The sequence below is a fragment of the Ambystoma mexicanum genome, chromosome 4p (assembly GCF_040938575.1).
Source record: "Ambystoma mexicanum isolate Mex_15411 chromosome 4p, UKY_AmexF1_1, whole genome shotgun sequence".
NCBI lineage: Eukaryota > Metazoa > Chordata > Amphibia > Caudata > Ambystomatidae > Ambystoma > Ambystoma mexicanum.
The window spans coordinates 187,401,894-187,473,982 of record NC_090927.1 but is presented as its reverse complement, the minus strand read 5'-3'; positions in this window follow the sequence as shown (position 1 = coordinate 187,473,982).

Sequence of the window (72,089 nt, the reverse complement as noted above, 5' to 3'; positions counted from 1 at the left end):
CCTGGCAAACGGCTTCATTCATCCGTCCAAGTCCCCGGCGGCCACGCCCTTATTCTTCGTCCCTAAAAAGGAAGGAGATCTAAGGACTTGTATTGACTACCATGCATTAAACCAAGTGACTGTAAAAAAACGGTACCTCTTGCCTCTAATCCCAGAACTGCTGGACCAAGTAAAGGACTCTCGAATTCACACTAAGTTGGATCTCAGAGGGGCGTACCATCTCGTACGAGTCAAAAAGGGGGACGAATGGAAACCGCCTTCCGCACCACGTATGGGCTATTTGAATATCAGGTGATGCCATTTGGGCTTTGTAACGCCCCGGCGGCGTTTCAATATTTTATGAACGACATTGTTCGAGAGCTAATTGATGTCTGTGTCGTAGTAAACATTGATGACATTCTGGTGTACTCCTCTTCTGAGCAGGACCATGTGAAACACGTCCGTGCTGTCCTTGAAAAACTCCGGCAACATAAGCTATATGCTAAATTCGAAAAATGCTTCTTCCATGTTTAGGAAGTTGAGTTTCTTGGGTTTGTTCTAATGTTTGTTTGTTTGTTTGTTTGTTTGTTTGTTTGTTTATTTATTTAGTATGGCGCGCAAAACCCAGAGGTAACAGGGCGCAACAGAGGTCAGGAAGATAGGATTACATAAAAACTTGGTTACAGAATAAGACAGGCATGAGAAAAAGAGCATTGCATTTACAATTACATTGTGTGGGATGTGCATATACACATATAATTAAGCGAGAGCTTACAAATTTACATATTTAGTGCTGTGCATAGGGGCAGTTCGGTTGCACTTACATATTTACATATTTAAGGCTGTGCATGGTAGTCAGGTTATAACACTGGCGTGAGCAGATTAGATGGCAGGGTTAGTCGTGAGGATCATTGGCCCGCAACCAAGTGAGGGTGTTTCGCCTGAAGCTATAGTAGGATTGTCCTAATGTTGAGAGGGAGGGCGTTCCAGTGTTGGGCTGCCAAGACAGGGAAGCTGCTGCCGCCGGTTTTCTTTTGTCTGAAATTGGGTACCTGCAGGCAGTAGGAGTTGATCGATCTGGTGGGGCGGGTGGACGTTTTTTTTTTTATTCTGGATGCGAGATAGGGGGGGGCTGCGTTGTTTAAGCATTTGTGGGTGAGTGATGCCGTTTTGAGAGAGATGCGGTCATGGATTTTGAGCCATTTGTGTTCTCTCCTTTTGTTGGAGATGTGTTCCTTAGAGGGTAGGTTGAGGGCTGTTCTGAGAGCGTTGTTTTGTAATGTCTGTAGTTTGTTGGTTATGCATTTGTTGGCTCCTAGGTACAATAGTCCAGTCTGGATAGTATTAGGGCGTTGGCTATGATGATGCAGCTAGCTTGGGTGAGGAAGGCTCTACTTGCCCTGATTAGCTTGCATGTGTAGGCGGTGGAGGATGCTAGTGAGTTGACTTGTTTTTTTAGTGACATGGTTGCATCAAGGTGAAAGCCTAGCGTTTTCACTGTTTTGGCCACTGTGATGGTGTTGCCATCAATGTTGAAGGCCTTATAGTTGGAATTGAGTTTTTTGAGATTGGTATTGGATCCGAGGAGCAGGATTTCGGTTTTCTCATCATTTAGACATAGACCGTGTGTGGCCATCCATGCCTGAATGATGAGATATATTTTGTTTACCAAGGCCGTATCTGACGCGAAGTTGCCCGAAAGGGGTATGAGGATCTGGGTGTCATCTGCATAATTGGTATATGAGACACCCAGTCTGCCCAACTTGTCAAATAGGGGCTTGGTAAAGATGTTGTAGAGGGTGGGAGAGACGCAGGAGCCTTGGGGCACCCCACAGGTTATTTTAATGGGGTCTGCTGAGGCTAGGGTGGAGAAGACCCTCATAGTTCGGTTGTCCAAGAATGATTGGATCCAGGCTATGGCCTCTTTCGAGAAGTGGGCTGCTGAGGCACAGGACTGCGTGATCCACCAGGTCGAATGCTGCCGACAGATCGAGGAGTAGTAACATGGCAGTGTTCCCTTTGTCGTTAATCTCATTGATCTGGGTTTTAAGATCGATTAAGGCTGTCTCGGTAGTAGTTTGTGAGTTTCAAGATATTGCTCAATCTGCAGGTATGCTACTCTATCTATTATCTTTAACAGGAATGGCACCGTGGTGATGGGCCTGTAATTGGTGGGAATAGCGGGGTCTAGGGTTTGCTTCTTGAGGAGAGGCAGGACCCAAGATTCTTTGAGGTTACTTGGTATGGTGTTGGAGGAGAAGGATACGTTGATTAGCTTGGTTATAAAGGGGGCTAGGTCCCTAGCAGCATCCTTGATTATCTGGGAGGGCAGTTGTTGCCTTTGCAGTTAGATGGTTTAAGTGAGGCTATAACTTTTTCTGTTTCTGGGATAGATATTTTGATAAATCTGAAGAGATTCTGGCCTGGACGGTTGGCTGTTTTGGCGTGGTTGCTGGGAGATGCTTCATTGGTGGTGAGAGAGTCTTTTTTCAGAGCGATTTTGGTTTGGAGAGTTTTGATTTTATTAGTTAGGGCGTTTTGGATGCTGGTGCACCATACTTTATCCTTAATTATATTGTCTGGTGGGGGTATGGGGGATTCTAGTTCCCTTAGTATAGCAAATAGTTCCCTGGTGTTGGAGCTCGATTTTTCGATTCTTTCATTGAATAGATTCTTTTTGGTGAGTAGAATTTCTTTTTTATAGTTGTTTGCACAAAGTTTGAGTTGTGATTTGTTCTCTTCTGTAGGGGAGTTGCGCCATTGGCTTTCAAGTTTCCTTTTGTGCAGTCTAAGTTCTTTCAGATGTGGGGTGAACCAAGTGTTCAGGTGGGCTTGCTGTTTGCTTTTTTGCAGTTTTAGAGGGGCAATGATGTCTAGTCCTTTTTTTATGGCTATGTTATAGTTTTCTACTAGGCATTCTGGTTTTAGATTATCGGGGAGAGCATTGAGGGTTGGCAGTAGTAGTGGTAGGAGGTTGTCAGGGGTTATGTTTTTTTTGCTCTAGTGGGCAGTGGTGGTGCCATGATTTTTCCTTTGTTTCGCATTGGGATGGAAGAAGCATACTAAAGTCCTGACCCATTGACCATAATCCCGAGGAAGAATCATGGGAATTACTACATCTCTGACCCTGGATGACATCCACAAGGAAATTTCGCACCAAGGCTCTGCAGGATTGGTCGACTAAAATCAAACACTATTCAGTCACAAATCATTTGCCATACTTTCAAGGACGCCTTTATTTACCCAGTAAGGAACTTCAGGAAAAAGTCATCTCAAATTACCACGAATCATTGGTAGAATGTCATCCTGGAATTGTAAAAACCGAAGCCAAAGTCAAGAGGCATTTCTGGTGCCCAACATGGCGTAAAGACATCAAGCAATTTGGGCTATAATGCGGCATTTCTGCACAAAACAAAGCCCAGAAAAAGAAACTATCGGGTCTACTACAACCTCTGGACGTTCCACCTACACCCTGGCATATGCTGTCTCTTGATTTTATCACTGATCTCCCTCCTTGTAATGGATTTAACACCATTTTAGTGGTGGTAGACTTGTTTTCCAAAATGGCCCACTTCATTCCTCTAAAAGGTTTACCCTCAGCTTCGATTCTGGTGAAGAAGTTCCTAGAACAGATTGTCCGGATACACGGATTCCCCTCCGTTCTAGTTTCAGATCGGGGCACTCAGTTTATCTCACATTTTTGGAGAAAATGTTGCAAGTTAGCCCAAATCGATGTAAGACTTTCCACCAGTCACCATCCTCAAACAGATGGTCAAACCGAGAGAACCAACCAAACACTGGAACATTACCTGAGATGCATGTTACACCAAACGGAAGGCAGCTGGAAGGACATTTAATGGATTACCGAGCATGCCTATAACAATTCCTTGCACTCCAGCACTGGTTCTATACGATATACGGGATGTATCCACGAACCTCTGAGAACGATCCACCTCAACATTTGGAAATGCCAGCCGTAAGAAGTTTGCACGCTACCATTACACAAGCCTTCAAGAGAACGACAGAACATCTAAGGCAAGCTAAGGAAAAATTCAAGAGATCCGCAGATCAACGTAGGAGTGAAGCTCCAAAGTACCAGGTTGGGGATGAAGTCTGGCTAGCCTCGAAACACATACCAATAAAAGGAACCCATACATTTAATCCCAGATATTTGGGACCATACACCATTAAGGCCATCATTAATCCGGTGGCGGTAAAATTGAAGTTACCTCCGAATATGCGAGTCCATCCCGTGTTTCACATCTCTCTTTTGAAAACAGTGCAACCTGGAACTCGGGTAACGAAACCACCAAAACCAATCATGGTCGACGGGGAATCTGAATTTGAGGTTAAAGACATTCTGGACTCCAAACTTGTAAAATCAAAACTATTCTATCTAATTGACTGGAAAGAGCCAAGTGACCACATTCATGCTCCACGCTTAGTAAAACGGTTCCATCGAAACCATCCAACCAAGCCTGGACCAGTGGGACAAACCACCTTAGGGGGGGATTTGAAGGGGGGACTGCTGTCACGGTGCATGCCCCCAGACAGCAGGAGCAGACCAGCCTTCCCCAGTTACTAGCACCTATGGGGACCTTTAAGGCCCCAAAAGGTTGCCTCAAGACTTCCTGGACTCGTTGGGGCCAGGCTCATAATATTCTTTCAAGTAAGTCAGGTTGCATGGGAAGTGGAATCACATTCAGTCCAGCCTGAGGCATGGCTGGAGGGACTACTTTACCTGGGAATACTTGTGCAGTGTGTGGCTGGAGGCACTACTTCACTTGGGGCTACTTGTGTGAGGCTATATAAACCACACCCTAAGGACAGAACATGCTTCGTGTTATTGTGCACTCCTGCAGCGTAACACTCACCGTGTCTGCTAGCTCGAGGCAACCCGGTCTTCAGTCACGCCCCTCTTGGGAATCACAAACCATCACCTGTGGAGAAAGAAAGGAAGGAGAGAGAGAGAACAAGAACAAGGACATCAGTTAAGTTCTTACCAGAAGCTCCATCTGAAAGGCTTCCTCTTCAGTCCCTCCGGAGTCACCACACCTGCCGAACAGTAAAGAAACACCATGTTAGCCGCGCAGGGAAAAAGAGCCATATTAAAGACATTTCAACATCGCGCTAGCACTAATACTCACCCGGAGGCTGCACTCTCCTGTGATCCATCGAGGCGTCTTCACGCAATCGCCGCTCCGGAGTCACCGCACCCGCAGAACAGAAAAGGAACAGCAGGTTAGTCACGCAGGGGGACAAGAACCATATTTTAAGACATTTTCACTTTGCGTTAGCGCTAAACTCACCTCTAGGAATTCTGCTCATCATCGTGGAGCGGAGGCACTCCTTCACCTGGCACACCAAAACCGCATCTGCAAAGAAACAAGCACAGTAGTGAGGACTTTGGCAACAAGAACTCTAAGCAAAACTATACCAAGATTCTATTGACATAGAGACTTACCTACAGAGTCACAGTTGTTCAAAACTCTACGGCAGCCCGTATGATCAGTGATGGAACTAGATCCTATGAACAGCAACCTGCCCCTGCATACAGTCGCAGGACGGAGAGTCTGCCATTAATAAATCTAAGGTGAGACATAGTAGAGAGGTGCTCGAGGAGGTCATGGGAGGTGGGAGTTGGTCCTCCCCCTACAGCTAGCTAATATTTCGTTTCAACATTCCAGGCAAACCTTCACTCGTGACGGAAGGGTAAAAACAGAGAGGACACGCGCAGCCATTCACCGCTATGCTTTGTGTGACGCTGGTGGAGACAGTCACCGCTCAGCTTCGTTCGGTGCCCCTGTGGAGACCAGGTGAGCGTAACAGCCGGTGTCAGGAGGAGTGCCGGGTCTGCCGTTGCATCTCTCAGCTCCCAGGCTCAGAATGGCGCTTCCCGGGCAGTCTCCACCTTCCGCCAGGTCATGTCTTCTCACGAGAGTTTGGGCGCAACCTTCTCACTAGTTCATCATCTCTACATACCTCTTTTTGTTGAGGGACAAGAAGTTATTCCATCACATAGTCTGCAAAATGTCCAGGTCTTCTCCTTCCTCTTTGCGGGAGAGTCCCTTCTAACTCTCCCTTGCGTGGCAAGGTTTCCATCTCTTCTATTCTCTCCCATAGCACTTCACCCCTCCTTGGGTTGTTCACTTCTTGACTTGGATTCCTTCTGACTGCTCCATCTCCTGTTCTGGCCCCTATTCGGCTAGCGACTTGTCCCCGCTAGAACTTCTCTGAAAATGGTCATGTTCCTGAACCGTTGGACTGTGCACTTCTGCTGTTCTCTTTTCGTATAGAGCTACACCTTCCAGGTTCCATCTCCTCTTGTCTTGGGTGTGCACATGATTGGTCCCTCGCTAATACGCTCTCACTGGTCGACTAAACTTGGATCCTGTCACAGGGTCTCTATGTGACAGTTTAATTTTGGTAAGCTCACTCTCTTGGACGGTACTTCGCTGTGGAGCTCTCCTCCTGTCATTCCACATTTTCATGTGATCTTTGCTTTTTCTCAATCGCCAGACTAATTCCTCCATGTCCACGGTGTCATCTTCCCTTATTTTTGACAGCCATGGTGGGAATAAGGTGGACACTGCTCTTTTCCCCTTGAGGAGGCGGAACAGTGAAATGTTTGTGGTCCCATTGGGGGTGAGATGAAGTGCTGCCACGTCTTCCTTAATTGTGCTAAGAGGGTCTAATCCCGCTGCTGTGGGTAGTTGCATAGCCCCTTTGATTAACTTGTTTGTGTGTTCCACCATGCCATTTGTGTGAGGATGATACAGGGCTGGTGGATATAATTTTCCTTCAGAAATGTTTCCATCTTCCTAGAGACAAGTTGGACCCCATTGTCCATGACCAGTTCCTTTGGTAGCCCTTCTCGTTGGAAGATTTTTTTGAGGAAGCGGGTAACAGTGGGTTTAGTAATGTCTGGGACAAACTTTACCTCCACCCATTTCGATAAGTAGCCTACCAACACGATTCCATGCTTGTGTTCTGGTTTCATTGAGTCTAATGAGTCTATAAAGTCCAGCCCCAGTTTTTGCCACACCCCTTCCGGCACGTCCGTTGGGTCTAATGGAGCTTGCCTGACCTGAAGTCTTTTATCGCTGTTGAGGCATTCATGACACCTTTCTGTCATTGCTCTTATGTCCTGGTCCATGCCAGGCCACCAGTAGGATTCTCTCACTCGTCTCCTCATCATGTTGCTCCCCAAGTGTCCTGGGTGAGCCCTGTACATGTCGGTTCTCCTCAGTGTCACGGGTGGGATGGCTGGATCGCCTCTCATTAGCATACGCTTGTGTTAAAAAATCTCATCAGCCACCTTCCAGTACAGACGCAGTTCTTCGGGGATAGCCTTCTCATCCTGCCATCCCTTCCTGACCCATTCTGTGACACGTTTCATCGTGGTATCTTTAGCAGCCTCCTCCTCCCAATGATTCTCACTCATCTCCAGGAACTCCTTGCTCCTGAGAACACTTAGCGATGCAACTATGCATTCACCTTTGAGGAAGCTGCTCGCTGTATCTCTTTGTTCGGACAACATGGACATGCAGCCCGCCTGGTTTTTTTTTCAACCTGCGATATGCACGATCTCATAAGTATATTTTTGAAATTTTGCTGCGACGCGGGCCAGTCGGGGCGTGAATGTTTGGGTACCTTGTGGTATACTCTGCATGTGCACCAGGGGCCTGTGGTCCCTTACTAACTGAAATCTTGTGCCCCACACATAAGTCCGAAAGTAGTCTACCAGCCAGGCACACGTCAGCATTTCTTTCTCTATGGTAGAGTAATTCCTTTCCACTTGTGAAAGTGCTTTTGATGTGAATGCGACGATGTGCTCCTTGTCAACTTTCTTCTGGATTAACGTTGCCCCAATCCATATGGACTGGCGCCGGTGGTGATCACCGTTTTCCACTGTGGGTTAAATTTGCCAGGGCGCATGCGTGATACCCTTCTTAACCTCTTTGAAGGCTTTCTACTGCTCCTTACTCCACTGTTATTCTTCTCCTTTCTTGAGTAGTTTCCTCATGGTGGCTGAGGTTTCAGAGAAGTTAGGTACACATTTTGCATAGTACTCAGACAGGCCTAAAAACGACCTCAGCTCTTCCTTACTCTTGCGAGGGGGAAGAGGGCCTTCACTATGGCCTGCAATACATCCTTTTTTGTGCTGATCCGTGACTTGGATATCATGTAGCACAGCTACTCCACTTCCACAGCCTGTAATACGCACTTGTTGTAGCGCAGCCAAACATCTGCTTCCTGTAATTTGGCTAGCACTTTGCAAAGCGCCTTGTCATGCATTTCCTGATCCTCGGAATATATCAGGATGTCATCCTGAAAGTAGGACACATTTCCTATGTTTTTAAGTGATCATGTGTTAGGAAGCTGACACGGCCAAGGATAGGCTGAATGGCATTCGTATAAACTGATATGTACCAAATTGAGTTATGAAAGCTGTAAGGGGTCTTGATTTGCGATGCAGACTGATCTAATGATGGGTGTCTCTCATGTCGAGCTTCGAAGACACTTTGGCTCTTTCATTAACAGAATGAGTTCATTCATGTTTGGTAAAGGGTAGCTGTCCGATACCACTTCACGATTTAAACTGTGAAGGTCAGTGCAAACTCGTATATCCCCTGTGGTTTCTTTTTTCTTTGGACTACCGGGCTGATCCATTCAGATGACTCTACCATTTCAATAGTCCCTTCCTTCAACATCTTGTTGAGTTTCGCCTGCAGTGCACTTCTTGCCATTGCTGGTACTGGTGTCACCTTGTGCTTTACGGGAACAGCACCTTGTTTCAGTATGATTTTGTGTATGTAGTTGCTGATCTTCCAGGTGTGTCGAATAACAGTTCTGAAAATTCCTCTCTGTTGATCGACGCTCCTCCCCTAGCTATGGGCAAAACATGTCCTTCCACACTGGGATCAGTCTGATTTGCAACTATGTTTGGTCATCCCATCCCAATACAGCTGGGCCACTCTCTGCAAACTATACCTTGGTCTTTGTAACTCTTCCTTTGAACTCCATGGTAGCTCAGATATATCCCAGTAAATTCACTGTGGCCCACCAAAGAAAGTGGGGTTCTGCTTGGTCGTGCAAACTTCCACTTTCTCTTTGCCAACCATGTGCTTGTTTGTGGCAATATGGTGAGATCTGAGCCGGAATCTGCCATCACTCTAGTCTCACATCCGTCCACCTTGATGGGGCAGAGGGGCCTTTCTCTATGAGCTGTGACGCTGTTGACCATAAATACTGTGGGAAAACCCTCTTCTTCAGAGGAGGCCTCATCCCTGACCTCATCACTCTGCACCGCCATCACTGCTTTCTTACCTCTTCACGTGCAAATCGAGGCAAAACGTCCAAACCTCCTGCATTTGGAGCACTCCCTGTTCCTTGTGGGGAAACCTTGCTATTTGCCAAGTGAGTGGTGCTGGCGCACCTATGGCACTTGAGTGGCTCACGTCTTCTGGTGGTATTTTCTTTGGCTTAGCGTTGCCCCTTATCTCGCCTACCTTTGTAGTGTACAACCTGCACCTTGGGTACTGAGACACTACCTGCCCACTCCTTGCGCCTGCAGGATGTATGTTTCCTCCACTGCTCTCCCAATCTGGATGGCTTTGTCTAGTTGAAGCTCGTTTTCAAGGATTCATTTATCTTGGACCTTGCGATTGTTGGTGTGCACAAATCCTGTCTTCCGACGTGCTGCCAAATGCACACATCACAGCCAATTCTCTTAGTTTGACTACATAGTCATCAACCGGTTCCAGGGGCTCCTGTTTTCTGCTATAGAACCTGATCCTATGTAGGACTATGTTCTCTTTGGACAAAAACTCCTTTGCTTTCCTCCTCACTCCTTCTTTATACGGATCGTCATCATCCCCTTCCGCAGCCTCAGGATTCAGGTCTGCAAAAGTCCTCTGGCCATCAACGCCCAGTGCATTGAGCAGCATGGCCTTCTTCCGTTACGCAGGGTAATCAGTCCCACAAACCACGTCCAAATACGTCTGAAACAGAGGCTCCCACTGAAGCCATGGTATGATTGGCCTACCCGGGGCCTGTAAAAATGGCAGGGGTGGCATCGCTCCCTGCATCTTGATGGTCATGGGTGATCCGTGAATCCTCGTCGGCAAATATGTTGTGGCCCACTCAGAGATCATGCATACACTGGTTACTTGAAACAAGGGCTTTATTGCCAACCAGCACATTAACAGGTTAATGCTTCTTACTGTCCTCTGTATTGGTAAGTATTGTCTAATATGGATGGTGCAGGATGTAGAGCGCGACGGCTCCACTGCAGGTGCTGGGGCGGTGTCGGGAGAAGCGCTGGGTCTGCCATTGCATCTCTCGGCTCCTGTGCTCAGAATGGCGCTTCCCGGGCAGTCTGCGCCTTCCGCCGGGTCGCGTCTTCTTGCGAGAGGTCTGGCGTGACTTTCCGCGAGTTCATCATCCCTACAAGGTCCATGGGAAGCGCCAACAAGGTTTTCCCGGGCAAAAGTATCTAAGGAGCAAACGTTGAGGCTGCAACGCTCCAATGAAAATGCTTGTCTGCGAAAGAACGAAAGAGATAGAGAGCGACCTGCAGTGCCTGCAATAATTAGGGAGGTAACTGAAAATTAAGGTTACAAGAGCGCAGAGGAATGATCATACATGCACTATGCCCAGTGTAACGAGAAGAGCGAAAAACATCATCAACTCTTCAAAAACAGGCATTCAAAACAACAATCATCTTTTTCGAGGGCTGCAATATCGGACTGGCAGGTACTATGCCTTTGGTACGAGCGACCTGAGTTCAAACCTTGCAAGGGGTAAATGCTTATTTTTGAGTTGCAGCATACTTTTTTTTTTTTTTTTTTTATTAACGTTTTGTTTATAGTTTTACAAAAAGCAAACTTTTACAAAACTTTCAAAATTTCATAAGTTATTCATTAAAATTACAGATAACAGACAAATAGATCATCAGCCGTTTCTTTTGCAACTTAAAATTTGGCATTTGTTAATTCAGAAGATTACATTGTAGCATTATGATTTGTAACTTCACGCGACCTTCTCATGCCCATATTAAGATTGGCCTGCACAAGACATACCAAAGATTTTGATAAAACACGCATTAAAATGCACAGATTTAGCTTGTGGGGTTATAATAGACATTTACATTTTCTAACGCATTTTCAATTTTACTCAACACACGAGTTAGCGAAATGATAAGTACCAAGGACCCTCCATACATACAACTGTCCCATAATGATGTTTTGGAGATGTCAGAATCTTTCAGAGCAAATTTCCCCAATAGATTTTTCCTGTCCTGTTAAAAAAAAATGCATTCAATAACAAGATGTTTCATGGTTTCAATAGTGTCACATTCACAAAAGCGACAATGTTGAGTTGAAAAGGCACCTTTATATATGCTCCACATGTAGATTCTTTCAAGTGTATGATATTGGTTTAGTTTAAACCTTAAATATGCTCTCCGTATCTTACTTGAAGGACATAACACCAAATACGACGATCTCATATCTCTCCTGCGTGGCCTTTTGGCATATTCCGCATACAGACGATATGAATTGTTACAATCTAAAGTGGTTGACCAGTCCCGATCAAAAAGATTTCTTTTGACTTTTGGAAGTTTCATTACTAGGTCAGAAATTGTGCAGTCACAATCAACGAGAATTAAATTCATTTGATTAACAAAGGCACACATGGATTTTAATTCTGACCGCACAACCAACCCATGTACATCCATATATAGGGAGTACTTTTGAGGTGCCATAATATCAGCATAGCGTGATAGTTTTCGCCAAACCCATCTAGCTGCTAGAGATACTAGACCAAGTTCGTGCCTAATTATGGAATTGGGAACTGAGGTGGATAGCCCCAATACACTTTTCCACACACTACCCTGAATTTGATTCAATATGACCCCGACATCATGAAGACATATATCTAACCCATATAAGAGAATCGGTTCCACTTTCAATAGATAAAAATCAATCAATGGTTGCAATGAAAATTCACAGATTGTTCTCAGCATGACCTTCATCATCGACACAAGTGGACGAACCTTCATTTTTAGGTATTTCTGCCAAAATGTGAGAGAGTACTGGACATTTAGGGGATACCCCAGATAACGAATCGAGTTTTCGCATTCGATAACAATGCCATTAAGTTGCCACTTGTACGATTTAATTTTCCTGAAATTCCGGAAAATCACAATTTGTGACTTTGAAGAATTGGGAGATAGATTGTGAGAGGCTGCATATTTAGCAAAACTATTCAATTTTAACTGTAGACCACTAGGAGTGCGATCAAATAGTAAGATATCGTCTGCAAAACATAACCATGAAATTTTCAATTCCCCTAGTTTCACAGGAAACATACCAGCTTCATTCCACAACATATTCATATCACAAAGGTATAAATTGAATAAGGTGGCAGCCATATTGCAGCCTTGTTTGACACCTGTCATAGTCATAATAGGAGCAGTTAAGGCGCCATCTCTGGTTACCCTAATTTGATACGTCGTGTGGTTGTGTAGCATTGCAATCAGTTGAATCAATCTTTTTGGAAAACCAAGTTTTAAGAGTTTTGACCATAAAACCTCTCTTATGACTGAGTCAAAAGCACTGCTCATATCAAGTGCAGCCATATAGACTGTGCCAGAATCTGATATTTTGGTTTGAGCAAATATGTGGGAAATAATTAGAGCGTTTAACGAAGTCCCCATGTACTTACGAAACCCTGTTTGAAACTTTGAGAATATATTCTTATTCCTAATAAAACTTTGGAGCCGTTGGAGTAGAATTATAGAAAAAACCTTTTCAGAGGCATCCATTAATGCAATTGGTCTGAAATTCGAGGGTAAATTTGGATTCCCTTTCTTGTATAGAGGAATTATGATGGCATTAAGCCAAGATTTTGGGATTGCAGCATACTTAAGGCATGGGCGAAAAACCACCATAACACTTCTGCATTTGGGGGAAAGAGGCAACGCCGTGATAAGAAAGGAAACCAATTTGAATAAAAATAGAACAGTATCGTCAAGGACAGGATCAGTCTGCTGCCAGCCGTGCAAGAAGTTGGGGCCCAGAACGGAAGGGTTTGGTCTCCTGCAAGCGGTTCCTCTGACTCCAGAAGCTCGGGTGAAAATCAAGCACGAGATGAGTGGAGGCGAACAAAGCATACACAGGGCTCAACGCAGGACCTGAAAGAGCAACACAGACGATCGGGGAAGTATTAGTGCAACCTACCTACAGTGGAAAATTGAAATCACCAGGTAGCTTGTCTTTTCAAGCCCAGATCCGGAGGACAAAAGAGTGAAATAGGATCACTCCTTGTAGCTCACATATTGCAAGAAGAATATTTGCCCAGGGTCACACGATTTGGAAGTGATGACGGGGAACCTCAATGAGGCACACAGAAAATGTGGCCACGTCCTCCCTTCACTATGCGATAGGGAGGCGGTAGGGTGGATAGGGGGGCGGGCGAAAGCCTGCGAAATTGGGCTACCAGCCCATGAAAAGAAAGGGGGGATGCCTGTGAAAAATGGGAAGCAAGCCCGCTAAAGAAGAACAAAGGGAAGGAGGGGAGCCACAGGAACATATAAGGCACTGCGCCTGGCAAGCAGCACCATCTTTATGCTGCAACAGCGCCAGAAGAATGGAGTGTCCAAACTTTTTCTTTTTCGGACAGTATAGGAGGATTTCGGGAGAAACTTTGGTAAACTGTGGTGAGCTGAGCAGAGCAGCTAGGAAGCAGTTTGCTATGCCTAATTTGGTCGGAACAGTGCGAGTGGCGTCATTAGCTGTGACGAGTATAACTGCTTTACCCATATGCACGCAACGTATCTTAGTGCTTTTCGTAACGGTGGTTGTGGGCTGCCGGAACCCTTTCCCCTCCCCAGAGAAAGGTTGGACCACACGTTTGTCAAGTGTTGGCAATAAAAGGCCGTAGGATTTTATTGTTACAGATATGGTTATGGAAACAATTACAATAATCCCATATCCTAATATCATACTTTTGGGCACCGGGTACTGAGGTAGCCCCCTCTGGCCTGTGTTGCCTTCTTGTCCCGCGACTTGTTGTGGTCACCGTACAGTGTCCTGTATTTCTCTTCCTTGTTCTTCTCCCTTCTTTTCTAGGGTGGGAGGGCTTTGTGGAAAAGAAGAAAGAGAGTGGAGGACGCTGAGTGAACAGCGAAACTTCTGACTGTTTGGGTCCCCGTTCAGGGTCCACAGACAGTTTGTATTTTTCTGTGAGCTGTGCAGCTCTTATATAAGACCCTGGGGTAGCCCTGGGTCTTTGATGTGTAGCTGTGGGGGCCGGCAGTAGCCGACTGTCTGGCCCCCCGAGGGGGGGGGCAGGTCTTTGTACTCCTTCCTGCCTGCTGCTGGTTTTCTCCGGGTGCTTAGCACCCTGTTGCTTTGTGGAAGGGTGAGGTGTTGTTCCCACCTCACCCTTCCTGTGCTTTGTAGTGAGGAGAGACTGCGTGTCTCTGTGTTGTGGGGGAGAGGGGAGCAGGCTTGGGGGAAGGCAGCTGCCCCTCTCCCATGCTTGCCGGATGGTACCAGTAGTTACCCTGTCTCGCTTTGGACGTCCCTACAGCATTGCCCATAACTGCTGGACCTGCACGCAACTTATCTTAGTGCTTTTCGTAACGACGGTTGTGGGCTGCCGGAACCCTTTCCCCTCCCCAGAGAAAGGTTAGACCACACGTTTGTCAAGTGTTGGCAATAAAAGGCCGTAGGATTTTATTGTTACAGATATGGTTATGGAAACAATAACAATAATTGCATATCCTAATAATATCATACGTTTGGGCACCGGGTCCTGAGGTTGCCCCCTCTGGCCCGTGCCGCCACAACCTGGATGGGTTACCGGCTGTCCAGGTTTCCCCCAAAAGTTGTTGCTTGTTTTATCCTAGCTGCCTTGTCTGTTCCCCTTAGTTTGGCTATTCCTTTGATCGTGCCTGGTGCAGTACTTAATATGGCCCGGTTTGGGGGAGCCTTCTGGCCCATACGCTGTCTCTGTTTTATACTTCGATTCCCAACTTATGCTAGTGTTTTGCGCATGTTTCCTAGGAAGCCCTGCTTGGTTCCCCTGATTTCCAGTGTTTGCTCATACGTCCAAACAGTTTAAGTAATCTGCTAGCTTGGCTGCTTACTGGCCCTGGCCTTTGTGGCGTTGGCCTGGTTAATTATCTTAAAAATTATTTATTGAGTTTTTAATGTTTTTTGGAAGGGTGGCCTCGGCCCTTGCGGCGTTTGGCCTGTTTATCTGTGCTGTGTGGTGTTTTTGTCCACCCGGGTGGATGCGTGAACAGCGAGAGGGAGCCATGGGCGTGTTTGTTAAAATCTGGACTTTGGATATGTTTCCAATGCCCAGAGCACCTTTGTCTTATATGGGTGGGTAATTCCCCCCTTTTGCCTCGAGGTTCAGTAACCAAATGTGGCCTTTCCCAGGTGTTCTAAAAGATAGTCCACCCCTGTTGCAATCTTGTTTGCTAGCAAAATGATTGTTTTGTACCTCCTTAGGTTCAGGGCTACGTTGTAGCTCCCTGGCCCTTGCCCTTGGGCATCTGTTGGCCTGTGGTATTGCGATTTGTGGAGCTTTTTTCCCCCACTGCTTATCAATTCAGCTGAACCAGCTTCCTGGTTCTATGTTACTTGTAGCACTGTGGCCCCTGCCCCGGCGTTGGCCTGTTGTGCTGTGCGGTGTTTCTTCCGCACTGCTTATTAGTTTATGTGCAACCGTTTTCAAGTTCGGTGCTATTTATAGTACCCTGGCCCTGGCCATCTGGTGTTGGCCTGTTGTGCTATGGGGTCCTTTGGTTTTGTTGACCCGTTTTCAGGTTCCGTGCTAGCACTCTGGCCTTGACACTCGGGCGTCGGCCTGTTGTGTTTGTGTGGTGTTTTACCACTGCCTATTATTTTTTGTAGAACCCGTTGGGGTTCAGTGCTACTTGCAGCTTTCAGGCCCCAGCCTTCGGTTGTTGGTTTGTTTGCCTTCTTCTATTTCTTGCTATTATTATCTTCTGCACAGTATTTCTGCCTGGTGAGTTGTGTCGCCTTATTCTCTGGCATCCTGATGTACTGACCACCTGACTGATGATGCTACCAATGTGTTAATGGCCTTCCTTGTGTCTTAAAATATACCCCTTTTTCTCTTGTATGTTCCTCTGCCTCTTTTGTTTTTCTTCTCTATTCAGTTCTGGAAGCACATGCCTAACCTGTTATGCTTTTGGTATTTATGTGGCGCTATGGATCCTCAGGCATCTGGGTGAAGCTGATTTTCCATGGTGTGTGGTGGTCATTTGTCGACCTTGGAGAAAATAAACGGCTTGTTCGGCCCTGGTGGGGTTCGAGAACTGCGTCAGCAGGCTCTGGCCTGCTGTCAAGGTGAGCGCTCTACTTGCTGCGGTATATGGCTGGCTGTACCCTTTTGGAGGGTGTTTGGATATGTTTTTGGAAAATATCCTCCATCTTTCACCTCGGTTGGCCTGGCGGCAAGCCATGGGCTTTTTTTCCCGGCCCATGGTTTGTGCTTTGGGTTTTGTTGTAATACTTCGGCTCTCACTGTGGTTATGTGTATGTATTATTGCCCAAAAATTGTGGTGCTGGGTTTTTAATTCCCATGTGCGAGGTGAAGGCTGAGGTGGGGGGAGGGAGAGCACTGGGGATTGTGCTAAGAGGCCTGGCTCTGTCTTTCTGTGAGGGTTTGACATGTGGGGCGGGTGAGGCCTTGGGTTTATGGAAGGCGGTTGGGCTGTGTTTGTTATGGTCTGGACTGGGCTCTGGAACCACCCTCTAGTGCGGGTTGTAAGCTGCAAAGCGTTCTGCTTGCTGTGTTACCAGTTGGGTGCCCCTCGGTGGGTGTGCGGAACCTATGTCTTCTGGTGTCCTGGGGGGGTTCTCTCTTACCTTGCCGTGGTGAATTTGGTGTCATCGCCCCTTCTTCACCTGTCTCCTTAACGCTAGCCCCAGATGTCCTGCATGCTTCTGTGCTCTTTTGCCGTATTGTCGTCGCCCCCTTCCGTGCCTGTGGTCTGGTTCTGCTGCACTACCCAGTAGTGTTGTTGCAACTGGGTCCCCTGAGTACAGGTTTTCCTTAGTTGAACATTGTTTTGAACCCCGTTCAGTGTTCTGTGTTTATTCTGCGTACACAGAAATATGTGGCAAGCTCAGTTTTGGATAGCTACTTGTAGTTGAAGATCCCTTTCAACGGGTTCTCCTTTTCATGGCCTTTGTTTCTGTCTGATGCAGCTGCGCATTGGCTTGTGTGTTGGCTCTGCCAGGCTTAAAACTGCATCAGTAGGCTCTGTCCGGGTGTGCAAAACTTGAGTGCTTACGCCGGCTTTTGTATGGGTGGTTTCCCATCAATTTGGAAATTCTGGGAACTGACATGTTTGTGGTACTTTTGGCTTGTTGAGTGCTGTCCATGATCTACACTTGTCTGTGGGTGGCATGTTCAAAACCTTGATGTGCCCCGTGTCGGGGTACTGGGTTGTAGATATCAGCCTGTCTCATGGCTGGTAACTCCGTTCGTAGTGTATGTGCAAGAAACTTGATCCGTGTGTGATTATTCTTGTTTGAATGTCATTTTTGCTTTCCTTCATCTGTGAGGTGGCTTGCCGCCTGCATGTTGTTACTGATTGACCCCTGGTTTAATTGTTGTGTTATTGGGCACCCCCCCAGCACTTTTAGGTGAAGGTTGGGTTGCTGCTACTGGTCATGCTTCCAGCTTTCTTAGTGGGGCGCACTGTACCCGGTGTTGCCCCTTCTTGTAATGAAATTTGTGTGCTAATCTGTACATGGCGATTGTTGCTGTTGTTTTAAACCCGCATAGAAACAGGGAAGACTCTTTTTCATGGCCGGTTGCCCCTCATCAGCCTGATCTGGGATGGTAAGGGCCACAGCTGATACTGACAGTATTTGCATTTATGTCCCGTGCCGGGCTTTGAAACTGTAACCACAGGTTCTGTCCTGATGTCTTTGAACGCTCTACTTGCTGCGCTATCTGTTCGGAGATCGGAAATCTGTTTGTCCCCTGGCTGGTAACTAATATGCTGCACCCCGTCTCCGGGTGTTTAAGTATTAAACTTCTTGTGGCTGGCTGCTTTACGTGGTGCGATGAGGCAGGGCATTTTTGTTCCAAACAAAAATTGCTGCTGTGGTATGAAATGACAAACCCCATTGTGCGGTCACGTGGGCTTGCTGACGGCCTGCACGGTTTTGTATTTGGACCAATTGTTTTTTCCCCCATGTTTCATTATGTGGTATTGCTTGTCTTGGTGTCTTGTGGGTAGCAAGCCTCTCGCTGGTGGGTTCCTAACGGGTTTCCTTGGGAGCCATTTGGCTTGTCTGTTTGTCGCATAGAAAACAAAAAACGTTTCATTTTTGTATTTTGGCAGACCTGAGATTGGTGGCTGTCTTAATGCAGTGAAACTGTATGCTGAGCTTTGCTTGTTACCCGTTTTGGGTAACTGCCTGGCGCTGTGACTTGTATAAATGAACAGTTTGCCTTGATAGGCTGTTGAAAATTATTTGCGGTCAATGAGAGTTTGTATTTTGACACTTGCGATATTGCGGCATAGGAGTTTGTGCAAGTTCTGGATTCATACCTTATTTAAAAACCTTTGTCTGCCCCTGCCATGTGTATGACTAATATCCCCCCTGGTGCGAGACTCGTGGGGATGCCAATATTAGTCTTGTGTTTATTTGAAATTGTATCGTATCTATGCACTGTAGGTTGTATAAATTAACAGTTTGCCTTGGAAGGCTGTTAGATAATTATTTGCGGTCTAAGAGTTTCGGGGTAATTCATAGAATTTCGCGCACAAGTGGCGCACAGTGTGCGCGTGCGAATGTCTGCGCCAGCCGCGTGCGCTAAAATCGATTTCCGCGCACAGCGTATTCATGGATTTTAGCCTCCAAAACCAGCCGTGGCGCAGAGTGGCGCAGCGACCCTGCAGCAGCGCCAGTTACGCCCCCAAGAACGCCCTCGCGCAAGGAAAAGCCATCAAAATCCCTCCGCTAACCCTGGACCAGTTTACAGGGCTGCCAAACAGCAAACGCCAAGCGGGGAACGTGTATTACTGGGGTTCGCGTGAAGTTTCAAACGCAAAAGGGCCTGTGCGAGTGGGGTATGTGTATAACTGGGGTTCGCGGGAAGTTTCACATGCGATTGGAGCAGGCACGTGTATTACGGGGGTTCGTGGGAAGTCTCACACGCGATTGGAGCAGGGTACGTGTATTTCGGGGGTTTGCGGGAAGTTTCACACGCGAAAGGGCCTGTACGAGTGGGGCATGTGTATAACTGGGGTTTGCTGGAAGTTTCACACGCAATAGGCCCTGTGCGAGCAGGGTACGTGTATTATGGGGTACGTGGGAAGTTTCACACGCGAAAGGGCCTGTGCGAGTGGGGTACGTGTATAACTGGGGTTCGCGGGAAGTCTCACACGCGATTTCAGCAGGGTACGTGTATTACGGGGGTGCGCGGGAAGTTTCACACGCGAAAGGGCATGTGCGAGTAGGGTACGTGTATTCCTGGGGTTCGCGTGAAGTTTTACACACGAAAGGGCAAGGCCCGTGCGCGATACGTCACAGACGCGCTTACGCGCTAAGGGCCTTTCCTCGAATTACACGCTGACGTGCAATTTTTTAATGTGCCAAATCACTCCGTATCAAGCTGGCCACGCATACACATACGGAAGACCACGCTCCTGCCCTGAAGGCCATTTTCCTGCCCCCCAGAGCCCCGAGCACGCTCCCACCTGCCATCTGCTGCTGCCTGACTGTCTGCTGCCCACGTGCCCTGCTATTTGGTGCCTGCACATCAGCCATCTGCAGGGGTCCAGTTATTGTGTCCACCCCTGCTGGAACAGAAGACTCCCGACTGGGATACCATCGCTCCACAGCCCAGCCCCAGGACCCAGTTGCCCACCCACTCCTGCCTCTGGGGTTGCCATGTAAGGCACATCTCCATCTGGCACCACTGGCAACCCCCAGCCAGAGAGGCAGAGGGCCACCAGCCTCACTGCCACCAAAGTTGGTGTCCTGGTGGAGCATGTCCTGGGGCATTATGATGCCCTCTTCGGAACATCACGCGCCAACAAGGAAGGACGGGAGAGGATCTGGGACGACGTAGTGGTTGCCATCAATGCGGAGGGGGTGGCAACCCGCGACATCAAGCATGTCAAGAAGCGCTGGGAGGACTTCAGGTCATGACCCTCCACAAAGCCCGGCACCTCGCGGAGGGGGGCCGGGCATGCATGAGTAACATCCAGATGAGGGTCCTGCAACGCGTAGGCCCAGCGCTCCACGCCCAGATCCTTCGGAGGCAGACCCGTCTGGAGTTGAGCGATAAGTGGCCAAGCATAGCTGTGTGAGACAGGGCATGTTGCAGTGTTGTGCTGGTAGTCGGATGCTTGCCTGTATGTGTGACATAGGCCATGTATGGATGCGAGACCAGTTATGTGTGAACCACATGGTTGGTGCATGTGTTTTAATGCAACATTGGGAGCTCTATGCGGAATGCACACATGAAAGCATGGCTGTCTCTGTCCCTGGACATGAAGGGGGGGTGAGGAATGGGTGCTGATGTCATGTACATGTATGGTGCACATGTGTGTGTGTGTGCCTGAGAAGTGTGTGTGTGACTTTGAAACACCATGGATACATGTGACTTTGAAGGCAACATCTTGGTTTACAGGGGCCCTTCTACATGGATGTTGCTGTTGATTGCAGGCGCCAGGACTGTTTCTGCATGTGTGTTGTGTGCATTCACCCATGTGTCGTGGAATGACAGGATGGAAGTGACATTTGACAGTGCCACTCATGTGTTATTGCTTCCTGTCGAGGGTATTTTGTACTGTACCCTGATGCTTGTGTTCTATGTCTCCATCTATGCAGCGTCAAGTGAAGAAGAGGGCGGAGACGGCGCTGTGGAGCCAAGCGGCGGGGATGCCTCCACTGGGCGGTGACGCAAGACCCAGCCACCTTCCCGGGAATTACCATCATCCGGGAGCGAGGGGGCTGGTGCTGCGTCTGCCACAACGGCTGTGGCGGAAGGGCCGGGTGAGCCCCCACAGGGGCTTCCAATGGCGGAAGACGGTGTGGAGACATCCATGTTGGTGGTCTACACAGAGGAGGAGGAGCCCGCTACTGAGCCGCACATGGGGCCAGGTGGGGTTAGTACCACTGGTGCAAGTGGTGCAGTCCAGGGCCAGGGTCACGAGGCAGCACAGGTCACCGCGGAGGGGCCTGTGCATGTCGCTGTCCCTGACCCTGTGACTGCACCACCATGCACCAGCAGGGAGGCCTCGTCCCAGGCCCGTCCGCAGGTAGGGGAGAGTGCCATGTCATCTGCCTCTCCACTACCTGCGGACAAGGGGTCCCACGAACGTATGGGCTCTGTCCTGGTTGGTATCACGTTGCGCACGCGTGTCATTCGTGATGATGTGGGTTCTTCCTGGGCGGAGAACGCACGCCATCACGGAGAGCAGCGTCGTGACTTGGCACTGCTGGGAGGGTCCATGGTTGGTGGGTTCCTACATGTTTCGTGCACTCTGGCGGACCTCTCCTCCTCTGTGGCGACTATGCGCCAGTCGTTCTCCACACCGTCTTCCGGCCCAGATTTCACCAGGGCCCCCTGTGGACCTGGCCCGACCAACACAGCCAGCTTGGTGGAGCTCACATCCCTGCCACAGTCGGGAGTCAGTGGCCCAGCAGCGGTGGACACCACACCTGGAGACAAGCTGATGGAGGATGTGCAGGCACCATCAGACACGGCACATGGACAGCAGCAGCAGGAGCAGGCTCTAGGTGGGAGCAATGATGGCTCGGGGCCATCAACATCGGAGGAGCAGGCATCGGCCAGAGGGCAGGAGGACCCAGGACTGGAAGTGTCTTCCGTGTGGCAGCGGTTAGGCCATGCTATAGATGCCGAGCGGCAGCGGGCAGAAGAGGCACGGCTCACGATGGTCAGGGCGGAGAACTCCATGCGGAGGGCCCTGAGGCGGGCCGAGTGCCTCGAGGCAATTCGCAGGGAGTTGGAGGAGAACATGTCGTCGTCCCTGCGAACCCTCGGGGCCATGGAAGAGTTTTTAGAGTTAGGTTTCCTTTTCGTTTTCCTTTTATTTGTGGTCAATGGACAATGCCACACAAATTTGTATATAGTTATATTTTTAGGTAGTTTGTTAGGTAGGTTTCATGTGTTTGGTTGGGATCATGGACCCTTTACAACCTTGGACAATGGATTGTATATAGTTTCATCATGTATTCATTATTTTTTTTTTTTTTTGCATTATGGACATGGAGCAATGGATTTATTTTTTTAGGACAATGGATTGTAAATAGTTTCACACGCGAAAGGGCCACACGCTAAAGGGCCCTGTGCGAGCGGGGTACATGTATTACTGGGGTTTGCGGGAAGTCTCACACGTGATTTCAGTAGGGTACGTGTATTTCAGGGGGGTGCACAGGACGTTTCACACGTGAAAGGGCCTGTGCGAGTGGGGTATGTGTATTCCTGGGGTTCGCAGGAAGTCTCACACGCGATTTCAGCAGGGTACATGTATTTCGGTGGTGCTTTGGAGTCCTACACGTGAATTGGCAGTGTGGGTCCTCCCAGGTGTTCCCTCTACACCCTCCACGGCCCCTGCAGGCAGCCCACACCACAGGGGACTACCCTGCACCCCTGGTCATGTCCTGGTCATGTCCCGCAGGCAGCCCATCCACTGTGGGCATGCCCCCCAGCCAAGCCACATGTCAGCTTGCACTACTGACCACCAACGCATGTCCACCTCCACCCCCCAGCAGTGCAGGGCACCTGCCAGCAGGCCCCCACTCATGTCCCCTTGCACCCCCACTCCCCAGCAGTGCAGGGCACCTGCCAGCAGGCCCCCACTCATGTCTCCCTGCACCCCCACCCCCCAGCAGTATAGGGCACCTGCCAGCAGGCCCCCACTCATGTCCTTGCACCCCCACCCCCAGCACTGTGGGGCACCTGCCAGCAGGCCCCCACTCATGTCCCCCTGCACCCCCACCCCCCAGCACTGAGGAGCACCTGCAAGCAGGCCCCCACTCATGTCCCCCTGCACCCCCACCCCCAGCACTGTGGGGCACCTGCCAGCAGGCCCCCACTCATGTCCCCCTGCACCCCTACCCCCCAGCAGTGCAGGGCACCTGCCAGCAGGCCCCCACTCATGTCCCACTCATGTCCCCTTGCACTCCCACCCCCCAGCAGTGCAGGGCACCTGCCAGCAGGCCCCCACTCATGTCCCCCTGCACTCCCACCCCCCAGCATTGTGGGGCACCTGCCAGCAGGCCCCCACTCATGTCCCACTCATGTCCCCCTGCATCACCCCCCCCAAGCACTGAGGGGCACCTGCCAGCAGGCCCCAACTCATGTCCCACTCATGTCACCCTGTACCCCCACCCCCCAGCAGTGAAATGCCGATCTCATGACACAAACCAAAAGTCAACTATGTACATCAACACATGTCCGTCACACACATACACTGGTTGGCATTGCTTGTGTAAACCCACATTTTCACATGCATCAACCCAATGAGCGAATCCCACACATGGAACTAAAAAATGAAAATGTATTATGTACATGAAATCAAAAATGAAATGAAAGCATACCAAAATATGAAACATGAAATGAAAATCATGTGAAAAAGATGATTGAATGAAAATGATAACCAATCCAAAAAAATTTGAAAGAAAAACAGTCCAAAGTCACCCTCCAACAACGCAAATCCAAAGGAAATGTTAAAAAAAATCTTCATTGCTTCATGTTCACAAAACAAAAAAAAAGAGAAATCAATCCATAGTCCAACTATTTGCAATCCATTGTCCGGAAAAAAAAATTCCATTGCTCCATGTCCATAATGCAAAAAAATAAAAAAATAAATACATTAAACTATATACAATCCATTGTCCAAGGATGTAAAGGGTCCATGATCCCAACCAAGCAAATGGAACCTACCTAACAAACTACCTGAAAATATAACTATATACAAATTTGTGTGGCATTGTCCATTGACCACTGACCACAAATAAAAGGAAAACGAAAAGGAAACCTAACTCTAAAAACTATTTACAAGGGCAGCAGGCTAGTCCGATGGCTCACTTTTGGATGTCCCGGGCCAGGGCATCATCGAACTCCTGCTCAATGTCCTGGAGGCGGTCCTCTTCCATGGCCCCGAGGGTTCGCAGGGACGACGACATGTTCTCCTCCAACTCCCTGCGAATTGCCTCAAGGCACTCGGCCCGCCTCAGGGCCCTCTGCATGGAGTTCTCCGCCGTGATCATCGTGAGCTGTGCCTTTTCTGCCCGCTGCCGCTCCGCATCTATAGCATGGCCTAACCGCTGCCACACGGAAGACACTTCCAGTCCTGGGTCCTCCTGCCCTCTGGCCGATGCCTGCCCCTCCGATGTCCGAGGCCCCAAGCCATGATGGCTCCCACCTTGTTGCTGCTGCTGCTGTGCCTCTGCCTGTGCCCGGGCTCTTGCTGCCTGCACATCTTCCTCCGGCTGGGGTGCAGTTGTTGAGGTGGCCACGCCTGCTGGACGTCCGGCTCCCGACTGTGGCAGGGATGTGTCCTCCATCAGCCTGGCCACAGGGTCAGAGACAGCTCCACAGGGTACCCATGTGACACATGGGTGGGAAGATGGCACGGAGGACGACTGGGGCATAGGGGGTCCAGTTGAGGAGGGGGTCGAAACAAAGTCCAGAAAACGGAGGAATCCGGCCCTGGTGAGCTGTCCCAGTAGGTCAACGCGGTCAACGAGCCATTCGAGAAGACGTGCAGTCTCCTCATGAAAAGACTGCAGGTCACCTTGCATGGCCCGTTGACGCAACGCCACGCCACCCAGGATAGGCTCAACCCGGTCCCGGATAGCCACGTCCGCAGGGAGAGGAAGGCCAGTTGTTGTAAGCGGATCCCCTCCCTGAAAACTGGTCTGTACGTAGGCATTCCTGCTGGTGCGGGATGATGCAGTCACAGGATCGGGGACAGGATTACACACAGGCACCTCCATGGTGGCCTGTACTGCCTCCTGTCCCTGCCCCTGCACTGCACCACTAGCACCAGCAGGAATCCCCACCTCCAGACCCTGTGTCTGTCCCTTGCACGGCCTCCTCCTTCACCAAACCCCCTACCAACCTGGATGACTCCGTGCCATCTTCCTCCGTCGCACCCTGTGGGGTCTCAGCTGCCCCTTCTGCTGCTGAGGAGTCCAACTCCGACCTCTGCCTCTTGGACCTTCCCTCGGCAGCTGCGGCCTGGGGCGCGGCACCGGACTCCTCACTCCCCGACAAGATGACAACCTGGGAGGGGAGCCGGGCCTTGCGTCTCCGGCTGGCGGGATGAACCCTGCCGCTGTGCTCCACAGCACCCTCCGCACCCTCTTCTTCAGTTGACGCTGCAGACAGGGAGAGATAAAACACAGGCATCAGGGCACTGTACAATGGACTGATACACACATGACAGTTGCACATGAGTGGCATTGTTTAACTACAGACATGGCATCACACTCCACGACACACATGTCATTTTAAATCACACACTTGAACATTTCAACAGCAATATTGCACCAGGCAGCACCATCCATACACATACAACAGCATGAACAGCCAAAGGTGAGCCTGACATCACATGAAACACAAGGAGTGCACTAGACATGCACACACGCCACCACACTTACATGCATGTCTACATCTCCTCCAACTGTTGCAGTGAGGAGATCGCCATACATGTCACATCTGCCATTCATCCTTCTACAAATCAGTGTCACGTGCATCCATGTTGCATCACAGTTGCACACTTGTCAGATACACAAACATGCACATGTACACAGTGCAGATACATGCATTATGAACCACCATCCATGCCACAACCATGCCAATGTACATGCACAGAAATTCAAACATGTGTGCTCCCACACCTGCATTTGCCCAGCATGCTTACCAACACATACACCATCAATGTGTCTCACAACTGAGAGGACTCACATGTGGCAGCCTCACGCCCATGTTCATACACATCCCTACATGGCCCTACATAAACACTTGTGCAACCTGCACACTACTGGCACACCACGACACGCACAGCGTACTATCAACATGCATGTACACTTATCGCTCGACTCCAGACGGGTCTGCCTCTCAAGGATCTGGACGTAGAGCGCTGGGCATATGCGTTCCAGGACCCTCATTTGATGGTTCGACAGCTGGCCCCGGCGCCCCTTGGCATCCGCTACCTTAGCGAGACGCCGGGCCTTGTTGAGGGTCCTGTACCTGAAGTCCTCCCAGCGCTTCTTGACATGATGTAAGTCGCGGACTGCCACCCCCTCCGCGTTGATGGCAGTCACAATGTCCATCCAGATCCTGGTACGTCCTTCATTGTCGGCGCTCAAACTTCCAAAGAGGGCATCATACTGCCCCAGGACTTGCTCCACCAGGACACCAACTTCGGTGGCAGTGAAGCTGGTGGCTCTCTGCCTCTCTGGCTGGGGGTTGCCAGTGCTGCCAGATGATGTTGTGCTGGACATGGCAACCCCAGAGGCAGGAGTGGGTGGGCAACTGGGTCCTGGGGCTGGACTGTGGAGCGATGGAATCCCAGTCGGGAGTCTTCGGTTCCAGCAGGGGTGGTCACAGCAACTACACCCCTGGCTGACGTGCAGGCAGCAAATGGCAGGGCACGTGGACAGCAGGCAGTCAGGCAGCATCAGATGGCAGGTGGGAGCGTGCTCGGGGAACGGGGGGAAGTAATTCGGCCTTCTGGGCAGGAGCATGGGCTTCCGTGTGTTTTTGCGTGGCCAGCTTGATACGGAGTGATTTGGCACGTGAAAAAATTGCACGTCAGCGTGTAATTCGAGGAAAGGGCCTTAGCGCGTAAGTGCGTCAGCACACGCACGCAATTTCATTGGACCAAAGGCCCTTAGCGCTTAAGCGTGTGAGTTACATTACGCGCGCGGGCGTTTCCCTCATAGCACGTGAGACAGAGCACACATGGAAAAACTGCACGTCTGAGTGTCATCGCGTGTAATTGGAGGAAAGCGCCCGCGTACACGCGTATCTGACGTGTACGTGTGGGCCGGTTAAAAAGCTACGTGTAGGACATCATTTCCTGTTACGTACTTTTCGTGGAGAGCGAGTGGGTGAAATCTGTACTTCTTGTCGGTTCACACGCAATTACTTCACAGCGTTTCTAGTTCATACTCCCTGTTACCTCTGACAGCTCTTTTCTGATTTTTTGTTGGGCCTGTTTCCCCAAACAGAGTTCACTTCTCCTTTTGTCCTGTCTCCTCAGACACCGTAAATTCTTCTTTTGGCGGGTGTGTTGCAAACGCGCACACTCGCATATTTTTCATGTTCTTTTTCCAGGCAGACGGTGAGTTCCGCACGTACTTAGCAACTGTGCTTGCCCCGTGTGTCGCGTTCCCCTTCAGAGGTCCTTGTAGGCTGCGTGTATTACGCGTACGCTTAGTTTTGTGTTTCTGGGTGCCACAGCGTAGTGCGGGTTCATTTTTTCACGCACGTGGTCTACGAGGGGTTGCGTGCACGTTCATTTGCAGCTCCATCTGCCCCAGCTCTGACTCTGCCAGCCAGGACAGTGTCAGTCCAGGTCCATCAAACTGACGTTCCCCCTGCCAACATTACCCTGCAACCAATGCCTGCATCAAGACCTATGGTCATTGTCCATTCCCACACTCCTACTAACCAGTCCACCGGTGATTCTGCCCCTACTGACTAGAGCGGCGTAAGCCACTCTGGCTCTGCTCCACCTTTAAAGAAGACGAAGAAGGGTGCTCTGGCACGACAGGCTGAGACCCCAGACATGGCTACACACTCTGGTACCTCAAGGAAGCCTTGCTTTAATGATCCGGAAGTTGATGCACTTGTGGCCTATGTGTCAGCACATAGCCGCGAAATGGTGGTGACTGCAGGGTGCAAGACCACACCTGGTCAACGTAGGGTACACTGGCAGACCATCGCGGACCGCATAAGTGCCCTTGGATTTGTGAGGCGCACAGCTGATGATTGCTACAAGCAGTGGAATGACCTGAAACGCAGAGCAAAGAAGAAGCTGGCCTCAAATCATGCCGCTACTCTGGTGACTGGCGGTGGGTCTCCACAAGAGGACAACAAACTCACTGAACACGAGTCTGTTGCTGGGGCCTTCGTCACAGAGGAACAGATCCAAGGTATGGGAGAACTACCTGATTATGATGCATTGTCCGTTGAGTGCCCATGCATGTGTGTGTAATGCACGTGTATGTTGTTTGGGTGACTGGTTCTGATTGAGTGCCAGGTGAGGGTGTGTGTGCCTGAGTGATATGGGTCACCCATGTGCTTCATTCAAAACATTCAGCGGCCTTGGATTTGGGTGTGACAGTATCCCTTCTGCCCACAGTAGTAATTTAGCGCAACATTACGGCAGTTGCCCTTGAAGTGGCATCTTGCAACAACATTGTTTGTATTTTTCAGTGTTCGTTCAGGCTGATTGTTTCAATTCTCCCACTTTTGCACATTCCTCAGCCCTATTGTCACATTTGTGACATGCTTCTGTCATTGATGAACCCCACATTGGCCCACATGTGTTACCTTGTTAGGTGAATGATTTGACCATTCAGGCTGATTGAGTATTGGCCTGATCACATACATTTTTGGGGTCTGTTTGAATGTGGAACATGATAGTGGTTTCCTGTCATGTTGAAGTGCACAACCATTGATGTGTACATCGGACTGCAATCACTGTATTTCTGTACACTGGATGTGTTGCAGTGTGTGGCACATGCCTATTTTGTCACACTATGTACCATTTTTCATCTCATCATGTCCATCTCACATGGATGGCTGACAGTATTCATTCACTGACATATGGATGTACTTGTGGAATGTACCATGGCTATGGTACATGCCATCTGTGTGATGGCATGTGTCATGTATGTGTATTGGACATGCCACTCACAGGCCAATGTGTGATGGCAGTGCTACCCAGCATGCAGCAAATGTGTTGCTCTTCCATCTTGGTGTCATCATTGTCTGCCTTTGGCCTCCCCTTCCAACTCAGTGACAGTGCATGCATGGGAGGGTTATAGTCATGTGGGACATGTGTAAATCATGTACTGGTTCTGTAGCTTGTCAGGCCTATTTGTGCACTATGGTGCTAATGCCTGTTTCCATTTTTTGTCTTTCATTTTTTTGCAGGGGATGACGCACTTGATGCTGTTGAGTTTGAGGAGATGGTGCAGACCCAGGAGGGATCTCAGGCACGACCGGGCACCAGTGGGGGACATGGTGTGGTGGTGGGTGAGAACCCAATCTTGCTGCAGACCATTCTGTCCAGGGGTGTCTCTGGGTGCACCTCCACAGACCTCTATTCAGGTGCTGATTCGGATGATGAGACCTATGTGGCATCGCAGGTAAGTGTTTCTGGCAGGGATTCTGTTCTGTCCAACCCACCTGCACCAGGGGTAGAACCCTCTTTGGGGATGTCAGTGTTGGTAAGTCCGCCTTTGGTGGTTACGGATGCAGGGTCACACTCCACAACATCTGATCATGTTCCTGGGCCAGCAGATCAGAGGGGGAATGCAGTCCTGCAGACTCAGGCAGTGCCGGCACAGCAAGGCACAGATCGCCTTGCCCCAAACAGATGTGGAGCCCGCCGACGCGGTGGCCGTACGCCACCAGGCAATACCGCATGGGAACAATCCATGTATGGTATGGCAACCCAACAGGCAGCATCAGTTGAGATGATGGCTCAAGCAATGGAGAGGGTGGCCACTTCCATTGTCCCCCTTGAAAGGCAGATGGAGCAACTACAGCAGGCAACAGACTCCATTTGCCAATCACACAGGGAGGACATGTTGACGTCCAACAGGGACAGACCGGCGGCACTGGAGACTCTACGCCAATCGATATCAATAGAGTCCCAGGGCCACAGGGAAGCCCTGGGGGTAGAACTCCATCACTCCAGGGAGACTCTTGTTGACCTTGAGGCTTCCACTAACTTGAGGACAGAACAGCAGTTGGAGCGGCTCACACGTTCGCTCTCATCTGTGATGCAGGCAACTCGGGAGGAGATCCGGGCATCACGTCAGGTGGTGCATGGGGATCTCTGCACTATAATCCTCCAGAACGAGACCTTCCACACCCGCATGCTTGCTGCCATGGAGGACCAAACCAGGGCTTTGCGTGGGCTGCCTCCCATAGCACCACCGCCTCCTGTGGCAGCAGCAGAGGGTGAAGAAATGAAATTGACACGCCGCCTGCGTCGGGCTGCCCGATTGTTTCCACTCGCCACTCGCCACTCGCTTGGCTACAAACACAGCGTCCCACTTTCTGACCTGCTGTGTGCTCCGGATGGCGCTCCCTGTGCCCTTCTGATCGCGGCTCTCCAAACCAGGGGATTCGTTTGAACAGGGACTATTTTGCAGGCTGGAAGAAAGACGCTAAGATAAAAAGCGAACTTTTGAAAAGTAGGGCTACCAAAGGAGGTGGATGCCGTGCAAACAGCAAACTTCCAAGGTAAAAGAAAAGAAGAAAGAGAGTGGAGGACGCTGAGTGTACAGCGAACCTCCTAACTGTTTGGGTCCCCGTTCAAGGTCCACATACAGTTTGTATTTTTCTGTGAGCTGTGCAGCTCTTATATAAGAGCTTTGATGTGTAGCTGTAGGGGTTGGCCCAGCCCCCAGGCCAGCAGTAGCCGACAGTCTGGCCCCCCGAGGGGGCCGCAGGTCTTTGTACTCCTTCCTGCCTGCTGCTGGTTTCCTCCGGGTGCTTAGCACCATGGTGCTTTGTGGAAGGGTGAGGTGTTGTTCACACCTCACCCTTCCTGCGCTTTGTAGTGAGGAGAGACTGCGTGTCTCTGTGTTGTGGGGGAGAGGGGAGCAGGCTTGGGGGGAAGGCAGGTGCCCCTCTCCCATGCTTGCCGAATGGTACCCTGCCAAGCGTTGGGTGGCCCTGCAGCATTGCCCATCATAGAAACACAGCGAAGCGGAGTGGGCAGTGCGTGTACCGGGGTGGCCGCTGCCAGGAAGAAAGCCGTCCTTCCAAGAGTCATTGGGGAAGAAAGGCAGGCGGTTGCAAATCGGGCAGTGCGTGTGCCGGTGAGGCTGCTTCCTGGTGCAGCGCCATCCCACAAACACTTGTCGAGTGAGTGAGGGGCAGGTGGGAGCGAATCGGGCAGTGCATGTGTCAAGGGGCCCGCTGAAAGGAGGAACACAGGCCGGCAATCACTGGGAGAAAGTGAGACACACCCCAAAAGCATTAGTGGGATGACCCGGATGAGGCGCCGGCCCGGCAAGAACAGATCAGCTGATGGGCCGCGGCGGTGAACAATAAGCAAACTAAAAAGGGCGGTTTGTAGAGCAAGGAATAATAACCGCTTACTGTCATGCTTGCAAGGACCGATCAGCTGACGGGCTGCGGCGGTGAACAATAAGCCAAAGAAGCAGAGGGAGCAGAAAGGGGTACACAAGCACAGTGTAAATCACTAAAATAGTATAGCTCATATTCTGTCTATGCCATTGAACCCATATGCATGAATGCTAGCATAGGGGACCAAACAAGAGACATACTTAGCATTTGAAAGAGGGTGTCCTGCTGACTTTCATTGGAGTGGCTGATAAGAAAGAAGTGGCAAAATACCTTAATGCTTGCCCATTAAATAAGGCGCACCACTCCCCAATGTAAAAGCATGCAGAGTGCTCATTTCAATGGACAACGGAAAGAAGCACCATTCCGATTAGTTGTTAACAATGAATGCTTGTGGGAATTAGGAGGTCTATATACCAGTATGGTAATTGGGTGGTAATTTATTATGAAGGGGTATTCATGATAAGTACCTGTGCGTACTGGGTGGTCATGCACACCAGTATGCGTAGGATGGCCATGCATTTTAATATGAATAGGGTGACCACTTTAAGTACTCGTATTACTGGGTAGTGGGTGCACGTGTACGAACTTCATCACATACAGCGCCAACATGTAATGTGTGCATACAGCTGTGCTTAAAAAAAAAGAGCATTCTACAGAAAATACAGGCTGGTGCATCTGCAGAACCTCTCCTAGTGCAGCCATTAACCAGGCAGCATTCGGAGGTCCCCAGCCTACCAGTGTTTATATTAACAGGTGGCATCGTCGTAGGCCCCCCGCAGTACCACTTTAAACTGGTGATGTTATCATGGGTTTGTATCACATCCTCCTTTCAAAATGTACACTCTCCTCTTTGCACCCTGGTGGCTATAAATGTATAATGCAAAGAACAGTAAATACCAAATGTATTGGCATTGCCAATGCTTGTTTATCTGGTTTGTGGAGGCTTACATAATGGTAGTGTGGTGTGCCCACACATCTTGCCCTGCTTTATTTGGCACATGCATGTGTGGAAAGGGGGTACATCAGCAAAGCAGCTTTGCACAGAGCTCGCATTCCGTCTACTCCAGATGTGGAAAACCTTTTTGGCTTTGCCTAAGCACAGTTAAATGAGCGCCTCACAGAGTACAACTAAAGAGTAAAGCGGGTGGAGTGGCTCTGCATGTGCACACAAGATTTCAATCCAGTAAAGACCCGCACCACATCAGAACTGCATTGGAAACCTGTTTTATCTCCTTCATTAGCAATAATACACACCCATTTTTACAACCTTTCCGGGCCTACACAACCCTCCACAAATGGGGGGGTTCTATTCTGCCAGGTGAGCAGTGCACATTTGGTAAAACCTTGGGCCTCATCACGAGTGTGGTGGTCCGGCATCAAGGGTGCAGGTAAGCTTACCGGCACAGTTGTTTCCTGAACGCCACACTTCGAGTCTGCCTGCAGGAGCCTTTGCGCCCGGCGGTCTGACCTTGCCAGGCGCACCGGCCCCTCCATGCAGACTTGTCATGGAAGCTAATCCCCATTCCCGTGGAGTCAGGAATGGGGACTTACAAAATCTGCCGCCTGACTTCCCGCTCTGCCAGGACTTGTAATGTCCCGGTGGCACTGGGAAGTCAGGTGGCGGATACAGTGTAACAGGGTTGGCAGCAACCCGCCGGAGGCACCAGTGGGTTGCCGCCAAACCCGTAATGAGGCCCCTTGACTGTCATGAGGAGGATCAGAGGGCCTCAGGTTTTGTTCAGGGCAGGAAAGCATAAAAGTGAGCATTTAATTTCTTTTTTTGTTTGTTTGCAAAGTGAAAGTCAAGAAAGCAGCCAAGTACCCGCAGGCCTGTTGCTTAGCAACTATCTGACTAGCAGGTGCCTGAATGTGTCTTTTTCTCCCGCTTTCGGGATGTGCTGTTAGTGCACATTTGTTAATGTCCTGCAGCACTGACTGAGCTAAGAGTACACTTTTCAAGAGTTCTCCTCGTTCGACACGATTGGGGATGATGCTTTCCCTGGGCTGTGCTAGTGAAGGTGGCCATTGTAGTCTCTTGTCTTCATTTGTTCAAGGGTTTGTGTTTGGTCGTTTCTGGAGATTCTTTACTTTCTTGGCCAAATGTACATTGCATGTCATTTATTCACAACCCTCCCTCACCGACTACTTTAAAATCAGCAATTCTCTACTTGGCGTTGGCTTTCATATTGGTTTCTTTTGGCAATTCCAGTGGGGTTACTGGCCTATAGCTTATGCAGTGGTTGCCATGTTACCTCATTAATATATGGGGTTTGTGCAGGGCTGGTGCTACCACTAAGCACTTACCTATAATGTGAAAATGTTAGAACGGCAAATGCTGCCGAAGGCAATAACCACTTATACCTTTTTTGTATACATACATTTATTATCCTCTCTCTCTATTCGCGACACTGGTGTGGGCGTGGCGTGCATTGTGCCTCGTGACTGAGTCTTGTGCGAATGTTCTTCTCTTCTGGACGGTTATCTGGTCTGGAACATCCTTGGCCCGCCCTGCACAAAAGCTGCAGCCTGCCACCATAGGCTGGGGTGAGTGTTGCCTGTGCATGCTGAGAGACACTCAGACACATGAATAGCACACACAGGTGAGGGGTGCCCTATTGTTGTAATTATTGTGCCTCTCGGTCTCAGTGGCGGCAATAGCCAAACTGGGTGGAATAGAGAATAGATGTATGGAAGCGGAATGGAGAATGAGTGTATACATGTATGTGTGTGTCATTGTGACTAGGGGTGCATCGGAAAGTAGATTTAAGTATTCGGCCGAATAGTTGGCCAAGTATTTTGACGGAGCCGAATAGTAGCATTTTTAATAGATAAAGTTATGTAGATGAGAAAAACACTTTGTAAATTAAAAACATACTTTAAAATATGTATAACCGGATTCCAAGCTGGCCATCGAAGAATAAAGCTATACTTCTCAGAGCTCGAAGCTGGGCCGAAACAAAGGTGGTAACAAAGCAAGCTGAGGAAAGTATAATTATTAGAATATCTCTCCCCGAAGTTCCCTAAATTGACCGGTGTCGCAGACAGCTTGGGAGCGAGAGCCTGAGAGGTTGTCTGTACCGGGGAAGGTCAAAAAAGGAACGCTGACTCCGATTTCGGAGTATTGCAGAGACCCCCAGGAGTTGAGGAGCAGAGGTACAAGGCATCTCTGGAGTGCTGAGAGGCATTTCTGGGGCAACAGGAAGGTGCCCACCTGACATAAAGCAGGCCAGCGTGGTGCTTGCTGCAGGCGAGGGCCTCATCGTGACTGTGGCCCAGGATTACAACAGAGGTGGCAAGGTGAGAGGCTGCGGGGCGAGCAGGGAGTGGGAAGAGAGGAGTGGTGGTGGCCCAGCCCAAAGATCACACAGCACTTTCAAAGGAGGACTCAAGGCAAGGTGTAGGCTACATGCCGGACCCAGTGGAGGCAACAGGGCTGCGCAGAGACCCGCAGAGACAGGGAAGCTCTGGGGCCCAGTGTCGTGTAGATCTCTGGTCCAGCGCCGAAGCAGCAGAAACTCCTACCTCCCCTTAATGGTTTTGGTGTCTGGAACCAAAAGTGCACAGACCTCCGCAACCACCACGGGGGAAGAGGGTTGGGGTCCACGGATTGGATAGGTAGAGGGTTGAAGGAAGACCGGAAAGAGGGTTAGGAAGAGGTTATGGGCAGGTAAGGGGAAATCAGGGAAAACATGCTCCTTGGCTCTTGCTGTGTTGTCCTTGGAGCTTCTTAACACACCTTTGCTTTGAGTTTGATCCCTCGAACCTCTATTCAGTTACACTTTCACTGAATGACCTTGTATTCGCTAGTTACACTCATGCACTATGAATGCATCACCTGGAAGTCTCTCCACTCAGTTAGCACGCACTGAGTTGCTTCCAGTCTGTTTTGTATTGCTCTGGCCCACTGACACTGATTCAGGAGCTAGAGCGCTTATCAAAGTAGGCACTTTTCCAAGGTGTCAAACAAATGCGGTGAATAGGAAGAGGATTACCAGCTAATCACACCGCTTAACCATATGCCTTCACAAGAACCCAGCAGGATGGCACTCAAAATAACAAGTACATACAAAAGAGTTGGGCTGGCTCTCCAGCTACTGTGCACACACTTTTGCCCTTTAACAGACCCCCTTTTGTGATTCCCACACCATGAAATGCACTTGCGTGTTAAATAAACAAGCAAACACTTAGCTCTGGTTGTTGCTTTGAAGTCCGGGGCCCAAATCCGGTTTCAGCAGTGCCCGGGTGAAAAGGAAGGCGCACAGCGTCTGTCAGGAGAAAACACAATTAGTACACGTTCAAAGCGTAACGTGTTCTGAAGGGTTAATACACCTCGGATTAGTCTATCCTGCATGCAGTGCATCACCGCTGCCATACATTATTAGTCTCCACACAAGTTTCAAGTCATGCACTTCTGTGCGAGAGTTTACGTTCCAGAGCACTTTCACAACAATGCCCCCCGTGATATCTCACGACCCAGCTGCAAGTATACTGTCAACATAAGCATGCTTCCCTCGCATCGGATCAGCTTTCACTTATCTTTTTGATCGCGGGGCCTGGGAAGGTATCTTTAGGTGAGGAGCGGCCCGTGTAGGTTTTCTGCCCAACCGGAGCCTTGGGAAAAGCGTCCGCCCGGAGGAACATCTGAGCGCGAACAAACGTCCCGTGTTCGCGCATGCGCAGATACTGGGGCGATGGCAGGGGCATTCCAAAGTGAGTTTACAGGCCTTGTGTGCCTGATCCCCTTGTTCTGGGAGCGTGGAGGCTGCTGGAGACGCTCAGGATGCTGGGCAATGTAGTCTCTGGCCTCTTCTTCTTTGAATGCAGGTTTTCTTCCAGCAGATGCTAACTTCCCCCACCCCGATGATCCTACAGGAGGGACAGAGGTGGCATCTGCTTGATAAATATGCCCCTACAACAGTACTGGCCACAGTGTGTCTCCTTTTTGGTCTAACACGCTGGGGCGTTACGACACCCAGTGTAACCCTCACCTTAGCTCTACGGGGGCACCAGGAAACCTCTTCCGTGTGGTGTCTGAGTCAGGACCCTCCGGTGGAACTGAACCCCTGGGTATGATCCTAAAAGGGATACACAATACTGCGTTAATGAGAGTGGTGGATAGGGCTCCTCCCTCCGCCCTGTACTCCCCCACCCCATGGGTTCCCAACTTTCGTGGTCGCCGCTCACCTGATTTATTGGGAAGAGAAGCTCTCCATCCTGCTATTTCTTGAGCAGGGGCGCAATCGGTGTAGAGTCAGTTACGTCACTGACTGTGGTGGTCTATATCCAGCCCAGACCTGCTGCGGTGTGGGTCTGAGACCTTTCACCTTGCGGCGTAGATAGTTGTCTATAAAGGGTGGTTTTAAAGTTCAGTTTGGCTGTGCGCACTGTGCTGTATGCACTTGTGTCCTTTTGCTGTGTAAGAGTTCTGAGCAGTTTTGCTTTGGGGCACACAGCGTCCTGGCTGTGCCCTGTTCCTTCTATGCTCAGTGCTCTGTAGAGTGTCTTGATGTAGAGTGCTGCCTCTTTGGTGCGTGATGCTCTGTTGTGGATCGTCTAGCAGCTGTCGGCATTGAAGGCGCTATCCTGGTTCTTTCGGAAGCGCTGCTTTTTACCAAGCACAATGCTGCTTTCACCTTTTTCAATTGCTGCCTTAATGGTATGCACAATGTTAATACTGTTCATAACACTGCTACCTTGCGCGGTAATTCCACTTACTAACTGTTGTCTTGTTTCTTTTCTCTTTCCAGCAGGAGCGGCGACAGAGGAGTCGAAAAGCCGAGATGCCAAGAAGCGTTGCTGCCAAGAATTCACACAAGATAACCAGGTGAGTGCTTCCGAGGCTCAGAGATCGAGTCCGTAGAGTGGAGCTCGGTCTAACAGCTGTTTCTTTCTTCTTTCAGGTCGGGAGAGCAGGAGCAAGACTGGTAAGCGTCACGCTGCAGTGGCAGAATGACGTGAAGCAGGGAACCCTTGCCTGGGTGTGGCTTAAATAGCCAACCACACCCAGCCACACCCAATGACTAAGCATGCCCAGCCCCAACCAAAAGGCATAGCCAGCCACACCCAAAGGCAGTTCTGCAGCATTTTAAGTGCTGCTTGGTTTATTCTGCCTCCATGTTGGAGGAATAAGAAGTGGCAGGGCATGACCACCTCACAACATGGCGCCAGGCACACCAAGCTTGGGCCCAACTCTTTTTGTTCTTTCTCAACCTAATCCAAGAACCCCAATGTGCCTTAGAAACCCGGGCTGTGTGCATATGTGCCTGCTACTACACTTGGGTAGGTGCAAGGGGCAAGGCCGGTATTGGTAGGGCCAGTGATCATCACACCCAGAGCACGTGGTGGGGGGTGCCGGCAGCGCCCCCCTGCTACATAAGCAAAAGGCATAGGAGCCAGGAGGATTCCAGCAGCACTCCCGCTCCCGCCAGGGCCCCAGAGAGACAGAAAAGGATCCTGCTAAGCCGCAAGCAAGGCGAGAAATTTAAAAAAATTAACAAGGAGAAAGCAGGGCGGAGGGGTCCAGAAGCATAGGGCCTGCCTGGGAAAATAAAGGTGACCCAGATCGAGGTGGCACACTGGGGTCGCCTCACACACATGGGCAGCTCTGTGGACAGCAGAAGTACTTTACAGTTTGAGGCGAGGAGCAGCAAAGCGACAGGCATTGAAGAAGGGCGAGGGCCAAACATCTCCAGCAGGAGTGTACACATATGATCAGTGGGAAGCCCCCTGCATAGAGTCACAAGGGTGACAAGAGCACCAGAAGACCTGACTGGGGCCGTTAGTTTCGCGTCATGGTCATAAAGAGCCTGAGAGGACCCTGTCCCGCACTCAGATGCCAAGAGGTAAAGGGAAACAGACTCTTGCACTACAGGGAGCGAATAAGGTCCCAAAAAGGGGACAACTGGAAAGGTGCTGGGGTCAGAACTTGGAAGGAAATACAGTAAGCGAGGTAGGAAAGGAACACCAAGGGTGGTGAGGACCCCCAGGAGGACAGAGACATGGAGCTCAGTAAGGAAGGACTGTTTGAAGGGTATGGAGGAGAGGATGACGGCGACCTTTCAGGACCAGATGGCGAGCTTTAAATAAGAACTGAAAAACACCTTGAAAGAGGATAAGTAAGATATCAATACCCCGGGAAACAGAGTAGACACCACGGAACAGGGTCTGTACGAAATGCCTAAGGATGTCCTGCTGGGACAGATTGCCACTGCAAGGCACAATTTGGAAATCCAGGCAGAAGACCTTGAGAACTGGTCCAGAAGGTCAAATATTAGAATTAAAGGCTGGACGGAGTCAAACATAGATGTAGACTTGAAACTAATTGTTCAGCAGTGCTTTGCGACGCTTTTGACGGAATTTGCTCCAGAGGACATCCGAATTGACCACATTCATAGGGTCGGCCATAAAAGATCTGGACCGGGAGACAGGCCAAGGGACATGCTGGTGGCGCTGGCCTCCTACGAAGAAAAGGAAAGGATTCTCCGGGCAACGAGGGGGCCGATGTCCATCAAAATAAATGGATCACATGTCCTCTTGTACAAAGACTTGATGGCTTCTACACTGCAGAAAAGGAGGGCATTGGTGTAACGCTCACCTGATTCCCGTAGAGGCGCCGGTCTTGACTGGGCGTATACCGTATCTTCAAAGGTGATGTGTAACACACGGCTGGCTCTTTGGGCTGGACCTCTGTGCACTGTATGTCTGGCTCGAAGGGTAAGATGTCTGCAGATAGAAAATGTGGGATTAATGAACTGGGTTATTGAATGTCTCTCTCTTCTTCCCTTTCTCTTCTCCTGTAGAACCCCAAAGGTTAACGCTCTCACCTTAGGTAAGTGAACGCTGTGCTCTCCATCTGCCTCGAGGCAGGGTGCTGTAACCAGTTTCTTCACTGGATAAGGGGAGCAGGCCTCTTGACTTCAGAGGACTGCTGTCCGTCGTTTACTGCACGAATGGTAAGTTTCGAGTAATTCTAATGTCTTTAAAGTCTTTAGTAATGATGTCTCTTGTTTTGCAGGGTTCCGGCGATGGCGGATGGCGGGCTGAAGTGAGTTGAAGATGGAGCCCGTGTGATGAATAGAAGCGCCTGGAAGCACGTAAGTAAGCGCTTGTTGCCTGCTTCACGATGCGCTCTAACTGTCTTTTTATTTTGCAGGTACAAGTTCGGGGCGGCTGCAGGGTGCCGGAATACCCACTGGGTTAGATGTGGAAAGGAGTAATGGCACGTGAGTATTAAAGTTCCCCAATGTCTTTAAACGCACCTTGTTTTGTCTTTCAGATGCGGGATGCAGCGCCGGGATGCAGCGCCGAAGGCCTCCGGAGCGTGCGAAGAGTTGGTAAGCTTTTGTCTTTCAGATGCCGGAATGCAGTGTGAAGACCTCCGGAGCGCACGAAGAGTAGGTAAGCCTTTGTCTTTCAGATGCCGGAATGCAGCGTGAGCGTTGGTGACAGCCGATGGACCAGGTGAGTGAAGAGCTGTCACTGAAGACCGTAATGCTAACCTGTTCTTTCTTGTCTTTATAGGTGTTGCTGAAGACTGGATTCAGAATGGTAAGCCTTTTTCCTTAGGCCCAGGATCAGATGCAGAAGACACGATGAGCGTTCTGCTGCTGAGGATGCAGAATAACGCAAAGCAAGATTCATCCATCGGGTGTGGTTTAAATAGCCTCCTGTAGTGCTTAGGTGTCTCCTTCCACAGCCACGCCTAGGTAAGAAAAGAGTTCCTGCTTTCCAGAAGAGTTCCAGTGTTCTGAATCTAGGGAGTGGCTCCTGCCCCACCCAACAGGAAAAGTAGTTCCAAACAGAAGAGGATCAGAGACTCAACTGGCAGGCAAGTAAGCAGCATGGTCTGCTGCAGGTAAGTCCACCCAAGCATTATGAGCCCGGCGCTTCCAGCGCTGGGACTGGGCATATTTATGAGCCTGGTGCCACTGGCACCAGGACTGGGTCCAAAAGGTCCCAATTGGGACTGGTTGGCACTCGGAACCTGGGTTATGGATCTGCTTCCAAGGGAGTTGGGAAAACCCTGACCTTTTGGAAGCAGAGATCATGACAGTACCCCCCCTCAAGGCCCCTCCCAAACCGGGCTTCTCCGGGGGTTTTGGCTTGTCAGGAAATGTTCGGTGAAATCTTTTGATTAGGCGAGGAGCGTGGACATATTCAGCAGGTTCCCAGTATCTCTCTTGGGGGCCGTAGCCTTTCCAGTCAATTAGGTAGAATAGTTTAGATTTGGAGATCTTGGAGTCCAGAATGCTTTTGACTTCAAACTCGAGTTCTCCATCAACTAGGATAGGTTTTGGAGATTTGGTTAGTCGGGTTTGAGGTTGAACGGGTTTTAATAGAGAGACGTGGAAGACCGGATGTATCTTCATGTGCGGGGGCAAGTCCAACTTGACCGCTACTGGGTTTACTATGGTAGTGATGGAATAGGGACCAAGGTATCTTGGGTTGAATGTGCGTGGCCCTTTTAGAGGTAGATATTTGGTGGATAACCAGACTTGATCCCCTACTTGATATTGAGGGGCTTCCTTCCGATGTTGATCTGCTCCTTTCTTGTATTGTTCTTTAGCCCTTTGAAGGTGAGAAACAGCTTCCTTAAAGGCTTGGGTGATTGTAGAATGCAGGTAGTCTACTACTGGTGTTTCAAGATCTTGGAGGGGATCCAACTCCGAGGTTCGAGGGTGACTGCCGTACAAAAGAAAAAACGGGGTTTTCCCAGTTCCCGAATGGGCAGAGTTATTGTAGGCATATTCGGCTATCCAAAGGATGTCTTTCCAAGTTTTTTCAGTTTGTTGCAGCATGCAGCGTAAATACTGTTCCAGAGTTTGATTGGTCCTCTCGGTTTGTCCGTCGGTCTGAGGGTGGTGACTGGTCGATAGTCTCACATCAATTTGAGCCGACCGACAGCAACTTCGCCAAAAATGAGAAATAAATTGACTACCTCGATCCGAAATTAGAACCAAAGGAAAACCGTGCAGTCGGACGATGTTTTCGAGAAATTCTCGGGCCAGAGTTGCTGCTGTTGGCAAGCCTTTGAGCGGAATGAAATGCGCCATCTTGGAGAATAAGTCCACGATTACTAGAATCGTATTGTATCCGGAGCATGGAGGTAGATCGGTGATGAAGTCCATAGAAAGCGTATGCCAAGGGCGAGGTGGGATGTCAATAGGGCGTAAGAGGCCTGCTGGTCTTTCCTTTTGACTCTTGTTTTGGGCGCATACTCCACAGGACATTATAAAGTCTCTGATATCTTTTTTCCAAGACGGCCACCAGAAGTAGCGCTTGATCTTTTCTGAGGTCTTGGTCATACCGGGATGTCCTTCCATTAAAGAATCGTGATAACAAGAGATTACTTTTTTCTGTAAATCTGTGCTGGGTAGGTATAATCGTTCTTGGAAATACAATAAGTTGTCCTTTACTGCAAAGTCCTTTCCCTGCAGATGCCAATTCTGTATGTCTGCTGGAGTTACAAGTTGCCTGGCTTTATCCTTAACTTCCTCTATGGATTCTGTGGCGATTACACCCAGAATTCTTTGTTCGGGAATGATTGGTACAGGTTTAGGGTTGATCAAGTGTTCTTCCACTCCCATCCGAGAAAGGGCATCAGCTTTACCGTTTTTTGTACCAGGTCGATAGGTAATTATGAAGTCAAACTCGGCAAAGAATAATGCCCAACGGAGTTGTCTAGAGGATTGGGCTTTTGCGGTTTTCAAATATTGCAGGTTTCGGTGATCCGTAATCACAGTAACGGTGTGTCGGGCCCCCAGCAGATAATGCCGCCAAGCCTTAAAGGCAGACTTGATAGCCAGAAGTTCCTTGTCAGTAATCGTGTAATTGATTTCAGGAGGCGAGAATTTGCGGGACCAAAATGCCACGGGATGCAACTGATTGGTTACCGGGTTTTTTTGTGATAGAACTGCCCCCATGGCAAGGCTTGAAGCATCAGTTTCCACGATGTAGGGGAGTTCGGGGCGAGGGTGTTTTAAGATTGGTGCAGAGATAAATTTAGTCTTCAAATCCTGGAAAGCTTGTTCCGCCTCGGTAGACCATTCAAAACGTTTGTTTTTCTTTAACAAGGCAGTGATGGGCTGGACTATTCGAGAGAATTCGGGGATAAACCTGCGGTAAAAGTTAGCGAAGCCTAACATGCTTTGCACACCTTTTACGGAGGATGGTGATGGCCATTTGAGAACTGCATCGACCTTCTTTGAATCCATACGCACTCCGCCAGGTGATAATATGAATCCCAAGAATTCAACTTCAGTCACGTTGAAAACACATTTTTCCAACTTAGCGAAAAGTTTGTGTTGACGCAATCTTTCGAGGACCATTTTCACGTGTTTCCGATGTTCAGATTCCGATGAAGAATAAACGAGGATGTCGTCAATGTAAACAACAACACACACATCTATGAGCTCTCTGAGGACATCGTTCATAAAATATTGAAAGGCGGCCGGGGCATTACAAAGTCCGAAGGGCATGACCTGATATTCAAATAGCCCATACTTGGTGCGGAAGGCCGTCTTCCATTCATCGCCCTCTTTTACTCGTACCAAGTGATAAGCTCCTCTAAGATCCAGCTTTGTATATATGCATGCTTTTCTGACTTGGTCCAGGAGTTCAGGGATCAAAGGTAACGGATATCTATTCTTAACGGTGATCTGGTTCAGGGAGGGATAATCTATACAAGTTCTAAGGTCTCCTTCCTTTTTTGGAACGAAGAACAAAGCTGAAGAAGCAGGGGACTTGGAAGGACGAATAAACCCATTTGCCAGGTATTGATCCAGGTATTGTCGAAGGTGAAGGTTCTCAGGCTCGGTGAGGGCATAAATTCTACTACAAGGAGGAGTAGATCCAGGTATCAGGTCGATCTGGCAGTCATAAGACCTATGAGGAGGTAGAGAGTTAGCCTGATCCTTCCGGAAAACATCTTGGTATTCTAGGTATTCGGGAGGTAACTGGGGAGTCTCTGAAGAAATTGCTGCCAGTGCAACACCAGGTGGAGGGTGACAAGTAGAGACACATTCTGGAAACTGGACCGTTCTTGCTCGCCAATCGATCAGAGGATTGTGTTTCTCTAACCAAGGTATTCCTAGAATAATCTGAAACTGAGGGGCCTTGATCACATCGAACACGATCTTCTCATGGTGTCCATCTTGACTTACTAGCGTCACTTCTAGAGTGGTATGCGTTACTGGCCCGGAGGCTATCTCCGTACCATCCACCGTAGTAATGACGTCCTTTACAGCCTTGGGACAAAGAGTTAGATTCATCCTCAAAACCATTTCATGATCCACATAATGGCCGATTTGTATTTTTTATTTTTTTTGTATTTTATTTATTTATATTGCGCAGCCTGCCCACGGGCATCAGGGCGCATGTTTGGAAGGGTTACAATGAGAGGTTACAGGAAGGCAGTTACATATTACAAAGTATAAATAAACATAAGGCAAAGAAATATACATATATTTACAAGGTCGTTAGTCAACCCAATATAGACAGCAATGATAGGATTGGTACAGCGTGTTTGCAGGGTGCAGTGAGTGTTTACAAAAAGGAGGCTGAGGCTTCGTCTTGCTCATAAAGCCATTGTTTTGCTCTATTTTTGAAGGAATGAAGGGAGGGGACATTCCTGAGATCATTGGGAAGTGAGTTCCAGAGCTTGGCTGCCAGGACTGGGAAGCTCGAGCCTCTGGCGGTCTGGAGCTTGAAGCTAGGAATGATGAGTGTATTAGCATGGCACCGCTGTCGCCAGCGATGGCACCGCTGTCGACGTAAGCTTCAATTGCATGTAATCTATCCGGATTATCAGGGCTAATGAGGACCATAGGTATCAAGAAATGCGAGGTCACGGAACTGGTTTTCACGCTCGGCAAGAGGACCTCTATTCTTGTCGGGCGAGGTCGTTTCCCTGCTCAGAGTTTGTAACTTTGGTAACTGCAGCTCCTACTGCCTTCTTGGCAGGTTTCACCGGACAGTCTCGAAGAAAGTGCCCTGAGTTTCCGCAATTGAGGCATAATTGCAACTGTTTTCTCCTTTCCCGCTCCTTTTGTGTTAGAGGACCTTTCAGACCCCCTATTTGCATGGGTTCCCCGGAGTCTACTCCTTTGGAAGGAGTTGGCAGTTTGGAAAATACTCAAGCATCAAACTTGGAACGATCGGCCTTCCTGTTCTGCAGTCTGTGATCTATTTGAAGTCTATATAGTCCGAACAATCTTGTGGGGGATTCACTACTTGGGCTAACACATCTTTGAGCTCTCCGCGTAGACCTCTATAAAACAGCGTAATCCTTTTGTCCTCAGGCCAGTGAGTTTCCACTACCAGTCTGTTGAAAGACGCAATATAAGCCAAAAGGTCTTGATTACCTTGTCGCAACGAAAGAAGCTCATTGTCCAAGGCCTGTCCCTGTGAATGTCTTGCGAACAGTTTTTCCATACTGAGCTGAAAAGCTTGAAAATCATGGAGGACCGGATCATCTTGATTTACTAGAGGGATCGACCAGTCTGCCGCATTGCCACTAAGGTACGAAAGCACGAAAGCTACTTTAGCTTGATCAGTTGGAAAGGCTGCTGGCCGGCATAAGAAATGCAACCGGCACTGATTGATAAATACTGCAAACCTCTTTGGGTCACCAGAAAATCGTTCGGGCGGAGCCAGAGGTACATTCCCAGGTAGGTTGATCTGCACTGGATTCATAGAGGATGTAGAAGGAAGATTTCCCCCAGATGCGGGTAACGGGGTCTGTCCGGCTTGTGACTGTAGCAATTGTCTAGCGAGATCATCTGTTCGCTCCTTGGAAATAATCAGTTCCCTTCTTAGAGCGTTCGTTTCCTGATGGGCTGCATGCACTTCTGCCCTTAGTTCCCCAAGTAACTGGGCTAGCTGGTCGGTATCCGAGGTTTCCATAGCGCCTGGACGGGAGTTTTGTGGTAGGCTTTGCGTTCTGTAACGCTCACCTGATTCCCGTAGAGGCGCCGGTCTTGACTGGGCGTATACCGTATCTTCAAAGGTGATGTGTAACACACGGCTGGCTCTTTGGGCTGGACCTCTGTGCACTGTATGTCTGGCTCGAAGGGTAAGATGTCTGCAGATAGAAAATGTGGGATTAATGAACTGGGTTATTGAATGTCTCTTTCTTCTTCCCTTTCTCTTCTGCTGTAGAACCCCAAAGGTTAACGCTCTCACCTTAGGTAAGTGAACGCCGTGCTCTCCATCTGCCTCGAGGCAGGGTGCTGTAACCAGTTTCTTCACTGGATAAGGGGAGCAGGCCTCTTGACTTCAGAGGACTGCTGTCCGTCGTTTACTGCACGAACGGTAAGTTTCGAGTAATTCTAATGTCTTTAAAGTCTTTAGTAATGATGTCTCTTGTTTTGCAGGGTTCCGGCGATGGCGGATGGCGGGCTGAAGTGAGTTGAAGATGGAGCCCGTGTGATGAATAGAAGCGCCTGGAAGCACGTAAGTAAGCGCTTGTTGCCTGCTTCACGATGCGCTCTAACTGTCTTTTTATTTTGCAGGTACAAGTTCGGGGCGGCTGCAGGGTGCCGGAATACCCACTGGGTTAGATGTGGAAAGGAGAAATGGCACGTGAGTATTAAAGTTCCCCAATTTCTTTAAACGCACCTTGTTTTGTCTTTCAGATGCGGGATGCAGCGCCGAAGGCCTCCGGAGCGTGCGAAGAGTTGGTAAGCTTTTGTCTTTCAGATGCCGGAATGCAGTGTGAAGACCTCCGGAGCGCACGAAGAGTAGGTAAGCCTTTGTCTTTCAGATGCCGGAATGCAGCGCGAGGCGTTGGTGACAGCCGATGGACCAGGTGAGTGAAGAGCTGTCACTGAAGACCGTAATGCTAACCTGTTCTTTCTTGTCTTTATAGGTGTTGCTGAAGACTGGATGCAGAATGGTAAGCCTTTTTCCTTAGGCCCAGGATCAGATGCAGAAGACACGATGAGCGTTCTGCTGCTGAGGATGCAGAATAACGCAAAGCAAGATTCATCCATCGGGTGTGGTTTAAATAGCCTCCTGTAGTGCTTAGGTGTCTCCTTCCACAGCCACGCCTAGGTAAGAAAAGAGTTCCTGCTTTCCAGAAGAGTTCCAGTGTTCTGAATCTAGGGAGTGGCTCCTGCCCCACCCAACAGGAAAAGTAGTTCCAGACAGAAGAGGATCAGAGACTCAACTGGCAGGCAAGTAAGCAGCATGGTCTGCTGCAGGTAAGTCCACCCAAGCATTATGAGCCCGGCGCTTCCAGCGCTGGGACTGGGCATATTTATGAGCCTGGTGCCACTGGCGCCAGGACTGGGTCCAAAAGGTCCCAATTGGGACTGGTTGGCACTCGGAACCTGGGTTATGGATCTGCTTCCAAGGGAGTTGGGAAAACCCTGACCTTTTGGAAGCAGAGATCATGACAATTGGGTCCAGTGACAAAGGCACTAATAGATAAATGGACATTCCCCTTTGGCCTGCTATTCTCTTGGGAAGTAAAGCAACAAAGGGTCACCTTGTGCACCAAGGGCCTCTCCATACTCGGGATGGAGGAGGTTGAGGATTTTACCAGAGGTAATAGGCGTGGGTCTTCTCAGCAAACGAGCAGGCCGTGGGACTGGATGATAACATCTGGGAGAAGAGGAGGTAAGTTAAAAGGCCCCTTCACAAAACGCAGTGGTGATGAGGAAAAAGAGAAGTAACGCCAGCAACCAATGGATTGACTTTCAGGGTATCCCGGGAGTATTATGTGACAAGGTGGAGACAAAAGAAGGGGAAGAAGTGAGGTGAGAAATGCTTCAGCAGGCTCAAATTGGCTGGGACTGGGCAGGAGTCGGAGAATTAGTTGGAATCATCAGAAGGTCAGTGATACCTTAATTTCCGGTGTAAACATACTAAGCCTAGACCGGATGGGGTCGAAGGCGAGTTGAGGCAGGGGCGGAATATGGGTCTGAACGGGGTTGGGGACCGCATTGTTTGATATTACTAAGACACCAGGTGAAACCGTTGGAAGGGGCCAAAGAGAGAAAGCAGAAAAGCAATGATAATGTCAATAAAGATTTATTCACATAACTTCCGGGGGCTGAACACCCTGGGAAGCGGAAGAAATTGTAAGCACAACTAAAAAGGTGGGGGGGGGCAGTGGATGTCATTCTTCTAAAGGAAACCCATATTAAAAGAGGAGACAGTCCCAGATTACGCATACACCAGTTCGCATAAACATACCAAGCGAATGCCAAAACTAAAACAGCAAGGGTCCTGCTGGGCTTCAGAAATACATTGGGAATCAAGTACTCCACACCCAGGTGGACCCGAATGGCAGATATATGTTCCTCCAAATTCTCCTTGAGAACAGGGTACTAACTATTGGAACGTTATATGCCCCCAATTCGGGCCAGGAGGCGTTTACATATAAAGTTCTGGGGAAACTAGAAAGATTTGCGGTGGGGAGATCATCCTGACTGGGGACTTCAACCTAGCCTGGTATCCTGATAGAGATAGGAGCGGCTTTGCATCAACTAGGGGCCAGGACCCGTCTAGCACCTTACGAGAGAATTACATCATTCTGGCATTGAAGGACCTGTGGGGGGGGGCAGTGGATGTCATTCTGCTACAGGAAACCCATATTAAAAGAGGAGACAGTTCCAGGTTACGTATACACCAGTTCGCATAAACATACCAAGCGAATGACAAAACTAAAACAGCAAGGGTCCTGCTGGGCTTCAGAAATACATTGGGAATCAAGTACTCCACACCCAGGTAGACCCGAATGGCAGATATTTGTTCCTCCAAATTCTCCTTGAGAACAGGGTACTAACTATTGGAAGGTTGTATGCCCCCAACGGGCCAGGAGGCGTTTACATATAAGGTTCTGGGGAAACTAGAAAGATTTGCGGTGGGGAGATCCTCCTGACTGGGGACTTCAACCTAGCCTGGGATCCTGATAGGGATAGGAGCGGCTTTGCATCAACTAGGGGCCAGGACCTGTCTAGCACCTTATGAGAGAATTAAATCGTTCTGGCATTGAAGGACCTGTGGAGAGCCGAAAAAGGGGATGAGGTAGGGTACACATGCTTTTCCAACATCCTTCATACATTCCCCAGGATAGATTATGCTTGGGGAACCCCAGGGATACTGGGGCCATGATGGAGCTATGGATCGATTTGATCCCTCTGTCAAACCACGTTCCTATAGGTGTCCAATTAGGTGGGATGAAGCCGTGCGGCCCGTCGTAGTATTGGAAGATGCCCAGGGAAGTACTGTAGTATTCCGCAGCACAAGAAATGCTGAGGGACATAATTAGAATTTTTGTTGAGTTAAGTAACACACAAGGGGCTCCCCTGGACATAGGGGGTCATTACGACCCTGGCGCTAAGTGGTTAACGGCGCCGTAAAAGGCTGCGGCGCCGTTAACCACTTAGCGCCTTACTACGAGGTCCCTTTGCGGGACCCGACCTGAACGGCTGGTCTGGACCAGCCGTTAAAGTAGGGACTCGCATAGGGACCTCGCAGGCAATTATGGTACCGCAATTTGCGGTACCGTAATTGCCGCCTTCCCCATTCCCATTGAGCCCTATGGGGCAAAAATGGGAATGGCTATGGTAAAATGGGGAAATACCGTCCTGCCAACCTTGGAATGGGCGGTATGTCCCCATTTCACCATGGCGGACTCGTTACAACACCGGCACCAACCATGGTGCTAATAGCGCCATGGTTTAACGCCGGTGTTGTAATGAGGGCCATAGTCTCAGATGTTTTTAAAGCAGGGGGGAAATAATATCTCTCAACGCCCAGAGGTCAAAATGGAAGGATAAGATAGAAAAGGACCTGGAGGCCAATTTGACAGAAGATCAAAGAGAAATAGCAGGGAGAAAGAACAAGGGGAATTAAAACAGCTTAAAAGATTGTATGAGACAATTAGAACTACTTTGGATGGGTAGAGCAGAGAAATCACTACTGAATCTAAAACAGCATTACTATATTAGGGTAAACAAGGCAGAGCAAATGTTAGCGAGACTCTTGAAGCAATTGAGTAGTAAGCAAAATATTGATGGTGTCAAGCTAGCAGACGGCTCAGTCTCTACTGGATCTAGGGACATTATGAACTCCCTATCAACATTTTATATGAGCTTTATTCTTCAGATTTCAAACAGATTTCGGCTCTATTAATCTCCCTAGATGCCGAAAAGGCTTTCGATAGGGTAGAGTGGCCATATCTGTTCTATGTTATGAGACATAAGGGGTTTGGGTCAAATTACATTCCAATGGTAGAGGAAAACTATAAATACCCATCAATATGGTTATCCATCAACACACACTTATCTGATACAATACAATTAGAGCGCGACACTAGACAAGGAGGCCTGCTTTCCCCCACTTATATGCGATATACCTAGAACCACTGTTAGGCTCAAATAGATTAGATCAAAACATAAAAGGGATCCCATTCGGAGGTGAAATACAGAAGACATCAGCTTCCACAGACGACATGCTAATGACACTGGTGGAACCGGAGAAGTCGATCCCAGAATTAGTTGCGAAAATGGGGGAACAAGAGAACATTTCAAGGCTTAAAATGAATAGGGCCGGGAATTCAAGATGGCGGCTGGAGGAAGAACAGATTTTCAACCAAGCAGGGATGTTGCGAGTGAAACCCTATAGTAAAGCGACAGACCGTAATGCGCTCCTCCATTTTTCCAGTCATCACGCCCAACACATTAGACGTAATTTGCCTTTCGGCCAATTTTTACGACTGAAACGCAATAGTAGTCTAAAAGAACACTATGTGGAAAGTGCCAATACCCCTCACAACAAATTGATTGCACAAGGGTATCCTAAAAGTCTTGTTAAGCAATCAGCGAAAAGGGCATACAACATCAATCGCGAGGCGCTGCTAGATCAGACACCCAAAGAGAACAAGAGAGACAATAACCTAGTCTTTGTCAATACTTTTTCCAATCTTTCCTATCAAATCAAGAATGTGTTCCATAAGAACTGGAAGAAAGCATATAACAAAGAGATGGGTACGCCTTTGGTTGCCTTCAAGAGAAGTCAAAACTTGAGAAATATCCTTATTAGGAATGACATTATAGAGAAGAAGCAACAGCTGGTTAAACAAACCACTTTATGGGGCCTCCCCGCTGTTATCGGTAACCACCCGTGTGGAAGTTGTATTATGTGTCAGTACACGTCAGTTGTAAAAGAGGTGGATATTGGTTTGGAGAACAGTTGGAACATTACTGATTTCTGCAATTGTAATAGTACAAATGTGGTTTACATGATAACCTGCCCATGTGGTCTGCATTACATAGGCAAGACAAACCGCAAATGTAAGACTTGGATGATTGAACATAGGAGCTGCATCAAGGCCAAGACCCTACAGGAGCCCATGGTGAAACATTTCATAGAGAAAGGCCATACTCATGAAGATTTAAGGTGGGTGATTCTTAAGCGCGTTAATGGACCCAATAAGGAAGTTGTTGATCAAAGATGAGTCACCTTGGAACAAAAATTGATTTTCAGAACCCGTAGCCATTTGGTGGGGCTCAATGAAGAAGTGGAATGGCATAACGTCAGGGGTAAGTAGAGATGAAGATTTTGTGTTTTTCCAGCCCTGTGTGCTTTTCCTATGTGCTTTTCAATCATCTGAGTCAAAATGGGTATTATTTGGTGTATATTTTCTCTTGTATGATTCTGATGGAAATCTCTGCTTGCTAGTAGAAAACTGTGATTGTATCTGCTACTGCACCTGAAGTAATACGGTATTTGTCCGTTTTTTATGTGTTTATTTTTACCCAAATTTGATGCTTTACTCACATTTTTCTGTTCTCTTCCCCCCCTTTTTTTATAAGCACAGGCGTGGTTCGTTTGCAGGGGTCCTTATATGTGTGCACCGTTCCTTTGGGGTTCCCATGTCTAATTAATGGCATTTCTTTGTGTATACACCGTGATTACATGGCATTTTTTCACGTTCGTACTGTAATCTTTTGGTGTCTTGTTTCTTTTTCCAACATTGGTTTGGTCGGCCATCTTTGAAGTATGACTTGCAACCAAGTTATTAGTCTCTTTTTAGTGTTTGATATACACTCCGCTTAGCATTGTGGGTATAAGCTATACCCGCGCAGGGCTCACTGGCGTTTGAAAGTGGATTTGGACCCTTGCGCATTAGTGTGAGGACTGGAGATCTGTTTCACCAGTTTTTCTGAAGCCGTTTTCGTGTTCCGGGTAGGTTGATTACGTAGCTTTTCACATATGTACGGACCCATATTAAAGAAGTGTATGGAGACTGGGTTAGCATGCGTGTATTTACATAAATGCAACTAACACGAGATGTATCCGAGAGGTGAACTTGCAGTGCCTTTGATGCAGGGTCGCACTATGGACTATGGTATTACGTGGCTATGTAATATTCCAACTTTGGTAGACCATGTCGGACCTTGCTAACAGATGTATACAAACACAAATGCTTTTTAAAATATACGTATGCTAGATGAGAACTTGCAGCTATATTTATGTGGTGCTGCACAATGGACTACGGAATTACGTGGCCATATGAGATTCTAATGTTGTTATCCTACCATGGGATGGGGTGTTGGAGAAAGCGGTTCTTTGAGCTTCTCCGTTTTGAGCATTTCCTCCTGTTGTTTGAATTCTATTCGTAGGTGTTGATCTGGATATACGTGTAAAGTGAATTAGAGACCTTGGCCTTTGGCCCTTGATGTGAGGATCTGTATATTTACCATAAGGAGCACGCATTTGTTGGAATACATTCGGCCTGTTTGCTATGGCGAGGTATGTGCAATACTTCGTATGTTTTAGCGCCCTACACACATGGCTCAGTTTTCTGTGTGCATTAGAGCGTGACACAGTGTTGTGTTCTGTTTTTCTTTCTCCTACACAGTGTGGTTTTCTACCCAATATCCATTCAAATAGGATTAACCAAAAGGCGGCTTAATATATGGCTGCAGATGTTATAGTGTACTTGGGTACATTTGAAGCTTTGGAATACGAGGATTTCAAGGTATACCTTTTTATAGCAGACTTCGTGGTGCTATTGAGTTCCCGAATGGGAACCATATATAGGGTGCTTTATTAATTCAGGGTGCCTTTGTCTTTGAAATGTTGATGTAAATTTACGGAAAAGTGGTGTGCTCACCCACTTTTTAATATGTCTATATGTTTTATAGATTGCATTTAGGATCAAGTTAAGATCTACGCCCACCAGGACTGCAAGGGATGTTTTTTTTGCAAATACTGTGAAGAGCTACCCCTGATGAATGTCAGACACATAGGAGTCAACAGACAGAAACATGTTGGGTTATTTTTAAAATGCAATAAATGAATTTTGCATGTGTAATTTTGTATGTTAAACGTTGTTTTGATGTAAATTGGTTGTTTGTTCATTTCTCATTTGTGTATTGTATGTAATCGTCCTGTCAAGAGACCTGGTTTTTGGGTTTTCGTATATCTGTGTATTTTCTACCACAGTTTTTTAAGATAATGATGTCTTTTTATATAATAAAAATAATTTTCTAATGAGTCAATTTAGATGTGTGACACCACTCTTTTTCGTCAAATATCAATTTGTTCTGTTTTCCTTTATATATTATAAAACTTTGTCATGTTGTCCCCAGACAGTGGAGATAGCAGGGTTGTGCAACAGACCCTTATGTGGGGACGTTTTTCATTGTTCTGACCTCATATGTGCTACTGGCTGGAGGAAGAAGACATAAATAAGCGTCTCTCCCGCCGAGTCGCAACACCATAGATACACAATAAAGAGCATGATCAGCAGACGACATACATGAACGCCCCCGGGAACAGTATACGAAGAAGGGGAATTTGCCAAAAAGCGAGGGGAGACGAAAGGACAAACGGCGGACCTCACATTGCAGCAGAAAGCGGGATCCAGTACATAGCCAATTTGAAACACTAAAAGATGAGATGAAGCAGGCGGTGCAAGAATTAAGGGTCGACATGTCGAAGCTAGAAGAACGGACATACACTCCGGAGAGAATTGTACAGAACGTAGAGGAAGAGGCACAGCAGACAGGAGAAATGCAAGAGTATCTGGTCCGCCTTACTCATAACCTGTAAATACAGTGTAAGACCTAGAAAACTGGTCCTGCAGATCTAACATCCGCATTAAGAATATGGTGGAAACCGTAGAAGATAAAGATCTCAAAGAGGCTGTCCAGCAAGTCTTCAAGGACATTCTGTCAAGCAGCGAGGATGAAGAGATTCACATCGATAGAATCCACTGCGTAGGACCATGAAGAATGGGGGTACCAGGCGCTCGCCCCACAGACGTCCTAGTGGCAATGAATTCATACCCCCAAAAGGAACAAATCTTGCAAAAAGTAAGATCAATGGGGCAGATCAGAATGAACGGAACAGAAATCCAGCTATTCCAAGACCTAGCACAATCGACACTACAGAAACGGTGGGAGATGGGCCCGGTTGTAAAATAATTGGTGGCAAAACAAATCAGATACAAATGGACCTTCCCGTTCAGTCTGCTGTTCGCATAGGACGGCAGACAACACAGATTGATTAACTGCGAAGAAAGCCTACTAGTACTGAACCCGCGACAAGAGGACAGGGAAGTGGAAATGCAATGTAGAGGCGACAGACTGAGAAGGAGACCGCAGGAATGGAAAACAATTAATCACAGAAAGAAATAAAACGGCAGTACAAAGTGACGAAGGAAGTCAGTGAGGCGGCATTACCATCCAAAAATTAAGCCGTTCCCGGAGGGAACAACTCATTAGTTCCTACCCCCATAAGAGGCAACAGGTAACACAATCCTCAGTCAGGTTGTGACCCGGGAAGGGACTAATCCTGGATCTCACCACCTGGAGACCAAGAGGGGTTTAGAAACCACCCACAGTTATCTCTGGGTTTTCTGAGGGTCGGGTGCGAAGGGCAGTACGCTCTAGCAAGCATAGGAACCTGGTCCCTCCTCAGGGCAGTTATGACATTGGTTCAACAAGTTGAGGGGGGAGAGGAAGGGACAGTTGGGGGGGACAAGGTCAGCAACAGGGAAAGGAGAAGGGACAACATGGATTGCCAAGAGATGGGAGGGATAAAAATACTTACTTATAATGTTAGGGGCATGAACACCCCTATAAAAAGAAGGAAAATAGAAAAGCGGATGACACACGGAGATACGTATTTGCTAATGTGTCCCTGGAAGACCACCCTTTAACATTAGCTTCAATATACTCCCCGAATATGGTTCAAAACGGATTCCTCAGGGACACTTTAGAAAAACTGGGAGGGTTTGCAACAGGAGAGGTGATACTGGGAGAGGACTTAAACCTAGCATGGCAACCCAGTTTAGACAGAAGTGGTAACCAGACACGGGGACAAGGGGCTCCATTTAAGTCCCTCCGCCGCAAAGTGGAAACACTTGCATTATCCGATGTTTGGCGGGAGAAAATGGGCCAACAATGTGGGTTCACACATTTCTCACGTCCATCAGACAATGTCCAGGATCCACTACATATGGGTATCAACAGGACTCATGGGGAATATCAAAGGGATAGAACTGGGCCCAATATCAATATCAGATCATGCCCCATCGTGGGTGGAAATCTCCCTCGCGAGGAAGAAGATGGGGCTATGGCGGTGGAAACTGCCAGCAGATATATTTCATGACCCCGTTCTGCAAAACACAGTGAAAGAGGAAATCATTGAGTACTTCACCTTCAATGATTCTGCAGACATGTCGCAGGAAACACTATAGGAAGCGTTCAAGGCAGTCTTGAGGGGTCAGCTGATTGCCATCAAAGCAACAAGAGAGAAACAGAGATGTCAAAGGGAACGGGAGCTACAGGGGAAACTTAGAGACATACAGACAGTGATCGCACGTAAACTCACAAGCATCCTGAAAAAGGCACTGATACATGTCCAGGGCCAATTGGAAACTCTTCACACGAAACGCGTGGAGAAAAATGTATTACACCTCAAACATTGGTATTACACAAAGGCAAACAAAGCCAATAAATATCTAGCTAGACAACTGAGAGCCAAACAACAAACCCAAACAATAAAAACAATAAAATATAAACATGGTACAACCCAGACCCGAACAGAAGATATAGGGGAAGTCTTTAAAGACTTCTACCAGACACACTATACACCGGACAACCCATCGGGGCAAGAGCAAGACTCCTATCTGAACTCAATAACTATCCCCCAGATCACTAACTAACTAACTAGAAAGGCAACACCTAAAAGTAGGCGTAACAGTAGAGGAAGTGAAGAAGGCTATACTGGAACTGCGCCTGAACAAAGCCCCGGGCTGGACGGTTTTACATCACAATTCTATAAAAAGTATGTAGAAATACTCACCCTGATACTAACCAAACTATATAACACATTTAGAGAAATGGGGAACATTACCCCGTCGATGAACAAGGCAAGGTCCTGGTGTTTCATAAGGGAGGGAAAGCTCCGACCAAACTATGCTCATATCACCAGATATCACTGATTAACATGGATGCCAAAGTATACACAAAGATCCTGGCAAACAGACTTGCACCCCTCCTACCAAAGCTAATAGGTCATGACCAATCAGGCTTTATCCCAGAAAGACAGACACACAACAACACGAGAAGAATAATACATCTGATAGAAAAAATAAAGGCTGGCACAGACCATACTACTTTCACTGGATGTGGAAAAGTTGTTTAACGGGGTAGAATGGTCACTCCTGTTGCACACGATGAAGAAAATGGGGTTCGGCGACCAATATATCAAAATGATACATGCCAATTATAACACCCCTGGCGTAGGGTCAAGTACGGACAACCTGAGGATATCCAGAGGAACTAAACAAGGATGCCCTCCTTCCCCACTTCTGTATACATTTTTCTTGGAACCATTGCTAATCAGAATTTGGGACACAGAGAAAATTAAAGGAATAGAAATGGTGGGGAAATCCCACAAAGTAATGGCATACGTGGACGACATGCTGCTGGCAATGTCAGACCCAGTACAGTCATTGAAAGCCGTGATGCAGGAACTGGAATTGTTTGGGACAATCTCAGGATTAAAAATAAATAGGCAGAAATCAGAGATAATAACCCTAGCTGGGGATGGCAAAGTGATAAAAAAAAAACTAGCAACCGCCTTAAACCTAAAGATAGTAGACAGGGGGATTAAATACCTGGGAATCACCCTCACGACACGAATGGGACAGCTGTATGGGGAGAATTTTACGCAACTACTCGGGAGAATAAAACAAGATACAGATAGATGGAACCCGCTGACGATTTCTTGGTGGGGTCGGATAACCTCAATAAAAATGAATACACTCCACAAATTACTGTATTACTTCCAGGCGCTACCGATCAAAATCCCCAACTCAATCTTTAAATCCCTGATCATAACAACTATGACATATGTATGAAAAAAAGACCCCCAGAGTGGCAAGATCGTTGCTGACCGCATTAACTGCATTTCCGCAATACTATGAGGCGGCCCAGCTGTGCGTATTAAAGGAATTGGTCCAGTCGAACCCGCACAAACTCTGGGCAATTCAAGACAGGGCAGTAGGGGGGCCCCACTGGTAGATCTTCTATGGAGAGAGAACAAGTATAGAAATCCAAACTTACAAATTAGAAAAGTGATGAGGGCGGCAATATACGTATGGGACGAAACATCAAAAGAGGCGAACTAACAGAGGCACCAGCTCCCTTTAAACCAATGTTCGGAAACCCAGAATTCCCACCGGGAGTAGAGAGAGGGGCATACAGAAACAGGGACACGGCAGTGTGTACGAAAAAAAAAACTAGCGACCGCCTTAAACCTAAAGATAGTAGACAGGGGGATTAAATACCTGGGAATCACCCTCACGACACGAATGGGACAGCTGTATGGGGAGAATTTTACGCAACTACTTGGGAGAATAAAACAAGATACAGATAGATGGAACCCGCTGACGATTTCTTGGTGGGGTCGGATAACCTCAATAAAAATGAATACACTCCACAAATTACTGTATTACTTCCAGGCGCTACCGATCAAAATCCCCAACTCAATCTTTAAATCCCTGATCAGAACAACTATGACATATGTATGGAAAAAAGACCCCCAGAGTGGCAAGATCGTTGCTGACCGCATTAACTGCATTTCCGCAACACTATGAGGTGGCCCAGCTGTGCGTATTAAAGGAATTAGTCCAGTCGAACCCGCACAAACTCTGGGCAATTCAAGACAGGGGATTAGGGGGGCCCCACTGGTAGATCTTCTATGGAGAGAGAACAAGTCTAGAAATCCAAACTTACAAATTAGAAAAGTGATGAGGGCGGCAATATACGTATGGGACGAAACATCAAAAGAGGCGAACTAACAGAGGCACCAGCTCCCTTTAAACCAATGTTCGGAAACCCAGAATTCCCACCGGGAATAGAGAGAGGGGCATACAGAAACAGGGACACGGCGGTGTGTACGAAAATAGGGGATATGTATTAGGATAAAGAAATAAAGACATTTGAAGAATGTAAAGCTGTACTGGGTCTGACGGCAAAAGACAGATACAAATACGAACAGCTGAGACACTGGCTCTCGACCCCACTCCTTAGGCAGGCGGTGACAAGAGATCTAACCCCCTTTGAGATATACATACCGACTCACTCAGGCACAAAGAAGCTTGTCTCAGCCATGTACAAGTTCTTAAATACGCAAAAGGAGGAGATCCAATGGAACTATATGAAAAAGTAGTAAAGGTCACTAGGGGAAACAATGACCAGATAACAATGGGAGGACACATGGAGAGCGATCCCAAAACTGACACGGGCTATACAAAGAAGAGAAATGTGGGTAAAGGTCCTGGTCCAGTGGCACTACACCCCAGAGAGCCTAAACGCAATGTTTCTGCATACATCAAACCTGTGTTGGCGAGGCTGCAAACGGGTGGGAGACTGGAAACACATGTGGTGGGACTGCCCAGGTATCAAAGGTTTCTGGTAAGAGGTGATATCCCAAATGCAGGTGATGTTTAAAGATGTAGGCCAAATGGGGGACAAAATATGTCTATGCAGAATGTGGTACGCCCAATCCAGGGGCATGCCGAAGGCTCAAAAATGTAACTTCATGGGCCTGTTGATAGCTGCATGGCTAGCAATAGCGCGATAATGGAAACAGCAATCCCCACTGACAACCTATGAATGGCTCCAGAAGGTTTGGTCATATGTCACAATGGAATGGTTAAGCTATAAGATCCAGGGCAGCCAAGAACATTTCCGGAAAGAATGGGGAACAGTGACTACATGGCGCAATGGTGCCCACACAAGATCAGAATCTTGGACACATTCAGTACATAACTCAAATTTGGCCACTGAAAAGGAAGGAACTTTTGCTGGCCGGGGAGGAGCGGGGAGGAGTGGGGAGAAGGTGGGGAAGGGGGAGGGGAGGGGAGAGGTGAAGTTGAGGAGAGTTGTCTAAACAGAAAACCAATAAAAATATATATATTTAAAATAATATATATATGGCCAAGTCGGAAATGCTAGAACTGGGCATAACAAGAGAACAAGCGACAGCCTTGCATAGGTGCTCCCCCTTCAGATCATCCGGAGGCAGTATAGCATACCTTGGTGTAAGACTAACCAATAAAATATCCACGCTGAATAAGGCGAATTAACCAGAACTAATAAAGAAACCTCAGGAAGATTTCCTGCGATGGACTCCTATATGGATCTGCTCGCGGGGGCAAATAACAGTTAAATGGTGACTCTTCCCAGACTTCTATATAGGTTTCAGAGCCTCCAGATCACAGAGAATGCTAGTATTTTTTTTTTTATGTGGCCTATCTATTTTCTAAATAAAAATTTTTACTAGACCATCCCTTTAAATGTTCCTTTTGGGCCTTAGCCTTTTGGCTCCATCAAGGCACTGAATGATTACAGCAATTAGCACCATGCTGCCTTACCAAAGTGCTACTGAATACAAGCCTAGATAGAACTTTTCGTTCTTTTTCGGGTGGGGTATGTTTGTGGCGTTTTGAGGTATGGTAAAAGAGGCAAGACAAAAATATATTGAGAATGCTGATTTGTTTATTTTAATTGGCATGTGCAGGTTTATTTTACTTACGTTTCACTTGTACATCCAGTCAGTCCAATGCTTCTTAATTATAAACTTGTATCTCCTTGTCTTTGTTACACAAATTTCCCTCTTTTTTTAACTCTCAAATGTTGCGAGGAATATTTCTAATGCCACAGACGGGCATTTGATAGTTCTTTCTAACTTAATATCCAGCCGAGCAAGCAGGAATATGCAACCATGCTCGGAAATATTAGAATTACTTACATTTTGATACCCTAATATTCTTTAGGTTATTATAATTTTTTTCACAACTTGGCCATTGACATAGAACATTACCAAAAAGAGTCACTGCAGCTGCCAGCCTAATCTGTTGCACGGGGGTCTGGTGAAAGATCTTTACCATCTGATGGTTGAATGTGACCAATTTTAATTATGTGGGCCATATCAGCAGCAGTCCATTATGCCCAGCTCTACCAGGACACCTCCTTGCACCCTTATTGCCAATCTCAGCAGAGTGGCTTGTGCCAGAATAGGCTTGTTGAAGAACCAATGTGGAGAAGTTTGAGCGGCTCCTCACTTTTCTATGCCATGTGGTCAACACTGAGATTTCTTTTTCCAGGGCATCTTAGTCCAGCAACTGTCAGTTGTTTCTCAATACCTTCCAGCAGTAGAGGAGTCGGCATAAATGTCACAATGCCTGGGTAGCATGGTAGCATGTGTCAGGTACTCATTGAGCCTGTATCAGGGTGGTGTTGGTAGTCACATGTCTGGGCATGTGACTACCAGCACCGATAGTCACAGCATTACTAGGGCATGTTGCTGGACTTACTTGGTGCAAGCAGCCTGGACACGCTTTCTTACAGTGACATGGCATTTTATTACTGTCAAATCCAACAGGAGTATGCTTTTATATGGTGATACTGGCAGCTTCCTGCATATGGCTTGAATGTACATGAACGGGCGCAGCCAGCATGAACATGTTTTTTATACTGGCATATATTGTTTCCACACTTGGAATTCTGAGACTTGTAGTATTCCTAAATTCAAAGCAAAAGCAGGACTGGATGGCTTTCTCACACATGGTCATGGGAAACTTTAGAGCTCTGCTCTGTAAGGCAGTATCAATGTGGGCCTTGAAGTAGACAATTTCAATATTCGTACCAAGTGCAGCATGAAAGGTATCTGCCCAAGGGCCTAAACTGTACAGTGGGTTAAAAAAAAATCCAGCTTCAATTAATGTCTTCTCCTTTTTCTGCAAGCAGTCACCAAAGTACATGAGCTGTCCAGATTACTGCCCCACAGGGAATGAGTGAATCACTTTCATATGCCCTGTTATGCTGTGTCTTGTATAGCACACAGTCTACCATTTCCACTGTTTCTGAGAATTGCAGGCTCTGCAGGAGGTGGGGTATGGGGCTAATTTAGGAGCAGCTAAGGTTGCTTTGTAGCAATGCTAATGAGTGCAGTTTTGAGAAGAAATTGCTCTCTGTGGCATGCACATTTTTTAAATGTCATGCTACATTAAGCAATGGCTATGTGTATATGTTCTCTTAGAAACCCAGACAGAACCCTGGATATTTAACTTTTATTTAATGGAAAAATGAGTAATCCATTGGGTTAATCTTTTTTCTGCTTGTGTGCATCATGGCAAATATAAAAGAAATGCCTGGCTCACAGTATAGTAAACTCAGAAATAAAAGGGAAAAAGCAAAGAAGAGTCTTTTCATAACTATTTTCAAGGTGATCCGTGTGAGATCAAGATGAAGATCGTTCAAAGGACCCACCTGACACTGAAGTTGAGATAACAGATATAGCTACTGCCTCACAAGTGGAAGAGGAATTTGGAAGTGCAAACTCTCAATGTAGAAAATGAACTGAATGAACAATTGCAGGTTCAAGATTTGAGAAGATGTGAAAGTGTTGCTGACTCCATCAGCATGAGCTATAGTGGCCCTGCTACTGTGAAGGGTCAGAAATGTGAGACGGACACGTAGGGTTTTCTCACAAGTAGCCATTTTATTCAACAATAAGGGTGAGATAAACACCTATCTTTCCCTAAACCTAACAAGGGGTTCCCTACCTATCAAACTAAGGCTAAAGGAAAATGACCTAATGTCCAAAGAACTCTATCCCTCACATCCATACATATAACAAAATCATATAGGGATTATCTGGCTGTTCAAATTCATAAAATAACATTTAAATTCACACAGAGAAATTATAAACATAAATCATTGCAAGCAGGGTTGAATCTCCTTCCCCTGGATAAATTCAGGATGTTTCCAACCAAAATTCAAAATCAGGAAAGTTCTTTCAATAGCCAAGTTCCACTTGAAATATAGCACAACGTTCTGTTCCTGCCAAATGACCTTCACTTGGCAATCTAATTGACTTATTTTCAAGTCATTCTTCTCACTCTTCAACTGCTGTTTAACAAACCAACAATACTTTATCTTCATATATCAGGCAAGTAATTATTATGTTCTCTGAAAACCAACCATCTTTCATTGAATCTCATTTTTTCTTTATAAACAACCCTGTTCTGTCGGGATGATTCCACAATATTTCATTAGTACCCATAAATTGATATCTCACTGTCTTTCCACCACAACCTCCTGCCACATTGTAGTACTTCAATGGCTTCTTCCTGGTCTACTTGCCTGCCAGGCCTAACAACTAAATGTTCCTTTCCTGGTATACTCGCCTGCCAGGATAAACTCTCCTACTACTACCACCAGTATTTTGTGGTGAGGATTGCTTCAAACTTTCCACATTGGGGAAAAGCTAAATCAAAAAAACGTCTTCATGAATAATTCTTTCGACTTCCAACAACCATAAGAGGGTTACCACTTCTTATGTAGGATATAATACACCTTGACAATGCCTCTAACACTGATTCCTTTGCCCCAGGCAATGCAGATTATATTTCGCCCCACCTTGATGATTTTACAAGGAGGGTTTCTATTCTGCCATATTTGGTTTTGTTTGTATTTTTGTATTTATTTGGTTTTATATAGCGTCGTACATCAAAGCGCTGAACATAAGAACTAGAATGGTACAATGAAATGGAATTTATGATTTAAAACACAGCATAGATCTGTGATGACAATAACCTTCAATTAACCAGTCGAAAAGAGGTAGGATTGGAGAGAAACCCGAAAGGATAAATAAACAGTGATGGAACAAAGAGAAAGTGGGAGAGCATTCCAGTGTAGACGTGCCAACAACAAGAAAGAGCGGAAACGAGATTGAGCACAGGGATGGGGGGCGAGGAACTATGAGAAGACAATGAGAAGCAGAGCGAAGTGGACGAGATGAGATAAGAGATGAAAGATAAGGAGGTACAAGGTCATAGAGAGACTTAAAGACTAGACATAGAACATTTTATTTTAAACAATGATGGAAAGAAAGCCATCTTAGATGAGTCAAAGAAGATGAAATAGAACCAAAAGGAGCAAGAAGGCAGAGAACCCGAATAGAAGCATTACATACAGATTTCAGTGGAGCTAAACCAGATAAGGGAAGTCCAACGAGTGCAGAAGAACAATAGAAAAGCCGCAAGAAGAATTAGGGCAGACACCAACAGTTGAGTGGCCTTAGAAGTCATGAAGGGACGGGCTTCTCGAATGTTGTACAGATGAAAATGACAGGAATGGGCAGATAGGGAAATATGGTGATTGAAAGAAAGACCCAGATTACACGCCACGGAAGAAGTGGGTAACTGTGAAGGAGGGAATGATATGAATGGAGGGGGGAGAAATAGGTTTGAAGGAAAGAAACTAACCTCTGTTTTTGCGGCATTGAGCACCAAAAAGTGGTCTGACATCCAAGACTGAATAACCAGGAGACAAGCGCTAAGTTCATGGTGGATGTAGTCAGTAAAGTGTGGAAAGGAAAGAAAGAGTTGCATGTCATCAGCATGAAAGTGATGAGAGAAACCAAAGGAAGAAATAACCCCAGCAAGCAAGGAGGTACATAGGGAAAAATGAAAGGACCAAGAACCGAGCCTTGAGGAACACAATAGATGAGTGGACACATTTTAGAAGAAACCCCAGCCCAGGAGACTGATGAATCCTGTGGGACAGCTATGACTCAAACCAGGTTAAGGTAGAGCCAGAAAAGCCAAAGGAGGAAAAAGCAGACCATAGAAGTGTGTGATCAACCGTGTCGAAAGCTGCAGAAAGAATAAGAAGAGAGGAATGCTTAGCGTGATGTGCAGAATGGAGAGAAGAGCGGTCTCAGTAGAATAAACAGGGAGAGACCCAGATTGAAAACAAGGAAGGGTAGAATTATGAGAAACAAAAGTAGAAACCTAAGAATAAAGAATCTGCTCAAGGATTTTAGAAAGATAAGGTAGAAGTGAAATAGGACGAAAATTAGAGGCAGATGATACATCAGCAGAAGGTTTTTCTAAGATTGGAAAAATGGTTGCATGCTTAAATGAAGATGGAAAAACAGAAGAGGATAGGCAGGAGTTAAACAGAATTTTGAGATAGGGAACAAATAGATGACATACTTTAGGAATAAGTGCAGATGATATGGGATCCAGTGGGGAGGAGATAGGGTGAGCATGAGCACGAAGACGGAAAATATCTTCATTGGTTATCGGAACAAACCCAGCAAAGATCTCCTTGGGGGATACCAGAGAGATAGGGGGTCAGAGGAGTAACTAGTGTACTAGACATTTCAATTATAGATCTAAATTGTCTAATTGTTTAATTGTCTTTCTTTGGCTCAGACAATGCTTTTCACAATCTTCTTTCATGAATGATCTTCCTTTGTGTGAATCCCATTCACTTTGTTTAAATATTGTCCCCTTTTGGCTTTGACAATGGTGGTTACAATATTTCTTTTTATTCTGGTTAAATATTGGCAATGGAGGTTACAATATTTCTTTTCACTCTGACTTTTAAGATAAGAGTTGGACCGAAATTGCCTTAATTCATTAGTTCACTATTCAAAACTTCCTTTCTGAGCCAGCGGTCGGTTTTGGAGCATACTGAGGTTACCTAACCAACACCTACTCACTGGTCTTTCCATGCGCCTTTGCTGGACCAGAGGCTCCTGTTTCTTATTTCATCGTGGAAACACAGGCATCTGACAGCTCCTGTAAGGTTTCAGTAGCTGCTGTAGTTGGAGCTGATTCTGCTCCGCTTGCCCTCCGAAGCAGCATGCAGGACCAGGAGAGCTTCTCTCTCCAACGGGACAGCTAGTTTCCATACCAATTCCTGCTGCATGCTCTCTGCATCCCACAGAGCTCCCGACTTCTGCCACAACTACGTCACAGCGTCCCACTTCCAAAACCGCAGTGGCTCCGTCTCGTACTGCTTCCTCATGCTTCTGCTGGTTCTTCCTGTTGATGGCCCGCTCCTCAAGGGCTTTTAAATGTTTAAAGGTCCCACTCAGGTGTGGATCGTCACAAGCACTAGACTGCAAACTACACTTCTTATTTATTTATTTATTTATTTATTTTGTTATTTATTTCATCATGTGAAATAATCATCATTACATACATACATACTCAAACTTATAATTCATCCAAAATTATTCAAATCGATTCCTTAATTACTTGAACATGCATAGCTAAAAACAATCATAAACACACTAAAAGCTCTAAAAGCTTTAAAAATATTTTGTTATGAAACTTCATCTTACATATATCATCCATAAAAATCTTCAAAATGTTTCTTTTCTAACATATTTCTTAATATGGAGCCATATTTGATGAATAGCAATATGTACTGAGACGGAATGCGTGTTAAGACCATGTTATGTTATGTCCAAAATTCCTGGTCTAAGATTATTTCATAGCTATGCGTCAAGTGCCCTAAATGAATCATATACAGTGGGCCCAGTTTGGACATTCCGTAAAGACGTGTTTCTTTGTTCCCAGGGATCATACAAATTCTACAGTATGTACGGTCCTCTTGCAGCTTCAACCGTGCACCTATAATGGCAAGCACTGGCAATTGTTTAATATGGATCAGCAGCTTAAGCCTACGGATCTCAGGGTCCAGAGAAAGCAATAAATAGGGGTGGGGTCTCAAAAACCTGTGGGCTACCAAGGACACCGGTGCACAACCATTAAGTGTCACAAAATGTTCGCAATTACGAATCCAGCCCCAACGGGCCACCTTCTTTGCAAATACTCTCTTCAGGACCTCATATTGTGTCCCACAGTGAAAATCAGGAAACCAATTAACAGAAGAGAACAACATTTTTATCAATTGTAAATAATTATCATCTTTCTGTGTCCCAATGAGGCAATATAAGACCACACAGACCAACAGATAATCTTTGCTAATAGTTTGGGTTAGAAGAAACAGCTGTCCCTACATCTTAGCGTCATTGCCTTCATTGATTGGAGACCCAGCTCTATATGCAAATACTCCATCAGAGTTGACTGCAGAAAATTCAACACGTTATGCGACAAATGCCCTTCAGTACGGTTAAGCCATTCTAGGTTATCCATTTGCAAGGCTTCTAGATCGTACAATATGGAGGAAAAGAACCACTGTTTGTACAACAGTAAAATCCCACTAATAGAAAAGCCTGCCCTTTCTCTCGTGAATCTGTTTAGGAACTTTAGATTTTATAATATTTTCGTAACTCGCTGATCGCATTAGTTCAAGACCCAGGTATTTATATGAAGTAGTGTAATTGATTTGTCTCAATGAGGTTTCCATGGCTAACCTATTAATTTTCTTGGAGGATACCAGCATAACTGTTTTTCTTCAAGTTGATAACCAACTCATTTTCCTTAGTGTATAAGGCCAATTCACCAAGTAATCCCTTAATTGCGGCAACGGTGTGACTGAGTAATATAAGGTCATCCGCATACAGAATTGTTGTAATCCTGTCAAGGTCTATCCTGGGTGACCATTTAGCATCCACTGGATATAAATTAAAGGGAAGTGGGGCATTCATAAAACACCTCTATTTATGCTGATTTCTCAAGAAAGGAAGTTTCTGTGTCCCAGCTGTATCCTGGCGGTAGTATTAATATGGAGGGACCTAACTACCTGTAGGAGCCATCAGAGGACAGCCCCGTTCAAACATTTGTGCCCAAAGTCAGTCTCTATTAACCAATTCGAATGCGGATTTAAATTCCACATAGGCAATGTACAATGATGGACTCTCCTTGTTAAAATACAATGGCCACGGTTGCCTCTCGTCCACCATAATTCCCCCTTCTTGTTCCTGTCTAAACCTATTAGTTTCAATAAACTCCTGCCAGGTTTGTTCAGGAATTGGGTTTATTATTTTTTTTTCCCTCCGAGTCCTTAGCCAATGAGAGAGTGTGCCACATTGATTTTGATTTAAGGCTCAGCATTACATTTAATATCTGCTGCCATTTGTATGTTAGGCCTTCTGCCTTATGCTTTTTGTACCAGTTCCAATAAGAGTTCTTGGCCTTCTTAATATTAACTAAGGCACTTTGCTCAGAATACGAGCATCGTTTTACAAGCCACACCTCTCTACGTAACTTGAGCTTGGCCACTCACACCTCCAAATCAAATGGTGCTGCATTTTTATTCTCCGACGAGGCTCCCTTCCCTTTAATACCCCCACCCTACTTGTTGTTTCAAAAATCCATGTTTTAATCTCTTCTACGATAAGCTTAACCAGATTCTTCAGACCATATAAAGAGTTACACTTTTGTAACTCTGAGCTCCTCTTTCTCATCTCAGTCCTCAAAGCATTGTGGAACTTGTAGTCCATAATGTTCATATTCTGATTAGGGTTATTTGTTTTACTTTGGTTTAGTGGTTTATAAGATATATATTTAGGGGGAGTTCTCAAAGGAATTAATGGTTGTTTCTTGCTTTCACAATTGAAACATACTGTACAATTATGACAATCAGAAGTAGTATTTACTCCCTGATTTTTACATATTTCATTTCCTTATTTACGATAGTGTTTTTCACTCTTTATGCCTTGGAGAGATCTGGGAGAGGAAGCCTTACTATGATAACAAGCCATCAGATATTCAGGCATTAGGGAACCTTGATCCGCAGAAGAGGATAAATACTGTGTATCCCCTGAAGAAGTCCTCACATTCCCTTGATGGCCTTCTCCTCTCATGTGATCCACCTGGCTAATACCACTCTCAGGGTCAGGATCAGGTAGCAGCTGCCTTCCCCTGGCCACCTGGGAGGAGACTGTAGGTTAGGATTCTGTGAGGATTCCACAGGATTCATCACACTACCTGGGACAGTTTTCCCTCCAAAAGCACTGATCGTGTCAGCATTGGACTCTGATAATTTTGAGCCTGTGTGCATAAAAGAACATTTCTTAAGATTTGTGCCACTAAAAGAGACAGCGGGAACTAGTATGACAGATACTATTCTCCACCAATTACAATAAATGTCATTGCCCATTGGAAACTTGCGTGGCCAAGGCTATGATCATGATAATGAAAGCAATATGAAGGGGAAAGAAAATGGTGTACAACGAAGTATTTTGGATTTGAATCCACACCCTTTTTTTGTTACTTGGTTGGTAATGATACAGCTAAATTTTGCTTGGAGGCAAATGCTTACTTAACATGTTACCTTGTTTTTATGTGTATTTCTCTGTTTTGAAACACTGTTGGAAAGCTCTAAAGTGCCATTTTTAAAACTCTTATATTGAAACCACTGAGTGACACAAGATGGGAAAGTTGAATTAATGCCTTGCATCCTCTCCACTACCTGCTTGGGGCTGTGTATGATGCACTAGTCGAGATATCAAATGACACTAAGCAAACATGATCATCTGGTAATATCTCTCCCATAGATGCCTGAGATCTTGCAAAGGGTATTTCTAGCTTCCCCTGTTGTGTGGCATAACATTTCCCTTGAGATAAATGTCACAGGCAAACAACTTCAGACAAAAACATTTGATGTTCCTGATGCTATAAAAGAACTGGAAGAAACCAAGACGTTCTTAGTGGGTGCAAGAGTGAGGAAGGGTTTGAGAAAGCACTTGCCGATGTACGTAAACTTGCAGAAGAGTAAAATCTGTTGAAGAGAGATTTATTCAAATGCATCAAATTAGTTCTGTCTTTGGCTTTCTTCATAATATACACAGTTTAAATACTACTTTTACCACTGCTTCAGGCTAGAGAAAGCTTTTCAAAATGTGGACTCGAAGAACATTGATGCTTCAGATTTTTGCAATGAATTGCAAGTCATTGCAAGAAGAGTTCCAAGCTCATCACCACAATATGTACTGAATTGTGTTTACAATAATAATTTGTCAGAGAGTACCCCTCCCCGCTCCCAACACCCACATTGCTCTCCAGACCCTGCCAGTTTCAGTGGCAAAAGAAGGCATTTCAAAGCTAAAATTGATCAAAAGTTATATTCGATTGTCGATGATGCAAGAAAGATATGTTGGCCTAGCAACCTTGTCACTAGAGCATGACATTGCTCAAAAGACATTTGTGCTGTAGCACCTTGAAGCAGTTGTTGTGCTAAATGGAATTGGCATGAAATATACTTAGGACCCAATAACCAGACAGACTCAAAGGAGAAGGTAAAATACTGCTTTAATCTCAGTAAGTAAAGCATGGCGAATATACACTCATCAACTCATGCAGGATCACACTGTTTTCTCAATCATGCGTAGTTTATATAATGCTGGATGAGTCAGCTATGATGTCATCCTATGTAGCACATGCCCAAAACCTATCGAGGGGTGGGATTGGATTAAGGGAACAAGTCTACATATAGAATAAATCAGCGTTAGTCTCTCATTGACGGACCCTTGTCTGTAGGACACACCCTGAGCTACTTCTAGTCACATGGTTTAAAGCAATCGTCACAGCAGAAAATATGGCAGCAGACTAATATTCCACAACATTGTATGAAAAAGTGCTGGGCAGGCTATTCTAATGGGTTGGCAACCCAAATCCAACCTTGGACATTTGGCTTGTTAGCAGCACGTACATAGACACGAAACCAAGGTGGCTGGAGATACGTCAGCTCTTCCTTTGTTTCCCAATTAGGCCATCCTCTTTCATCAGTAGGCCTCAAACCAGTGTCTTCTGTTTGAAGGTTGACATTGCCAGTCTGCGCAGTCTCGGGACATCTGAGGGAGTGAAGGTTCACCACTATCTTAGCTCCAGGCCTATGAATAGCCCTTGTTTGTGAGCTCTTGATCACATGTTGTAAGACCATGAATTTGTACATATCGACAGTGCCTTTAAAATTATTTGATTCCACTTTTGCTGGGTGCAGTTCTTCTTGTGTCCTTTAAAGACTTGCTCACTATATCCCATATTGACATTGTGCCTTTCAATCACCCAATATTTGTCATCCGTAAATGTTCGTGTTCCTCCTAAGCTTTAGAAAATATGTTCTTGCACTTGGTCTGCTCGCAGACTCCCTTTGTGCTTTTTCTTCATTTTCAAAATAGCATCCTTGGTTCAAAGCCAATGTACTCGTCTATTTTGCAAGGAAAACAGCTTTTGCATCGTCTCTCCATGTTTAAAATTCTGTGCTCGTGTTTTTTGAGGTAACTGGGTTGTTTGAGATGAGCTGTTGCCCATCTTGTTCTGATGGTAGTCCTAAACTTTGAATTAAACCTCTCCTGAGCAAGCTTCTATGTATTCTTTCTACCTTGAGTTTCAGCGTATTTACAGTTATTGACCAGAGGGCCATTTAATTCTTCTTTGTATTCGTAAATACTGCATCATGGGGTACATGTTTCTATTACTGCTTCAGTTACATTGTTATTCTTAAATATTTTCGTATCATCAAACTCTCTTTTGCTGTCATAAGACTTTGTTTAACGTACATCCATCATTTTATTCATGGCGGCTTTTTGACAACTAGGCAAGGAACATCCTTCTTAGTAGGTTTCATCCACTGTTTCAACGTGAGGGTATCTTCTGAATGGCTTCCTGGGTGCATATCGTTTTTCATACAGTCGACGTGGTATGGACATGTTGCATAAACTTGTGCATGGGTTCTTAATTGATAGCTCCTCACCTGTTACTGCAATAGGGTGGTGGTGGAGGGGGCGTTCACTAGGGAGAATGCGTCCACTTGCTCCTCTACACATTGATCTCAAGAAACGTGTGTTTACATTTGCGAAAATTAAAGCTTGCAATGTTAATTTCTAATGTATGGGCATTTTCACTTGTTTTAACACATCTGGTACGAAGTAACATACAGGCCTAGATATGTGTGTTTTATATGTCTGGGTTACCAAAGGTATCCTGAATTATACATGATGACTTTGGGGACTGAGACACAAATATTTCACGGTGTATGTCAACAGGTGGCCCACCACCTCTGATCCGGTGTTCCTTGGGTTTTTGGATTGTTTTGGAGAGTGACTCACTGTTTTTCACTTTTTTAGGTGTTTTAAGACTATTAATAAGAGACATATTGTATCCTTATAAAGCTCTCAGCGTTAGCATTTCAGTTTTTTGGATTAAAGGTTTGGTGATAATGAACACATGACCAGAGTTTGCATTTGCAGAGGAAGGTCCAGACATTTAGACATGCAACTAGAGGGCTTTTTCTGTTTCATCATTCAGCCCTATCTGACTCATCTGAGAGCTTTGCTCGGGGAAAGGACCCTCAAGGATTGAATGGAAACTTTTGCTAATTCAGCTGTCAAAATATGTAAACATGTTCGTGGGTCAGTGATTCTAATTGTGATTCTTTACTTCCTTTCTTTTATGCCGTGTTGTGTCTTGTGTCTCCCCTGAGCTGATGTTGTGTGAATGCAAGCTGGATGGAATGCCTTTGGAATGCTGATGTGTAGAATGTTGATGTGCGAGTGCCCCTGAGTGTTCTATGGATGTCAGTCGGTAGCTGAGAGCCTGTGAGCTGGTGGATGTTTCCTATGTCTTCCCTTACAGTTACCTAAGCACTCCCCTATTGTGTTACCGTGTCAACTTGGACTTCAGTAAAGGAGTTTCACTTCCATACCTGGTGTCTCAGAGTCTTATTCACCATAGACACATCTTTACAATGGCGATGAGCTGGCTTGAGGGAAGGAGCCACGGACCTGCATCAGCTACTCAAGGGGATCAGTACCTGTATGAAGAGCAGAAGTGTGGAGACTAGGAGAGGAGACCTCCACCGCCCCCAGCCTCCCCATCCCAATTAAGGTGAGCCAACCCCTAGCTCAGTACTGGAGCAGCACAGGCAGGTAAACCTCCCAGTAAAACATCCAACAAACCACACAACACAACCGTAAGGTCAAGGAGGATACTAAGTGTGGAGCAATACAGTTCTACTTATGTGCCTGTGGGAATGTCATTTCTCCTTAGTGCTATTTCTCATGTGAGGCATGTTTGTATTTTAAATGGTGTCAGGTGAGTTTGGGTTTTGACCTTGATTGTGTCAGTTGACTCTGCAAGTGAGTGAGGAAGTTATATGACATGGCCTCTGTTTAATATTCTAGTGTCTAGCTAGGGTGACAGCAATGTTGAATCTCAGATTATGTGTTTTGTGTTAATATTTTTTGCCTTCACAGGACCACCAAGTTTATGGACTTTGCAGCCTAGGGCATGGACTCGTTAAGAGTAGGGATCTCTTGTTTAACATGGCTTAGTAGGCTCATTTGCCTATTTTGTGGGTTGAGGCTATACATTGTGAGTCTTGTTATGTAAAACTAAGCCTGACTTGTTGGGGTTGAGGAAGCCCAATATATGTGTAAGTATTAAGCAGTGTAATGTCCACCAGTGGGCTTGACCTTACTGT